Genomic DNA, 53,287 nt, shown 5'->3' on the forward strand with positions numbered 1-53,287 from the left:
GGGTATATTCATGTGATCTTGGGGGAATATTTATCCATGTGTTGATCATTTTGTATGAGTGTTGTGAGATAATACAAAAACAAAACTTATGGTATCATGTTTGCCAGCCTCCCGTGAAAGGTCCATCATCACCCGTGGACTGGAATCTTTCTCCTCCTTCTCCTGCATCCGCTTCAGGCCCACCAGAAGTTCTGACCGTGACTGGCTGAACATTGAATCTCAGAATGGGTAAGAAAACTGAAGAAATTAAGAGAGCTCGTGTTAAAAGATGTTGTCAAACTTCAATCTTCAACTTATATTTCATTCTGTCCAGCTGCTGGTCTTACGTTGGCCGTCGTGGTGGTAAGCAGGTGGTGTCTCTGGCCCGTAGTGGATGTCTTTACCATGGCACCGTTCAGCATGAGCTGCTCCATGCTCTGGGATTCAACCATGAACAAACCCGCTCTGACAGGGACAACCACATCAGAGTCGTGCTGGGCAATGTCCAGTCTGGTAATATAAATATTTGTTTTCCCCACAGGAATATTAGAATGGAAACCACTACAATAATGTCAGTTTCTCTAACATGAGGACAGTTACACCAACTGTCCACATTACACCAACCTTCTCTGGTTTCTATTTTCCTCCTGCCTGGCAGCTCCATCTTCAACATCTTTTTTCCAATATAATCACTATCCTTCCTCTGCACGTGACTAAACCATCTCAACCTTGACTCCCTTACTTTATTTCCAAACTGTTCAACCAGAGCTGTCCCTTGAATATGCTCATTTCTAATCCTGTCCATTCTGGTCACTCCCAACAAAAATCTCAGCATCTTCAGTTCTGTCACCTCCAGCTCCACTGTCTCCAAGCCATACACCATAACAGGTCTCACTACCATCTTGTAGACCTTTGCTGCTATCCTTCTGTCACGCATCACCCCTGATACTTGTCTCCACCCACTCCATCCTGCCTGCACTGTCTTCTTCACCTCTCTTGTACACTGTCCTTTGCTTTGGGGGGTTGACCATTATTGTTAATAATTGTTTTAACCTTTAATTGGTTTTGCAATTGAGACCTAGCCAATGACTTTGGTCAAACAGAAGTGTGATGGCTCACAGCCTCACAACAAGGCCCTGGGTTAGAATCCCAGTTAGAGAAAGAAATGGAAATTGATATCTACACTGTACCATAGGTTTAGGTGTTTTGTCTGAGGGCTTTTCTGAATTGAGTTTGCATGTTTTACCCATGTGTGCTTAGGTTCTTCAGGTACTCCATCTTCCTCCCACAGTCCAAAGACATGCAGATTGTGCTTTGGTTGATTAGACACAAATGCCCATAGGTGTGAATGTGAGAGAAGAGTTGTCTGTGTATATTGGCCCTGTGATGGAGTGTCCATGTTGTACCCTTCCTTTCACCCTATGTCAGGTTGGATTGGCTCTAGCTCCCCCTGTGACCCTCAAGAGGATTTATTTGTTAAAAAATGAATAGAAAATATAATAATTTTTTACCACTTTTTGCTCTTCTTAGGAATGGAGCACAACTTCAATAAGATAGCCACCCTCAACCAGGGCACTTCCTATGATTACAACTCTGTCATGCAGTACCACAAGTAAGAACTGACTACACATCAGCCCTCCTGTGTGTCTTCATATGTGTGCATCTGTTGCCATTTACATGCTCTATGTCCTGTTGTAGATATGCCTTCTCTAAGAACAACCAGCCCACCATGATTCCAATCCCTAACGCCAATGTGTCCTTCGGCAATGCTAAAGAGATGAGCCGCCTCGATATTGCAAGGCTCAACACACTCTACAAATGCTGTGAGTTCATCATGAATAAACATACACATAATATCACCAACACACTTATAATCCACTGTGTACTTTTCTCTTTTACACAGGAATCCAGTCAGAAGACCTGATCGCCTCTGTATATCACTTATTGATCAATCAATAAAGTAATTGAAACTATGATACAGCAGCCTTCTTTCATTCTCTCATTACATCCTTTTTGTCTCATTTGTGGGCAACATTTTAACAAAAATCCATCCTAACTATTTTACTCTTATAGTGACTGCTAATAAGATGAATGATTGCTCTATTGTTTCCACATTGTCAGCATTTTTCCTACTTTGGCTGTTTCTTTAGCGATCACAGATCCAAGTGCACATGTGTAACGCTTTACGGCACAGCTACTGCTTCCAGTGATATTCACTGCTCCGTCTGAAAGTGCAAGATAGTTTTTTGGTCTTGTGAGTACTGTAAAATACAATCCTGCTGTTGCTGCTTTTGGTAAAGAATTAGCGACTTTAGGTTTAGGTGGTGAGATATTCTGATGGTCACATTTGCTGATATAATGATGACAACATCACTTTAGGTTAGCTGCTGGTTTTAAGGTGATCTCTGTTAACGCTATCATCAGATAAACATTTAGGTAGGCTATAATAGAATTTAATGCACAAAACAAACAAGTTTAAGGAGAAGAAAACATCCTGCTACATCCAGAACTACAGAGTGGAAAAATACTTCAGGAGTGCTGTTCAAAGACCTGACGACCAAAGACACTTGTGTCCACTATCTACTGTCACACTGACACCACACACAGCTAAACGTGGTCAGCTGTGGGTGGTCTCTAAAGTTTATGATACATTTTAGGTATGTGATTCAAAGATAATCATAACAGAACTTAACTCAGCTAAAACTCATTACAAAAACTCATCAGCCCCAGTTGAAACAAGAGCCTTTCTGCATGGAGCTTGCATGTTCTCCCTGTGTGTGTGTGGGTTTTCTCCGGGTTCTCCTCCCACAGTCTCGAAAAATGCCATGTGGGGCTTAGGTAAATTGGACACTCTACATTGACTGTAGATGTGAGAGTGAGAGTGAATGGTTGAATGGTAGATAGATAGATAGATGGATAAGGGCATTGCACGGGTATTGCTGCAAGATGAGGACACAGAGAGAGACAGTGAGAGAGAGGGGAAAGGAAAGACACAAACGGGAGAGAAAGAACAAGGTTAATGACATACAATAAAGTCATATTCATACCCTGAGTGGTCAACAAGTTAGGGTTAGGGTTAGGGTTATCAACTGATGGGTGCCGGTCACCGTGCTGGTACAACCAGGCAGGTTGTGGGCCTTCGCAGCTCCTCAGCGATGTCTTCACCTGTTGTGACTGGATGCACTGGCTACTGGTTGGGTGGCAGCTGCAGGAACGGAGGTAAAATGGATCCAACGATTCTTTCCTGAGAGATCCTGCAGTTATTTTCCCCGGGTGAGGTCGTCCACTGGGTTCTCTGACGTCTCCACATAGCGCGAAGCCTGGCTATCAGTCAGCTCTTGAATTTTCTGTGATACGGGTTCCTGCAAACACCTTAAAGCGGCAAGAGTCTGATTGAATCCAGGCAAGAACAGTTGTGGAGTCCACAACTATAACTGCTCTCGATACCTCCACTGTGAGCTCTCGGGTTAGCATGTCTGCAAGCTGAGCGCCCGTGAGTGCAGCACACAGCTTCATCCATGGCATGGAGAGTTGCTGCTTGGGGGCCACTCTGGACCGGGCAGAAGATGTGAACCTCCCACTTACTGGTTGTCCATGGCTGGACTCGTGTAGCAGCGAGGCAGTCTGATGTTGTCCAAATATAGCAGCTCATTTTCCCAGTCCTCCCACGCCGTGAACCGGGCAGCAGAGGGTCGTCCCACTCCCCCTTCTTTTCTTATAACTGTTGAACAAGCACTTTGGCCCTCGTAGTATCGGGTATGAGGAACCCTATGGGGTCATATTGGCTGGCCAATACCTTATAGATGTTCCTCATGGTGGGTGGGAGGCGCTCCATCAGCCGTGACTTATACAGCAGCGTATCTGAGTGGCATAACCAATGCAGTCCCAGGGCAGGTTCTTGTGGGTCCATGTTTGTGTGATTTAGCAACTGTTCACTACTCTCTGACCTGATCTCCTTGGGCAGGTGGCCGATAACGTTTGGCATGCTGCTGGCCCACTGTCGCAGTTCAAAGCCTCCCTCCATTAACAGCTCCCTCACCTTGTCTGTGACATCTTTGGCCATATCTGGAGTGAGGAAGCTCTGTAGTCAGTTGTCCACATAGAAGTAGTTCTCAATGGACTCACAAACTGCAACCCCTGGGTGGGTGTGATCGTGTACATGCCTCTGTAGTGCGTATATGACACAGCATGGGGAACAAGTAGTTCCGAAGGGCCACTCATATACACTAGATTGGGAGTCTCTCTGTAGATCACGCCTTCGGGCAGCAACCTCACCTTGTGTAACATTCCCTTTATGTCACTACTGACAGCAATGTTATGTTCCCTGGACCACAGTAGGACACCCAGGAGAGATGCACCCAGGTTTGGGCCAGACAGCAGAGGCTCGTTGAGGTTTTTATCCTTATAGGTGTAAGAACAGTTGAACACGATACCAGTGTCACAGCTACGCCGACGACACCCAACTCATTCTCTCTTTTCCCAGCTCCGACACACATGTAGCAAAACGGATCTCCGCTTGTCTGACCAACATCTCTCAGTGGATGTCTGACCATCACCTGAAACTCAATCTCAACAAGACTGAGTTTCTTTTTCTCCCAGGAAAGGGCTCTCCCACCACAGACCTAACCATCACCCTCGACAACTCTGTGGTAACTCCGTCTCATACCGTAAGGAACCTGGGTGTGACACTTGATGACCATCTCTCCCTCACTGCCAACATTGCTGCAACAGCTCTTGCAGATACATGTTGTACAACATCAGAAGGATACGGCCTCTTCTAACCCAGAAGGCGGCACAGGTTCTGGTCCAGGCTCTTGTCATCTCACGCTTGGATTACTGCAACTCCCTCCTGGCTGGTCTCCCTGCGTGTGCCATACGACCCCTGCAACTCATCCAGAATGCAGCAGCTCGACTGGTCTTCAACCTACCAAAATTCTCCCACACTACACCTCTCCTCCGCTCCCTTCACTGGCTTCCTGTAGCTGCTCGCATCCGCTTCAAGACTCTAGTGCTTGCGTTCCATGCTACAAACGGATCCGGTCCAGCCTACATCCAGGATATGATCAAAACCTACACCCCAGCCCGCCCACTTCGCTCTGCATCGGCAAACCGGCTTGCTGCCCCCTCACTGAGAGGATCGCAGAGGCATTTACAGAACTCGAGACTGTTCACTGTCCTCGCTCCCAAATGGTGGAACGAGCTCCCCATCGACATCCGGACAGCGGAAAGCCTCCACATCTTCCGCCGCCGACTAAAAACACATTTCTTCCGACTCTACCTCGACTAAGACAATGACGACAAAAAAAAATATATATATATATACATCGCACTTACGACTAGCCCTTCATAGTTTGGTTTACTTGAAGCGCTTACTTACTTCGAGCTCTTATTTGTACCCAAATGTTTAAATGCACTTATTGTAAGTCGCTTTGGATAAAAGCGTCTGCTAAATGACATGTAATGTAATGTGTCACCAGGTGATGGGGAATAAACCATGACTCCTTGGTAGTCTTCACTGCTCCTGACTAATTCTGGAGGCATAGCATGCTTGGTTCAGCTGTGTGATCTCTGCCTGATATGCCTGTGCCTTCACTAGGTCTCTGACGAGACACTTCTCCGTGCTGCGAAGGCTGGGGAGTACCGCTTCAGGCAGTGCTGTGAGTGTAGGTATGTTACTCACCCGTAACAATGGGGTGGCGTATCTGAGGACTCCATCTACCTTTTCCCTCCTCATCTTCATCTCTAGAAGGTTCATGGCCTCTTGGTCTCTCCGGGACCTAATCACCAGCTTTTCATTTCTGTATGGCAGGGTATCCAGCCAAGCCTGGTCTTCACCGCCACTGGACCCCAGGTTCAATCGGCGTCAGAACCTATCAAAAGGAGTGGGTGAACGTCTGTAAACGGCTGCAGGGGGAGTGTCTTGAGGTACTTATATCTGTGCTGAAGTCCCTTCACTGGGTAAGAGTGTTCAGCTGGACCTAGCGTGCCTGCAGTGAAGGCTCTCTCAATCGTAAACGTCTTTGTTGGCTGTACAGTCGGAGAGATTTTGAAGGTCACTGATGAGCCATGTAATGTTCTTGCATCTTGCTGAACTGTTTTCAGGGTGAGGCTCTCTGGAGTTCCCTGAAGCTGCAGCCTCTGGACAGCCTCTTGGAGGAGGATCGTCCTCTCTGAACCATCATCTAAGATTGTGTATGTCTCCAGGGTATGGTCGCCATTATGCAGTAGCACCTTACTGACCTTCAAAAGGACCTGATTGCAGCCAGCACGCCAACCCAGGTACAAACATCTGTCGCTGACCTTAACTCTGCACCAGTGGCTGGATCTGCTTAAATCACATGCTCTGTCATACAATCTTCAGAACACTGATTCATAAGAAAAATGTTGACTTCCCAGCACTACCTTATGTAGATATATTCTACATATCATGTTTTACCTAAAAGTATATAATTTAGATGTGACCTCATTTATTTACCAACATTTTAATGAGTAATTTCATTTTTTTTTTTTTTTTAATTCTCAGGTACTGTAACCAATTATGTTTACATTTATTTGGTAATTTAATTATGTAACTTAGTTATATGTAACTTGTTACTCCCCAACACTGCTTATAGCATGATAATTTATTAATTATTGGTCCTTATGTCAATCTTTAACATTTGCCTTATTGACCAGCTAGGGATAAATTACTGTATGTTAGTTAAATGTATAAAACAATACATACTACACTTGATCTGAGACAGTAACATTGTAGACCCTTTGTTGAATTGCCCTTCGTCCTAGGGTTGGTAGGGAAGGTTCCAGGGATCATTTTGAATTGAAAATTCCAAGCTTCTTTCTTCAGACTACCCTCCGAAGCTACGCCTCCAGAGCACAGGAATATGCACTGCAGGCCATAGTACGCAGGCCCAAGGACTTAGCTGAAAATATGGCTGTCGACGCCTATGAAATATAGCCTATGGATAAACTGTATACAAACATTAGACAGTCCTACAGGGCTAAACCACTAGCTCACCTTGGACAGTCTGAGCATACATCCCTGCTACTTATCCCTGCATACACCCCCCTACGGAAACAAGCTCCGATCAAGTCCCGGATTATCACCACTTGGCCCAAGGATGCTTCCCACCAGCTGCAGGACTGCTTCCAGAGAACCGACTGGGAGGTTTTTGATCACCAGGACCTGGAGAATCACACTTCAGTGGTTCTGGATTACATCAGGTTCTGCACAGACAATGTCACCAGGGACCGATGTATAAGGATTTATCCCAACCGAAAGCCATGGATGACAGAGGAGGTGCAGAGCCTGTTGACAGCCAGGAACACTGCTTTCAGGTCTGGGGACAAGGTACTCTACAGTGCCGCCAAAGCCAACCTAGGCCAAGGTAGCATACAGAAGGAAGATGGAGGACCACATCAGGAGTAACGACACCAGACAGGAGTGGCAGGGTGTCCAGCACATCACCAGCTATAAACCCAGCAACTCCTCGGCTGCCGAGGGGGACTCTTCTCTGGCAGAGGAGCTTAACATCTTCTTTGCCCGTTTTGAGGTGACACCTACATCAGCCCCACCTCAGCCGCATGCTCACAGCAGCCTCACATTCACGGCTGGAAGGCTGCAGGAAGGCTGCAGGCTCGAATTTTCACCAGAATCTTCAACCAGTCCCTGTCACAGGCCACTGTCGGGCCACACCGCCCTGCCTAAAGTCCTCCACCATAGTCCCACTGCCAAAGAAACCCTGCATTACCACCCTAAATGACTACCGCCCAGTGGCACTTACACCAGTCATCATGAAGTGCTTTGAGAAACTGGTGCGGAGTCAAATCATCTCCTGCCTGCCAGCTGACCTGGACCCCTTTCAATTTGCTTACAAAGCAAAGAGATCCACGGAGGATGCTGTTTCCACAGCACTTCACACCGCACTGACCCACCTGGAACAACAAGGGAGCTATGTAAGAATGCTCTTTGTGGACTTCAGCTTGATGTTCAACACCATCCTTCCAGAGAGGAAGGCGCTATTCACACCCTGGTCATTGTCACTTCCAGCTTCAGTCAAGAGATACAGAACAATGAAAACCAGGACAAACCGTCTAAAAAAAACAGTTTTTACCCAAAGGCAATCATGGCCCTTAACTTATATATATCTCATATATATTTTATATGTATATTTTTTTTACTATTTATTGTTCTTAAAATCCATCGGATTTGCTGGCCGCGGTACTCCAGCTTCCCTCTACGGCGGGCCTCGCGGATCAGAAGGTCCTTGACCTGATAGCGGTGCAGGGCCCTGTCAATCTCTGAGATGGGAGAGTCTCCTTTCCAAAAACCTTGCACAGCAAATCAGAGAGAAAGCCTGTAGGTTTACCACCTTCAATAGACTCTGCTAGACCCAAGATGCGAATTTTTGGCTTCTGCTGCGACCCTCTAAGTCGATAACTTTAGCCGTTAGCTTGGAGTTGCTTTCCTGTAGGTTAGCGCAGACACTTTCCAGCTCACCGACACGCTGACTCAGGTCATCCGCAGCGAGCTCTAACGACGAAAGGTGCTGCACATGCTCGTCAACTGTGGAGCGAACCTCGTCAAATTTATTTTCCAGCTGGTTGAAAGACGTTTTAAAGTTGTCGGCTAGCGACTGCCTGTGCTGCTCGAGTAGCTCAGAAATAGCCTCCATGGTCAAGGCTTGGTCGTCTCTTTTCCCCGACTTGCCGCGATGTGAAGTCATTTCGAAGCAAGCGTATGTTAAACCGAAGTTAATAGCTCAATATAAATTGTACATTTGCAAAATAAAGGAGCGAATAAGTGAGGAAAAACGCCGAGCAAGCAGGAGTGCTCGCGCGTCTACTCCATGCGGCAGCCAACCGGAAGTCCTTGTTAAGTCAAACGCTGTCACTTCAGCGTTTGGCGCTGTTCGGCTTGATTTGTGTGGGATGTGGGATTTTTACAAAAATCCCAGTGTTCCCCTTCAAATTAATTGACAAGTTGTGTGTTACCTGAAGGAAATGGATGGGAAGGAAATTGTCCTCAGCCTGGGACAATGTGTCCATTTCAGCCTTGCTCTCCTTCAGCTCCAAGATCTCCCTCTGGATCTTGCCCAGCAGCTGCTCAGCCTGGCTGACAGCCATCTTCTCCTGGGCTTCGATCGTGTCACTCAATTCAAAGTGATTCAGCTCCACTGACCGAATCAGTTCCCTCAGGACCAGCCCCGGCTCCAGAACCATATTGTGAGGGGGGCATGTGATGATCACGGGGGGGCAGTGTTGATTTTACCACAGATCTGCACATATAAACATACATACTGTACTTAATTTATATGGTCTATTATTACCGGGACAAGCACAAATTTCCCTTCATATGCACATGAAAACCAGTTGTACAACCAACAGCAATCACAATATCACACCCCCTTTAAATAAATATCTTCTCTACTCACCACTTAGTAGAGCTGCAGTCGGCGTCTCCCAGAGTTGAACCTCTTCATTACTGCTTCCTTCCATTCAGTAGCAAATCTTTTAGTTAAGTCTCTTTCAAAGGCCAGTTGCACTAAATGTGCTTTTCGTTGGTGCAGCATGCTGAGTCTATTGTCTGTGAGAACACTTTTTAAAGTAGAAAAAGAATTGTCACACATGGCTGTTGATGCTCCAAACGTCAGAGCATGTTTAAAGGCCGTCATCACACTTGGCATAGCCTCCAGTGCGCTGTGGAATGTCTTGATAATCCGTGACATTGTCCAGGTTTCATCGTCGGCGGTCATGTTTGTTTTGAGGAAGTGGCGAGCAACCACAAACTCTGCTTCAAAGATTTCAGTGCTTGATAAAGTCAGAATGGGCTTTTGTGAAAGAAATTCTTGAGTCATCAGTGTTGAGTAAATCATATCTTTACTGCATGCATGGATTTCTGCATGGAGGAGAGACACTGTCACCAAGGACGGTCTAAAATGGTCTCTCTCCTTCCTCCAAAAAGCTTCACCACTTATACAGAAACATCAAAGTAAAACAACAACAGACACAAGAAACAACGTTTATGACCCCCTGAGATGTCACCTAATGTTTACGATGAATAACAGATGCCATTTGTTGAAACCCTAAGTTGACCCTTCCTTATCATACACTTTCCCGAGCCTCCATTCACAGCTTGACTGTTAGTTGTTGTCTTTAGAACATTACAGGACGCAAGAAGAAAACCAGTTATTTCCCACATTCCTCCCTTTTGACACAAAGTGTCAACATATATTTGGGAAATCACATGGTCTCATCAACTAACTCCTTCTATGACTACACATGGCAAACATATTAGTATAGGTTAACTATTAATTCTCAGTACGTAACAAGAAAAAATAAAACAACACCAAAAAAAACCAAAACAAAACAAAACATCAAAACAAAACAATTCTATTCATACTATCTCTTAATCTGAATGATCTCACTATATGGGTTCCCTGCGGCCTATTCTGAAATGTGACACACATTCAATTCACAATCCTTACTTTGTTCACAAGGTACTTTCACATACAATGGTGTTCTGTCACCTCCAAGTACTCCCCCTATACACCTATACACAGAAGCTTGCATACAAGTGAGTGCACACAAAAAAGTACAACAACAACAAAAAGTTATACCAAACACAATTAGCACAGGGATACACACATGAACAATCATTTCATCCCAGGGACCAAATTGTTTATTTAACGATCTGTTGAAAGTAAAACCTTATTTCGTTCAGCGTGCAGAACGTGTGTCCAAATATTCGCTATTGTCCAGTTTCCCATCCACCACATGTAACCATGACACGATCCTTGAGGCTAAGATGATCGTATGCCTCATTTTCTGCGTCGATGCCAGAGTGAGCTGCAAAAACAGTTTCCATACGAGTGCGGTAGTCAGCTGCTAACTCACCCTCCTTTTGTTTTGTGTTGTGGATCTCTGACCAACACATTCTTAAGGGGAAAGCAGCACGCACAGTTTCAGCCAGGTTGACCATCATGTCGTTGAACCGCACTGATTCAATGGCTGGGGATGTCGACCAGTTGGCCGGTCGGATGTTGGCCCATCTGAGTTTAAAACACCTCCGACACACAGCTTCTACCTCCTCTTCACCCGTTGGCCGTGGCTGTGGATTTGGGAATGTCAACATAGGCATCTGGTGCACGTTTCCTTTGTCCCCTTGACTCCTGAGCCAGTAGTCAAAAGAAGCTGCTAATGGAGAGGAGACATGTCTGGGAAAAGCAATGTTAGCTGGTTGAGTCGTAATATCAGTCCCTTTGTTTTTTCTCATAGATGTTGGAAGGGTTTACAGATCAGGGTACAGCTTTGGCTTCTTCTCCTTCTCCCCTTCAGAGTCCTTTTGGGATTCAGCTGTAGGTGATTGTCCTGCTGTTTTTGTCTTTGAGGGAGGAGGGGGTGCAGACACGGGGGGGGGAACATATGGAGGAGGCAGATTCACTTCTCTGGCCCTACGTCTCTGTCTTTCCTTCTTTTTTCCACCTTCTTCTTTACTTTCTTTTCCTTTCTCTCTTCTAACAATACCCTACACCTTTTCAAACAATCAGTACTTAATGTGCCTATTATAAGAAACACTTCCTCGGTCAAATGGTGCCAGAGTGGAACATCTCCAACAACATTTTTACCCCATTTCTCTTTTTTATTTACTTAATATGTTAATAGCCTAAACTCTCATGCTATAATAACTTCAACTAAAAAATAAAAAACTCAAACAAATTTCACAGCCTGCAATGACCCCATATCAAAAATAGCTTTTCCTCTTCAACACAAGCTCTAAAAACTGATCTTATGTCCACACATACATAAAACAACACAAAACAATACAAGACAACACATAAACCAAATTTCTAAATTTTACTCAGTCCCAATTTTAAATTAATATGTCAAATTTAAAATAAATCCTAATCTTAACACCTTTTTTCTTAAAAAAACATTTCCTCTTCTTCTCACAGAACAACACAAAACAATACAAGACAACACATAGTCCAAATTTAAATTTTACTAAGTCCCAATTGTAAAAATATATGTCGACTTTAAAAGAAATCTTAAATTTAACACTTTTCCCTTCTTTTTTTTTCTTTTTTAACGTTTGCTTAATTTTTTTATAATTTCTATGCTCAATTTTCACTTAGTAGAAGAATACCATGTCTTACAGTTTCTTTCGAAATCTGGCACCGTATATTCAACTTACTGTTGTTACTTATTGGCTGAATTTTTTAATTTATTTTTTTTATTTTAATTCAGAGCTTCAATACCACACAGGAATTAAATGAAGCTAGTCTCCAAATCACACAGGAATTATATGTAGACGGTCTCGGTTAACACAAAGGAATTACACCGGACCTCGATATTCAACCACACAGGAATTATAGAATATCTCGACAGTCTACCACAAAGGAATTACAACTGTCTACCTAGGTTTCTAGTCTTCAAAACCACACAGGAATTATATGAAGACGGTCTCGGTTACCACAAAGGAATTACACCGGACCTCGATATTCAACCACACAGGAATTATAGAATATCTCGACAGTCTACCACAAAGGAATTATAACTGTCTACCTGAAAATGATTTAAAAAACACCGTACTCACTTTTTAAATAGATGGAGCGTCCGCTGGTCAGCACCCGTTTCTGACATCAAGCAAATTCCTGTCCTCCTTTGTGGAGCGGAATTTTTCCTTACCAGTAATAACCTTCAGTCAGAACCCAGGCCCTGAGCATTGGAGCGTCCATCCCATCCTCGTCGCCAAAATGTGAAAGAAATTCTTGAGTCATCAGTGTTGAGTAAATCATATCTTTACTGCATGCATGGATTTCTGCATGGAGGAGAGACACTGTCACCAAGGACGGTCTAAAATGGTCTCTCTCCTTCCTCCAAAAAGCTTCACCACTTATACAGAAACATCAAAGTAAAACAACAACAGACACAAGAAACAACGTTTATGACCCCCTGAGATGTCACCTAATGTTTACGATGAATAACAGATGCCATTTGTTGAAACCCTAAGTTGACCCTTCCTTATCATACACTTTCCCGAGCCTCCATTCACAGCTTGACTGTTAGTTGTTGTCTTTAGAACATTACAGGACGCAAGAAGAAAACCAGTTTACATGTTTGACATCAAGGAAAGTTTCACTGTTTGGGTCCAGAGTGCGGTCATTAGCTCACTGTTGCGTTCACTGAAACGCTTGCTTATTTCTTCCCCCACCGCATCCAGGGTGCAGTAGAATAATCTCCGCAGTTCAGTGTCATCCTCGTCAGTATCACCCTGCTGCTGGCCAACAGTCTCTTCAACGACATATCCTTGGAGACTTTTGTTAACCGTCCTCTTCCTCTTTTGCGGCCTTTCTGTCTCTTTACACTGTCCCATGATGTTGGTAAACTCACTTTCTGAGCGCAGTTGTGCAACACATTCAGATGCACTTTTCACTAACCGCACCCCAGAGAGCAAATCCATTTGTTCTGACTGAAGCCTTTTGTTGGGGGCATCAAGCAGCTGCAAGATCTTCTGCACAAAGCGTCCAATGAATTCAAAGCTTGGCTCTGAAACAGCCCGAATCAGACCTGCTGCCTCAATTCGTAAGTCAGTTCCAAAGGCACGATTGCTGTCAATCTCTGACAACAGAGAGAAAATGTCATCAAATGACTTGAGCACAACTGTGACAGTAGCTAGATGGCCAGTCCAGCGCTGTTCGAGCAGACGTTTTAGTGTGTCTCCTTTATAGTGGACTGCAACAGTGGGTTTCTTAATGAATTTGTAGAGAGACCCACAAACTCCAAAAAAGTCCTTTACTGCTCCCTCGCTCGACATTGCATTTATCACCACTAGGTGGAGTTGATGATTGAAACAATGGACGTAGGGTATCTCTCTGGCGAGCCTGTCCTGCAGTATCTTCTGAACCCCACCATGCTTCCCGGACATGACAGATGCTCCGTCATACACCTGACTCAGAATTTTAGATGTACTTAAACCAACTCTGTGCAGCTCTGTGATTATAGTGTTTGCAAGAGTTTTGGCATCTCCCACATCTGCACTAGCAATAGTTAGTAAACGCTCCCTAACTTCCAAATCTTCTGCTACAAAGCGGATCACGATGGAAATGTTTTCACAGCCTGTGGGGTCTCGGGTGCCATCAACTTTAATGGTAAACCATGAATCACTGACTTCATGTACAATTTCTTCAGTAAAAATATCACTCATTATCTTAATTAGTTCATTTTGTATGTCATGCGATGTATATCTGGCATTTTGTGGGATTATTTGCAGTATCTTCACAAGCTCTGGGTCTTTTCTCACAGAGTACTCAAACAATGACAAAAAAAGTCCACAGCTTGCATCACCTTGGGAATTAAATGCTTCCACACTCCCTCTGAGAGGCAATCGGCTTATGGCCAGGAACTGTAACATGTCGATAATAGCACCGATGTAGTACCGATTTCTGGCTAGCTGGCCTTCATTCACAAGGGTAGAAATCTCCTGTCCTGAATCAGCCCTCTTCACTCTCTCTCGCCACTTTGCCACACTTTCCATGTGTTCTTTACACTCTCCATGCTTGCGCAATCCTCTCTCTGCTGCGTGTTTCCAGTCACAATAGCCAGTTTTCGTGAACACAGAATCTACAGTCCCAAACTTTCTACATGCAAAACAAAATGCAGCGTCAGCTTTAACACTGTATTCTAACCAGTCTCTATGGTTGTACCACAGGGCAACAAAGGAGCGTTTCTGACCCTTGAAAAGGCGAGAGGGAAACTTCTTCAAAATGACGTGAGCGGGCTTGTCCTCACCTAAATCGCCCGGAGGACCACTGTGACCATGGCCTCGTGTTTGGGAGAGCCCGCTGCAGCTGGGATCGGCGCTATAATCGTCGCGCTCCGGCTCCGCGGTGTTGCTACCGCTAGCTAGCTGCGGCTGCTCACTAGCTGTTGGCTCCTCTAGCTCCTTCTCCGCCGCGGGGATACGGTCCTCCTGCTCAGCTGTCGCTTGTGCAGTTTTAATTTTAGTTTGTGATGGCAGCGGTCAGAAGAATTTCCTTATGTCCATTGTTTGTTTGTGATATTCCTTTTTTTGTGATATCCGTTTCCTAACGTAAACAGACGTCGGCGTGTCACTTGCGGCAGCGCGCACGCATCACATGACACAAGCCGATTAAAATATAAATAAATAAATAAATAAAATATATATTAATAAATATTAAAATATTTATTTTGTATTTTAAACTTTACTGATTTCAGTTAACTGAATATGAATTAATACAATGTGACACACAAAACAAATTATGACTCCTCCCAACAAAACAAAAAAATCAGCAGGAAAAAAAAAAAAATCATTACCCCTCTGACAGCCAATGGGGGGGCAAGGAGGCACGGGCGGGGGGGCATTGCCCCCCTAATTGACCCCCTGACGCCGGGGCTGCTCAGGACGGTGTCGATTTCATCGGCTGCCGCCGAGTGGAGCGCTAGTGGGCAGATGTTTTTAGTCACAAAAGACATGCTCCAAGAAAATGGAACACTCAAACCCACAAAATATCAAACGATTCACTTAGTTCAGTAATTCAGTTATATAGAAGAAAAGGGCATGTTGCTGCTGTGTCTAAAACCGACAGTGTTACCACTTACAGTGAGAGAGAACATGGCTTGTCTCAGCTCCTGAGCCTCCTTTTCTCTGAGCTGAATCAGCAGCAGGGAGTTTTTCTTCATGTCACTAAAAAAAGGAGAAAACACTTGTTCCAAAGCATCTTTAAATAAAAATGCTAATACATAATGAACAAACACAATGAATTAAGTCTGATACAGCAATCAATTTTAACACTTCATAAATAAGGAATAATAATAAATACATGAATGAATGACAACGTATATATCTTAAGAATTAGATATGACTTTTGTGCATTTTTAAAACGTTATAGTTTCCCTTTCATACAGAACAAATACATTACAGTGGTCACAAAGTAAAGCTTTGATGCAATAAAGGAAAGGGGTCGACATTTCTACAGTGTCACAGCTAAAAACAGAGCGTCATCCAAACCTTCAGTGTGCGTTGCCAGCAGCTTCAGATTCTGAATAAAATTGTTTGTCACATCTGCCAGTCCAATTTTTAGCACTTTCACCTATGATCACACACAAATCCAATGACGATGCCCACCCTTTAAATGGATGTATAGTGAATTTGGTGAAAAACAATATTCACCATAGGAAAAACAAACATTTATTCTCAGAAGTTCAGTTTGCATACTCACTAGGGTTACCTTGAGCAAAATAATAATGTGAAGACAAAAACTTAACTGTTATTACATGTTAATGTATGTCCAAGCACATTTCTTGACACCTACTGTTTGTTACTTTCATAAAATTAATATTCCTATAAATATTATAACTGTAAACTATGACTAATCAAGAGAACCAGGCACAAAAAATGACGCGGTCTGTTTGAAATCATGCATTAATATCAGTGGAAGATTAACTCTTGCTCTACATGCTTATTTGAAATGAGAGGAATTTCACAGTCCACTACTTCATACGCTGCAACTGTAAAGCTATGTCATTGTTTCCTTTGAACCCAGTAAATGAGTGCAATTTAAAACATATAATACCCCATAATTCAAATTGTCAGATTTAGCTGATGTAAGTCCATTACTTCCATTCACTTGATTAAAATATATACAGCAGGTAGGCATGACCCCTATCAGATGGACTCTTCTAAGTCAAGTAAAACTGAATGTTTGCAAATGTTTGCATGTACTGTATGTGGATGTGCGAATATTGTACATGTGCATGCAATGCAAATGATGTGTCGGAAAATGTTGATCAGTGTTTCCTACTGATGTTCTCAAATGTCTTGTTTAAAGGGGACATATTATGCAAAATCTACTTTTTAATCATTTTAATAATTATATTTGGAGGCCCTATTAGTCGCCAAAGTGTGGAAAAAGAATACTCAGTCCTTTTATTGAGTAACCCTTAGTGTAAGTATAGGCGATAAAACACGCGATATTGAATTCCCTGTGCATTATGACGGCAGCATGTGCATTTCACTGCAAATGTTGCCACCCCACCAGTAAGTTAACTTCGAGAGCTCCACCTTGTCCCTATAAAATGCGAGAGGTGAGGGAGGAAGAGCGGTATTATGTCAACGCGGAGGGACAAGTGTGCTGTTCCTTGCTGCACAGTGGAGCACAGTGTTTTACACAAACTTCCAGCCTCAGAGGGTTTGTGTGTCCAGTGGATACATTTTATATATGAAGCTAATGTGCCGGATAAAGTAAGCAAACGTGTGTTTCGCCACCGCTGATCGCCAGTGGCGAGCTGCATAAACTGCCGCTGTATGTGACTGTATCAGACTGAGTCTGTGCTCCGGAGTCCTCCGACACAAGGATCAAGCTGAACACAGCTCGCCGCGCGCCGCTAGGATCAGCAGTGGCGATCAGCGGTGGCGATCAGCGGTGCTGTCCCTAAGTGTTTTTGGGTGGGATTTGAACCGGCGACAAGCCAAGTTCCCTTTCCACTTGACCACGGGCTGCCCGTATACACTGTTTGTCTCACTCTCAGCCTCCAAGTCACCGTCTACCACAGTTGTTTCAAGCTTTGGAACGTTCTCCTTGCTGTCCATTAATGTAAAACATGTCATGTCCAACTCTTCATTGACATGAAGAGTTGATTTCATTATTTCAGCATGACGAACTACCCTATTTGAAGATGAGTATTTTGGAGGCAACGTTGGTAGATCATGCTTGGTTGTTGGTCTTCTTCCTTTTTCTTTTTTTGGGGCTTCTGAGTGTGAGATGATGTGGTGTGTGTTCCATCATTTCCTCCAACATGCTTGATAGCTCGTCCTTCACAGACTTGAGGTAGATTTCGTCCTGGAGGCTGTACGTTACGTTTGTCATTTCGTGCAGAAGGCTGGCACATTCTCTGCGCAGTTTTCTCATTCTTGTCTGCTTCTTTTCTGGGAGATCACTATATACCGGTGGTGATGGAGATGGTGATGGTGGATCTGCTGTGGATGTTGTGGAGGGGCTGCTGCTGTCTTCCCTCGACCTCTCACTTGAACTACTTGAAGTTGAAGACAGAAATGTGTTATCTAGGGATAAGAGGGGATTATCCATATATGCTGGTGACAGCTTCTTCCAGCCCCATTCTTGTTCCAGGTTGAAAACTGTACAGAAATACTTACAAGGCAACTTGTGCTTTGGCCAGTTTCTGTCGTGAACTATGGCTGAGCAGATCAAGGGACTCAAATGCAGGACTCAGAACACGAATCAGTCAGTAACAGAGTTTAATTCCAGGCAGAGGTTCGGTACACGGGAGGTCAACAAGAGATCAGGCAGAGGTACAAAAACGTCAGGCAAAAAGGCAAGGTCAAAAAAGGCAGGCAAGGTTCAAAAACACGAGAAGACAAGACTATGGCTGTGAAAGAGAGTGCTGGGACGTGAGCTATGAACTACAGCGAACTGGCGACGAGACAAGACACAGAGGGGAATATGAGCAGTGCTTGATTAGGGAGTGATAGGATGCAGGTGTGGTAGACACAATCAGGGATCAGGTGCACGCCATCAAGGAAGGGGGCGGGGTAGACAGGAACCTGAAACAGAGACAAGGGTGAGTGATTTCCAAAAAAAAACAGGAAGACAAGACATGGAACATGAAGGGAGAAACAAAGCAAGATACTTAACAGAGGTGACCGATCATGACAGTACCCCCCCCTCAAGGGCCAGCTCCTGAAGGCCCAGGCGTGTCAGGGTGGGCGGCATGAAAGTCCCGGATGAGGGAAGGGTCCAAGATGAACCTGGAAGGAACCCAGGAGTGCTCCTCGGCCCATAGCCCTCCCAGTCCACTAGGTACTGGAGCCCCCGGCCCCGACAGCGAGAAGACAGGAGCTTCTTGACGGTAAACACTGGGTCGTTGTCGATGAATCGGGTGGGAGGAGGGGGCTTGGCCGGAGGGACGAGAGGACTGGTCTTGACGGGTTTGATGTGGCTGACGTGGAAGGTGGGGTGCACCCGCATTGACCTTGGTAGTTTGAGCTGGACAGAGACAGGGTTGATCACCTTGGCGATGGGAAATGGACCGACGAACCTGGGAGCGAGCTTCTTGGATTCCACCCGAAGAGGCAGGTTCTTGGTGGATAACCACACTCTTTGGCCGCTGCGATAGTGTGGGGCAGGGGTCCTTTTGCGATCCGCGGCTGCCTTGTAGGACTTGGACTGCCGAAGGAGGTTCTGGCGGGCCCGCTCCCAGGTTCTCCTGCAGCGTCTCACCAAGGCCAATGCGGAGGGCACAGAGGACTCACGGTCTGTGGAGGGGAAGAGAGATGGTTGGTAACCGTGGACAACGTGGAAGGGGGACAGACCAGTGGATGAACAGGGGAGCGAGTTGTGGGCAAACTCGACCCAAACCAGTCTTTGGGACCAGGTTTCAGGGTCCTGGGAGGCGGTGATGCGGAGGCCAGTCTCCAACTGCTGGTTTAGGCACTCCGATTGGCCATTAGTCTGAGGATGGAAGCCTGAGGAGAGGCTGACTGTGGCCCCAAGAAGACTGCAGAACTCCTTCCAAAAGTGTGAGATGAACTGGGGACCTCGGTCTGAAACAATGTCTACAGGGAAACCATGTATCCTAAAAATGTTATTCAACATGACCTCCGCCGTTTCCTTGGCGGAGGGAAGCTTTTGCAGGGGAACAAAGTGAACCATTTTAGAGAATCTGTCCACCACCGTCAAAACCACAGTGTTACCGTACGAAGGTGGGAGTCCTGTGACAAAGTCCATGGAGATGTGGGACCAGGGGCGTTGAGGGATTGGCAAGGGCCTGAGTTCTCCCGACGGTTTCTGATGAGAGGTTTTGTTAGTAGCACAAACAGCGCAGGCATTGACATAATTGGTAACATCGGAGACCATTTTAGGCCACCAAAAACGTTGTTGTAAAACAAGGTCTTTTTTATACCCGGATGACAGACAGTCTTGTTGGTGTGAGCCCAGTGAATCACTTCCCCCCTGAGAGCCTGGACAACAAAAAGCTTGTCCGCAGGAAATCTGGGGGGGCAGCGACGCCTTCGGCTGCCGCTTTAACCTTACCCTCTATCTCCCATGAGAGAACTGATATAAAGCATGTTGGGGGTAGGATCGTTTTGGATTCTGGGTTTACTTGGTCATGGGCGAAAATTCGGGACAGGGAGTCAGGCTTAAGATTCTTGGAACCAGGTCTGTAGGAGAGGGTAAAGTTAAAGCGGCTAAAGAAAATAGCCCATCTAGCCTGCCTTGCGTTAAGCCTCTTAGTGGATTTGAGGTATTCAAAATTCTTGTGATCAGTCCAAACCTGAAATGGTTGGGAGGCTCCCTCCAGCCAGTGTCTCCACTCCTCCAGGGCCACCTTGACTGCCAGCAGTTCGCGGTCTCCAATGTCGTAATTGCGTTCGGCCGAGGAGAGTTTCTTAGAAAGATAGGCACAAGGGTGAAGTTTGCCGTCTTTGGGGCTGAATTGGGAGAGGATTGCTCCAATGCCAACGTCCGAAGCGTCTACCTCTACCACGAACTGCTGACTGGGGTCCGGGAGGATGAAGACAGGGGCGGAGGTGAAGCTTCTTTTAAGGCTCTTAAAGGCAGTTTCGCACTCTTGGCTCCAGACAAATGGTCTGTGTGGAGAAGTGAGATTGTGCAGGGGTGAGGCAATGGTGCTGTAATTGCGAATGAATTTTCTGTAAAAGTTAGCAAAACCCAGAAACCTCTGAACCTCTTTACGTGAAGTGGGAGTGGCCCAATCCGCCACAGCCGAAACCTTTTCAGGGTCCATCCTGACCTCCCCCTCAGCAAGCACAAACCCAAGGAACGAGACCGAGGGCTTGTGGAACTCACACTTTTCTGCTTTCACAAACAGCTGGTTCTGGAGTAACCGCTGAAGCACAGCGTGGACGTGGTGGGTGTGAGTCTCCACATCGGGGGAAAAGATCAGGATGTCGTCTAAATACACGAAGACAAAAACATTAAGCATATCTCGAAGTACATCGTTAACCAGATTTTGAAAAACTGCTGGTGCATTAGTTAAACCAAAAGGCATGACCAGATACTCATAATGTCCTGTTGGGGTGTTGAAAGCGGTCTTCCACTCGTCGCCCTCTCTGATCCTGACAAGGTGGTAAGCATTGCGTAGGTCTAACTTGGTGAAGATCTTAGCCCCCTCCAACAGTTCAAAGGCCGTGGAGATGAGGGGAAGGGGGTACCTGTTCTTGACAGTTATGGCATTGAGACCACGGTAGTCTATGCAGGGCCGGAGGGTCTTGTCCTTCTCCACAAAGAAGAATCCAGCTCCAGCAGGGGGGAGGAGGGACGGATGAGACCGGCGGCGAGGGACTCCCTAACATATTCCTCCATGGCCCTACGCTCAGGGGCCGAAAGGGAATAAAGTTTACCCCTAGGAGGGGTGCTGCCTGGTAACAGGTCTATGGCACAGTCATAAGGGCGATGAGGTGGCAAGGAGGTGGCTTTTGCCTTACTGAAGACCTCGGCTAGGTCGTGGTAGCATGGCGGTACGTTGGTGAGGTCAGGGTTAGTGGGAAGGGAGCTGTGGGCTTTTGGCAGACAGATGTTGGCACATTTCGGGCCCCAGCCAGTTATTTTTCCACCAACCCTGGATTTCCACTGGACGCGGAACGGCCGCGGAACGGTAGCCGTTGCAAATCGCTTCCATTCTAATCAATGTGAGCATTCCCACCGGCCGCGCTGCGGCGCGGATCAGCAGCGGCCCAGAAGCGGCTCGCCGCGCCGCAGCGCTATCGATAGGAATCAGTTCTATTTTTTCCGTTGCCGCTGCTGAACCTCGTAAATTTCAACGAAGCAGATCGCACAAGACAGGAAGTCCGACACAGTATCAAAGTAAAACACTTCCGCCCCCCTTTCAAAATAAAACACAATACGCAGGTCACAACTTCACCTCAACATTGCGGTGCTCCCAGGTCAACAGTCATTTGATCCGAGGGTCTCGGAGACAATGGACGACGAGAGACTGATTATGGAAGTGGAGAAATGAAAGAAGCTGTGTTGTTGTTGTTTCCTTTATACACACAGTCTATCGCGGGATCTCGCGTCCGTTCGAGATTATCGCGCGATCTTCCGTGAATACCGCTGGCTCCCAAGGCTCCGCGCCGCTGCCGTAACGCACCCGGTGGGGATTGACGTTTGGGAGAGGACGAAGCAGAACCGCGCCGCGGCCGTTCCGCGGCCGTTCCGCGTCCAGTGGAAATCCAGGGTAACCCAGTCAAAATTAGGATTGTGGGTGACCAGCCACGGGTGCCCTAAAATAATCTGGTGAGCCATTGAGTCAAGGACGTGGAAGCTTAGCCTTTCCGTGTGAGAGTCCGGGAAGACTAAGGTCACTGACTGGGTGTGGTGGGTAATCTTACCCAGAGGGCTGCCATCAACGGCTCTCACCTCAAGGGGGCATGGGAGTGCGAAAACTCTTAGTCCGAGTCTTCTGACCAGGGAAGAATTCATTATGCTAGCATCTGCACCAGAGTCAATGAATACAGGCAAGAACATAGAACCAGAGTCAGAAATAATCTTTACCTGAGGCTGGTGCAGGGCTGGGTTACTGATTACCAGGCTTCGACTCACTGTGAGCAGTTCTTTTGGCTTTGCTCAGCCCCCCTTGATGTGGCAGGCGCTCACTAAGTGTCCCAGTTGACCACAGTAAAAGCATCTTCCCTCTCTATGTCGACGATGGCGCTCTTCAGCAGAAAGATGAGCGCGTCCCAGATGCATTGGTTCCTGTGGGGGAGGGGGAGAGGGAGGCAGACTGACTGCTGGTTGGCGGACGTGGCTTGGCCGATCCTCAGAGCTGCTCCTCCATCCTCGGTGAGGCGACGAACGAGCCCGAAGTCGTCCCCGCTCCTGGTCCCGCTCGGTGAGGCGCTTGTCGATCTTAACTGCCAGCATGATGAGGGAATCTAGATCCTCCGGAAGATCGACGTTGATCAGCTGACCCTTCACAGACTCCGAGAGTCCTTGAAAAAATGTGTCCGATAGGGCGACAGGGTTCCACCCACTCTCAATGGCGAGGGTGCGAAAGTCTATAGCATAGTCTGTTACCTTGCGCCTTCCTTGCCTTAGCATGAGCAGAGATCTAGCAGCTTCCCTGCCTGGCGCAGTGTACTGAAAAGTCTGCTCGAGTGCCTGTGTGAACCTAAAGAGGGAAGAGCAGGCTGTTGAACGACGGCTCCATTCGGCAGTAGCCCACGCCTCTGCACGTCCTGTGAGGTGGGAGATTATGAATGCCACCTTGGACCGGTCAGTCGGGAAGGCTGATGGTTGTAGCTCAAAGTGCAGCTCGCACTGTGTCAAGAAGGGCCTCACGTCCCCTGACTCCCCGGAGAAGCGCTCAGGACGGGAGAGCTGTAGACAAGGCTGAGCAGTACTGGCAGGGAGCAGCGCGTCTGCGTGTGGACCCGGAACTAGGGCTGGGTCAGACGTAGCTTCAGCAGGTGTCTCTCGTGGCAGATGAGAGAGTAGTTCTTGAAACTGTGAGCCCAACGATGACATCATCGAGTCCTGGCGTGTCGCCAGTTCAGTGTGACGCACAGGGACGTGAGCTGCTCCTGCTGTAGAGCCAGCGTTTGCCCCTGTGCACGAAGGGCTTGGTGAAACGAGTTAGAATCCGCTGAGTCCATGTCTGGCCAGTTCGTTCTGTCGTGAACTATGGCTGAGCAGATCAAGGGACTCAAATGCAGGACTCAGAACACGAATCAGTCAGTAGCAGAGTTTAATTCCAGGCAGAGGTTCGGTACACGGGAGGTCAACAAGAGATCAGGCAGAGGTACAAAAACGTCAGGCAAAAAGGCAAGGTCAAAAAAGGCAGGCAAGGTTCAAAAACACGAGAAGACAAGACTATGGCTGTGAAAGAGAGTGCTGGGACGTGAGCTATGAACTACAACGAACTGGCGACGAGACAAGACACAGAGGGGAATATGAGCAGTGCTTGATTAGGGAGTGATAGGATGCAGGTGTGGTAGACACAATCAGGGATCAGGTGCACGCCAACAAGGAAGGGGGCGGGGTAGACAGGAACCTGAAACAGAGACAAGGGTGAGTGATTTCCAAAATAAAACAGGAAGACAAGACATGGAACGTGAAGGGAGAAACAAAACAAGATACTTAACAGAGGTGACAGATCATGACAGTTTCTGCATGTGCAGGATGGCATATTGTTTGATGTTGTTTGCAAAGTTCACCGTGTGATGTTGAATGTTATCACTTGTGGTCTTGACATGAGGTTATTTATTTTATACATTCAGGTTCAAAGTCTGAACCTTCCAAGTCCAGGTAGAGGTCCTGTAGCCGTTCACATCTGTTTTCTCTGAGAGAAATACATAGTTAATATGTATCATTTTTAATTGTTTACAGAACAGTGGTGATTTTTATTTTCATATTTTATCCAATGGGATTATTGTCATTTTTCTTATACTTTTTGGTTACTTCGTTTGTTGCTACATTATTTTGTTATATTGGCATCCAATGATATAAATAAATGAAACGTTAAGACCAGGGTCCCTGTAAGCAGTGTCCATGTGATTTTACACATTCATGGTGTTGTGAAATCTATTAACGCATAATAATCGTGATAATCGTAATATCGTGATTAATTCTCTGACAATAATCGTACCAAGCAAATCTATAATTGTGACATCCCTATTCAGCTCCCAGTTGGTTGTGCTCTCAGTTGAGGGTTGCACATCTGTATTGAAACGCCATGACAATTTTTTATCATATATTTATATGATGTCAATTATTTGATATAAAAAAGTCAATCAAGTCCTTTTTTTTCTTTAGTTTACCTCCGGGACAGAAATTACAGTTTTGGAGCCAGTAGCATTGGTGCCAGATGGCACAAGTTCTTAAGTACATTAGGTTACAGATGGCCTTATGGCAAACATAACCTTGTGTGTAAAAACTAGACAAAGACAAAATTACAACTTGCTGCCATCTCACAAGTTATATCATATTTAAACTTGGCATTTATTTTTTAACTTATTTGCAGTTATAAAGGAGACACATGTGCATGGACACATGGTTTGATAGGAACTTAACAGTTTATTTTCTTTAATTATCACTCATTGGAACAGAAAACATTTTGATTTTGATGTCATATCATAACTAATGTGAACTATTTTCCTTTTGCAGATGCCAACATCACTAACATCACTATGGATGCTCTCTGTAAACATACAAGAAAGATCTGCTTCAATTTGGATACCATGTGTTGTACATCGGTAATTTGAATTAGTGAGTTAATCCGCCACTGTCAGATATATTAAGATACGTAGATACGATACAATACATGACAGCTGCCAAGATTTTTGTGATAATACATCAATTCATATTACACAAAAACAATACAAAGAACTCATTTCCTTGAATTCACTGAATTCTAATTAACTAAAGATGTGCAGACAGCACAATCGATATATAGTTTGAAGACAGGACTCCTGAAGCATTAAAACAATATTGGCTGATCATGTGGGAATAAAAATCAAAAGTGTACAGCAATTGACTGGGAAAAGACAATAACTTGGGCCATAGTTATTACAACCTTAGGGTGACTTAGAGTCCATAAGGACATAACAAGGAGGGGAATGTGACTTCTGAAGATTGAAGTAATGCTAGCTCTAGTTTCCCCTATATGTACTTTTTTTGTATTTTGAAAATTATTCTTTATGTTTTATGTATTATGAAATGTAGGACGACTAGTAGTGTGTTCATGCATCTGGGTAAAGGGTAAAGCGTGAAAGTACCTGGTCTGTGATCAGATTGTTATGTACTTTTCAGCACAGATTAGACAGCTGAAAATTTGAACAAAAAAATGTTTCTTTTGCATTCATTTCTTGTGAGCTTTTTAACAGAACAAAGTATGACACATTTATTTATCAATAAGTCAATATCACCTAGAGTGTGTAGCATTCTTTAAAATTAAATAGTGTAACTATCATTTTTTTATAACGATAATTGTTTCAAAACAATAAGAGAAGCGAGCAGCCAGCTTCAGGTCAGTAGGGTGAAAAGAGAAAACATTTATAACTTTCTGCGACTTTCTGCGGCTGTTATTTGCAGAATCTCCTATGTAGTGGAAGTGAAGTATTGTTTTTGGTGGCTCTGTCTGTGTTTCTGCACTTGCTTGCAATATGAGCAACAGAGGCTGAGAGAGGTTTGTTTAAATATGTGAGACAAATTGCCCAAGAACTTTGACCCTGACAAGGATTCGAACACACAACCCAGGTAATCACGTTGAACATTAAGTTACGTACTAATTTAAAGCCATTCACAATTCCGGTACTGGCACCACAGCCTACTTCCGGCACCACAGCCCTCTGAAAGACACTCTGGTCTTAGAACACTCTGCATCAGCCTTTTTCTTGGCTGTAGCTTTCCTAATAAACGTCTTTCATTTGCAACCAACACCTGTTGTTGGCACCTTTTCTGCCTTAACGTTGATGCAACAGCTGTCTCACTGGATTTTGCAAGCTAGCATAAGCTCTGGCGTTGTCTTCTGAGCATGCACGATTAGTGCACAAAGAGGGGTACGCGCACAGGGGGAAGGGGGGGCAGAAGGCAGTTTGATTGATGCATCTAGATCCAATTCAGTTGTTCTGGCTGTTCAATATGATTGGATGGTGTTTTTACAGGACTGTCAGTTCCACAACTGACTGAAATTTTTCATTTTTGTGACATGACATTAATTGGTTATAATCGGGTTGGTGTGGTGGTTAGCGCTCTTGCCTTTGCAGCAAGAAGATCCGGGTTCGAGCTCCGGATGGAAAAAGGGCCTTTCTTGCATGGAGTTTGCATGTTCTCCTCGTGTGTGTGTGGGTTTTTCTCCGGGTTCTCCAGCTTCCTCCCACAGTCCAAAAACATGCAATATGGGGATTAAGTAAATTTGTCACTCTAAATTGACTGTAGGTGTGAATGTGAGAGTGAATGGCTGTCTCTATGTTTGGCCCTGCAATGGACTGGCAAACTGTCCAATGTGGGAAATTGGTGGAGGATGAAGCAGGTTATGAAGAGGATTTTAAGCAATACAGTAAAAATTGCTCCAGAAAATTATCTCCCACCTTCACCTTTAATGCTCTTTCTAATGGATCTACACTGAATCAGTGAATTAACACTGAACAGCTGAATCAACACTGAACAGCTGTAGCGGTTTCTGCTATTTTTTGAAAAAAACATTTGCATGACGAAAAACAATATACACATGACGGGGATTCAGAGCTGGACTCTTCATTCTGGGAATGCTTGTTAGTGTAATTACTGGCTTCTCTTAAGTGTGTTTTTCCATTGCTCTTTAATTTTAAATTAACATTATATAGCAATTTCTCCTTCCTCTGAAAAAATTGCAAATGCTTTTGGACATTTATCTGTTGCTTTCATACAATTCTCTGCTGTTTTATAACATTATCATTTGCTTATGTCATGTCAGTCAAAATGAACTATACTTATGGATGCTGAATAGTCATTCCCAATAAAACTAATAGTCTTCATTTCATTGCTTGAGTCATTACATACAAAATAAACTAGTTATCAAATTCTGTCAAGCTAATTTTATACCTTTCTTTATCATTTTTTTCCTGGAAATGTCTCCTAAATGAAACAATTGCTCTCAGGTGAACTTCAGCTTTCACTCATGAGGAGGTGTAACCAATGACAAGCCACTTGTTCACAGTCACTCATGAACCGAGCAGGACATAGTGTGTACCATTTCTACAATTCTGTGACACAGAAATGGAAGGTCAGCATCGTGGAAGAGGGGTGAGGATGCGGGGAGGAAGGGGACGGAGACAAAACAGGGGAAGAGGGAGAAGAGGCCAAATACATAGGCAAATTCCTAATGAAATTAAAGCTACAGTTGTGGACCATGTTGTCAATCACGGCCTCACAATGGCTGAGGCTGGTCCGAGGGTGCAACCAAATGTTGGAAGAACCACTGTGAATTCAATCATTCAAACATTTTGTAGGGAGAACAGGTATGTATAGTATTCGACAGTAATCCAACATCTCATAATATCTCATGTTACTGTACATTACTGTAATTTTACTCTGCACCACATAGGATTGAAAGACAACCTCGCAGAGGGGGAAGAGGGCTCCTTTTTACCCCGCAGCAAGAGGAAGCCATTTGTTCAATAGTGATTTCAAACAATGCAATAAGGTTGAAAGAAATTCAAAGCGCTGTCATAGAGGATAACAACGTATTTGGCAATACTGAATCAGTGTCAACTGCAACAATGGACAGAGTGCTCAAGAGAAATGAAATGTGCATGAAACAATTGTACAAAATGCCATTTGAACGGAACAGTGAACGTGTAGAGGAGATCCGTCCCCAGTATGTACAGGTAAAACATGGCTTCTATGTATACTCTAATGTTCAGCACTGTAAACTGTTTTACTTTGTGTACTAGCAATGCTGTATATGTATTCACAGAACATACTGTCCAAAATGCATTATGTTCCACAGGAAAAGTTATTACATTTATCTCTCTCTCGATAAAGCATGTACTGGAGCTGGAAGCCAGGGAACCACTGTACACATTCATATATGTTGATGAGGCGGGTTTCAATCTGGCCAAAGGTAGAAGGCGTGGAAGAAATCACATTGGACAGAGAGCAACCACTGATGTCCCAGGCCAACGTGGAGGGAATGTTACAATGTGTGCAGCCATCTCAGACAATGGCGTCCTCACCCATATCCCCCTTCTTGGTCCATATAATACACAACATCTGCTGACTTTTTTAGACACTCTTTACAGGGACATAGTCCCTGAGGAATGAGAGGAGTGTATGCCAACTCAACAAGTATGTTGTTGTGTGGGATAATGTCCGTTTTCATCACTCACATCTGGTCAGAAAGTGGTTTGGAACACATGACAGGATGCTGGTCGAATATCTCCCTCCCTACTCCCAATTCCTTAATCAGATAGAGTTTTTCTCTGCCTGGAGGTGGAAGGTTTATGACTGGCGTCCACATGCGCAAATGGCCCTGCTAGCAGCCATGGATGCAGCATGTGACGACATCACAGCAGAGTCATGCAGAGGGTGGATTCTCCACTCTAAGAGATACTTTCCTCGCTGCACTGCAAGGGATGATATCCGTTGTGATGTAGATGAAAATATGTGGCCAGACAGGAATGTCTGGATGTGCCAGAATGATTTACCTGTGTTCCGGTACAATATGTACTGTTATATTGTGCACAGCTCTACCAAAAGAGTGTTTCTTGTTCTAAATAAGTGACTGTAGTGTATTTTTCTTTTGCACAATGCTGGAGAATTGCAAAGAGCATATACAGTAAAAATGTGAAACGTACATATTCAGTGTCTTGGATTCACTCACTCCCCTAACTACAGCAATGTGTAACTTTACTGTAGTTTTCAAATGGCTGTACAAGTAGTGTATAGTGCTGTCTTGAGCATTTTCAGGTAGTGTCACCGAGTTCTGACCTTTTTTTTGCATTGGAAAACAGTGAGGGAATTAACTGTCATAAAGAAAACTTGACAAAAAAAGTTTTCGACCTTGTTCATAAACGATGGTGTCAAGACGTCTCATTTTGATGACACTGGCAGTTCCATTGACATGAATACTTGCTTTTGAGGAATGAACTATCCATTTTGAGCAAGCGATGTGCTTTTGCAGGTTATAACTAGGTTTTGCAGTTTGCACTAATTGTTCTGAGAAATGCACTGTTAATGGTGATGTGAGAAAAGCACCAAAGCGACTGAGAAAAACTGTGGCCGTTTCTCAATATCCATACTTGTGCGTACTTGAGCGTACTTGCGTACTCCCGTACTTGTGAAAACGTCATCAGCCTCAGTCCAAGTGCTGTTCCAATTCTCAAGTAAGCGAACAGCGAGGACGGTTCTCAAACCCGGAAATGTTCTCGCTCCGCCCATTTTTACAAGTAGGTCCAGCTGCAGACCCGCAGACCACTCAACGAAACGCCCCTTTACTCAACGAAACGCCCCTTCACTCAACGAAACGCCCCTTTACTCAACGAAACGCCCCTTCACACTACACGACACTCTGATTGGCTCTCAAGAGACTGCGTCTGAAACGTGATGACGTTTACTAACGTGATGACGTTTACTAACGTGATAACGTCTTCTTTTATTGAAACTTTATTTACACACGCGTATCTCATAGACACTTGTTGACAAGAGACTTTTATCCCGGTGTGCGACAGGAAAAGAGAAGAATAAATACTCGTGTTGACTTTTATGAACACAGAAATGTACTTTCTGTGAAATTTGTGAATAATTAATGTCACTTTGTAAAGTATGAAATGTTATAGCCAAACTGCTAAAATATATAAATGCCGATTGGAAAAGTTCTTTGAACATCACGTTTACACAATATAGTATCACGTTTTTGTGATATAATTATCACGTTTATACAATAAAGTATCACGTTTATGTGATATAATTATCACGTTTATACAATATAATATCACGTTTACGTGATATAATTATCACATTTATACAATATAATATCACGTTTATGTGATATAATTATCACGTTTATACAATATAATTATCACGTTTATACAATATAATATCACGTTTATACAACAAAATTATCACGTTTATACAATATAATATCACGTTTACACAATGTTTATACAATATAATATCACGTTTATACAATATAATATCACGTTTATACAATATAATATCACAAATTCCACTTTGAACACACACTTTGAATAATTTCATTTGTTTTTGCAAACTTCCAACATCATGGCAACCTGTATGTTACAAAAAGGTGTGTTTAATATATGCCTACATTTATTGAATGTCTTATTAGTCTGTAGTTTGACATGTTGTTCAACTGGACAGAACAACGATTAGAACTAATAAAAGTCTACTTGATCAGGTTTTTAACCTGAAAGAATCCCTCCTAAAATTCTGCGCTGGTGTGGTCCAGGTGGTGGTAGACAGAAGTTAAGTAGACAAGATCTGCTGAGTATGTCATTAAGGAGATGTTACCTATTTCCAGGAAGATATGTGAAACATTGGTATCTGAATCAAACCCAGCCAGTTGGACATCAGTAGGTCTTTTGATGAAAGTAAAACAAATGCACTGAAACCCTTGATTCTGCACAGAAAGTTGTATAACTTTCAAATCCATGTAATGAATACAAGTGATGAATGATATATTTTCTTTATTTTATACACAACAGAATTATTTTTTTTTTTTTTTTCAACAGATTACAGGCGCCTGAGGAATTCCTCACACTCCAAGGCTTTCCTGTAATTGCTCAGGAAGCTATCCAGTTTCTGCCTCGCTTTTGAGGAAATGTGGCTCTGAAGCTGTTCCCCAAGCTGGGTTATCTCGCTGACAAGACAAAATGATATAGCAAAATAATGAAGTCGTTAAAGACACTCAAATACATAATAAGATATAAACTGAAAATTGGATTAACAGTTTCCTAAACTATGTCCAATGATTTCACCTTGTGTTGCCTTTCAATGTGTGTTTTGAGGTTTTTTCGAAGCACTGTTTTGCTACAAAAACAGCATGTTGTTTTAGAGTGCTTTGCCAACAATATTTTTTTTTGATGGGCTGCTGCTGGGGCTGCTGGGGTCACTGTGGCTGCTGGAGTAGCTGTGGCTGCTGGGGTCACTGTGGCTGCTGGGGTAGCTGTGGATGGTGGAGTGACCGTGGATGGTGGAGTGACCGTGGCTGCTGGGGTCGCTGTGGCTGCTGGGGTCACTGTGGCTGCTGGGGTCACTGTGGATTGTGGTGTTGCTGTGGATGCTGTCTTGCAGCAGGTTATGAAATGCTTAATAAAATATTGTTTGGTCGCAATGATTGTTTTGCAAAACCAACAGTGGTAGTGGTTGCTTTTCACACAGTCAAGGTGGCATCTGTATACTCTGTATCCTATAAGACAGATAGGAAAAGTGATTCAGACGTTTCAAGAAACAAACAAAACAATATTTCTTTAAACCCTGTCTGAGAGGCAAATTGTTACATTACTTCTGAGAACAATCATTATTATCAGGGGCATCTATAAAAATGCAGGAATCTTGAAACTTTTTCTCAATATCTAAATTCTCAACAAGAGTGAAAATAAAATACACATTGACTTAAGATTCTACACACATGAAGTACAGTACACATAGATGAAATGGCTCCAGCATTAGTTTACTTTACTTATTTTGAGTTTCTGATACTCAAATGGATGAGTTGAATAGTTTGATGGTCACAGTTATCCATGGTCAGGACAAACAGAAATAACATCACATTTAATAATACATAAGGCTCATGGGGAAATTAAAGCCTTTCAGCGTTGAAATGAAAAAAATTTGATAATTTAGGACTTACCACCGTACTCCACCATTGTCTTTTGGTGTCCCTGCAGATGGGACACAAGCTTTGCGTAGGTCCCCTTTTTTGTGCATATCGGACACTGATAAGTGTCCAAGTCGCATCTCCTCAGCTCAGGGTCTGCTCCTTCACTGAACGTAGTGTTGCTCTATAAGAGAAAATGTAAAATAAAATTGTATTTTGTATTTTTTATCATGGAAACTGTATTAATCCAGAATCAAGTAGTAATGAACTGGACTGCATTTGCCTTTAAGACTTTCCCTGTCCTAAAATATATGCAGGCTAACTGAAATAAAACAAAAATCAAATGACACTGTTGACCGTGATTCAACAGAACTTCTCATTTCTAAACATGAAAAATATTATTCATCATTAAATATTTTATCTTAACAATTGTAGAACTGAGGTCACACGTTTTCAAATTAGCAAAGCTGTGTGCAACTTCTCAGAGTCATTTAAAGATTAAAAAACAGATAAATACTAATATATAGAGATCATATAGTTTATCGTATACGTTTCTTGGTTGAAAATGAGACAATGTTATATTGTCAATGTTATAACCTGTACATATAAATAAAAGAAAAAAAGGAAAACAAGAAAAAAAGGGAGAAAATCGCTGCGTCTTGCTTGCTGTTACAATCGCTATCGTTACAGCATGCAGACATTACTGGTTAATAAACCGCACTTAATTGATTTAATGGATACAAATAATGACTATTCATCCAGTGTTCAATATCTAAATGTGTTTTTTATCCATTCTTACCTTTTCCTCCGTCATTTTCCCGTGTTTTTCCCGTGTTACTTTTTCGGGTTCTCTCTTCATACTCGGTCAACGTAAACTTCATCACGTTTCAGACGCAGTCTCTTGAGAGCCAATCAGAGTGTCGTGTAGTGTGAAGGGGCGTTTCGTTGAGTAAAGGGGCGTTTCGTTGAGTGGTCTGCGGGTCTGCAGCTAGACCCTTCTCCATTTTTACCAAGTATGCATCGGAGGTGACTTAAGCGTACTTGCGATGGCCATGTATCCCAGAATACATTTCGGCGGAGCGTAGCAGCAGATAATAGAAATATAAATCTGAACTAAATATTTTTCTGTGTCCCGGAACAAAGTTTTAACATCATTTGAGGCGAGAAATGAGTCATATAGAATTCAAACATGTGGTTTGTGTATGAAGATATGACGTATTTATAGTTTGGCGCGACGTTTGTCGGAGGTGATCAGCTTCGCCTCTGCGGACGTTCGGCGCTCAATGTGCCCGGCACAGAGCAGCGTTACCTCGGCCTGTCCTGATGAAATGATCCGCTGGCTCAGACGTCGCTGTCATTAGATGCTCGGTGTGATCCATAGATTTGTTGTTGACGTGTTATTTTGTTTTTAATGGAAACGTTTTGACCTGAAAGTTTGAAGGTTTGTATATTGTTAATGTTTTATTTATTTTAACTTTGAATTTTAGATTTATATTAAAGTCGAGATTTATATTTAAATATAATATGTAACTATTAGATATGTATAGTATAGTATGTAGAGTAGTATATATTTATACACGTACATATATGTCATACATATATATATATACTACTCTACAATGCTGTAATATATCTATTTTCCACATTGTATTATTTGTATTGTATATTTTAATAGAAATAAATTAATAAATGAAGTTAAATATTTAAAATGTAAAAATAATAACAACATATATATGCATTTATTAAAAGTATTTCATATGTTCATTTATCAACACTGTAGGTGGCGGTAATGAGGCTGCAGCACTTGGCGCCAGCCACCATTCAAACAGCAGAACAATACATACATACTTGCATACTTGAGTATTGAGAAACAACCACATACTTGTGTACTCCCGTACTTGGCAAGTATATACTCCCAGCGTACTTCTCAAGTATATACTTCCCAAGTACGCAAGTACATACTTGCTTACTTGAGTATTGAGAAACGGCCTGTAATTACCCACCTTTTATTTTGAAAACCGGAAGTTGGTCCACAGTGTAGTGTCCTCGCGCTAACTTTCACAGGCGATAAAGAACAACGTAAGTTTAACTCGTTATTTAGTTTTTGTTTCCTTGCATATTTGATTGTCCCTTTCAAACTGAAGGAGGAAAAACAAACGGAATGAACGGATGATACACTATCTAGACCAGACCCGGTCTCAAATCCATTTCATGCAATTATATTCACCCTGAACTACTTAGCCCGGTACAGTAGGTGGCGGTATGCAACTTCAGAAGTCATAGTTGCAACCCGCCAAGAAATCCCAATAGTAAGAAGAAGAAGAAGAAGAAGGAGCAGAACGAGCAGAACGAGAAGATCTTCCGGTCTCGCTCAGGCTAACTAAAGATGGCGGACACGTGTGGTCAAATATTGCTGGGCTCAGGACTCACTGTCCTCTCCCACCCTCTCATGTACATCAAAGTCCTCATCCAGGTAAAAAGACACTTTCAACTTTATGCTGCATTCAGTGTTAGTTTGCATTTTGTAGCCTACGACTCCAATAGCTAGCGCGCTCAAGCAGAGAATGTTAACTTCATGGAAAACAACGCAGTTCAATGTTGACTCGCTTACGCGTTTAAATAAACGCGTACATACATAGAGAACGTGACTCAGACCCTTAAATGAAACATTATTTCCTCTTTTATTCACCAAAATGTGTAAAACACATAGCAACAACAGATACAATAAAAATGTCAGTGTGACTTCCTTGTCACTATGACCTTCTGTTTCCGAAATTCACTCGAGTGGGCGGAAGCGACCGCTGTTTTTAAACGCTTAACGTTTACATTTCGACGAAATACAGTGCGTGTGTGAGTATGTAGAATAACGATTTATTGATTTAATTGAGAGTTTGAGAGTTTCTTGATTTAAAAGAAGCGATCGTCGCTAGAGATAAGAGGTACACAGTCGATCTGATAAAAACAACTGATATGACAGCATTTGTGTGTGGCCCACTCACTCACTGTTCACAGTAAAATGTCTGGTGCGAGTTAATGTCTCTTGTTAGCTTTGCTATCTTATAATATAACAGTTTATTTGTCAGCACAGCGCTCACGGACCTGTGTGCCTCACTTACTGGTGCCCTTTGACCTACTACACAAGCTAACTGTAGTATCTTAGGTCCATGAAGTGAGAGACACTCTCCAGTATCTGTCACCGTTTATTCAAGCAAATTACTCCAGCAGTTACATGATCACTCTAGTCTATTCTAGCATAAGGCTCCGTTTATTCAAGCAAATTACTCCAGCAGTTACATGATCACTCTAGTCTATTCTAGCATAAGGCTATCTAACAATACATAGCTGTCATAGCTATGTAATCATCAAAGGTAGTAAAGTCAACGCTGGCCATTATATCAAAGTTCATTGTGTCCTTTAAAGATAATATCAAAGGTCATCACACGATACCGCACTAACAGAAGCTAAAATCTGTGCCAATCACTTAGCCAACTAATTTACAGTAAACTTTAAATACTAAGTGCGTAGGCAATTGAATGCTTCATCAGAAAACAGGAATGATGAAGGTTGAGTGTTCGAGTCATGTACATGTCCTCTTTGCTCACTACTGTGGATTGTGTCTCAGGTAGGACATGAGCCGCTCTCTCCCTCCCTGGGCAGGAACGTGTTTGGCAGGCAGGTCCATCAGCTGCCTGGACTGTTTGCTTATGGTGAGTTGAGCTGTTGAAGGTAGTAACTTGCAAAATGGGCCTATTGTTATTGGTGTTATTATTATAATTATTATTGTAGTGGCTTAAGTGACATATGGTGTGTTTCCACTAGCTCAAGTCGTGACGTCATAACTAGGGAAAATGCGTGACGTTGTCAGACTGCTGTGCACTGATTGGTCTGAGTGCCGTCCAAAAAAAGAGGCACAAGTATCAAACCGAACAATGTCGAACTGTGGATCAGTTAAAAAGACTTAACAATCCTGAAAACGTGGGTCAATCTCCAACATTTAGCAAGAGAACGTCATCTGGTGTGTTTAGTGACAGCACTGCTGAAAGCCTGTGACTGCAAACCACTTTTTTTGGTGGTTGTGTGATTCTCGTCAGTACCACCTGGGTTTTCATCACCATCCATTCTGTATTTATTTCCCCTTATGTTCTGTGCCGCACTCACTCGGCACTGCTGCTTGTAAACGCTCAACTGCAGACGGGCTTTCGCCTCCGCTGAATCACGTGAAGTAAAGGCGCTTCATATGTTGAGAGAGAAGGCAGCAACAAGGCTGCGTTTTGGGGTGAGAAACTCCGAGAGGAGCAGGAATAGGATTGTTTATTTGCGATGCAGCTCATGAAATAAAATGCAGAAGATTTGTTGTCATTTAGTAATGAGATCATGTGTAGTTGTGAATCAAGATTGCGTTTTGTTCACGATTTCTTTTGTGCAGCCCTAGTGGTAACAGGTTTCTTTGAAAGCTGCCATAGACAGGATCACCAGAAAAATGTGTTGCTGGGGTTCATGTAGCAATCGATTAGCATTGAAGGAGATTACTTCTGATATGGATGCAAATTGTTTTTAACTTAAAACACTTTTTTAAAAATGCTTCTTAAATGCCCACGTCCCATTAGTAAATGGTTCTTGGATGAATTTTGTAAGTAGGTAGGATAGTCTACATGAGGATATCTCCTTGGGCAAGACACTTAGCCCCAGGTTATGATAGATGTGTGATAGAAAATGTGCTATGAAAGTGTGTATGAATGGGATGAATGGCAAAACTGTAGTGTAAAGCAGCTTTGAGTGGTCATCAAGACTAGAACAGCGGTATGAAAATACAGATCATTTACCATTTAATGTGTGAACCGTTTTATGTGGTTATGAAAGAGTCCTATATATAAAAAATAAACCATCCATCCATTTTCTACCACTTTATCCTCCACAGGAGGGTCGCGGGGGGTGCTGCACCAATCTCAACTGACATAGGGCGATAGGTGGGCTACACCCTGGACAGGTCGCAAGTCCATCGCAGGGCTACTATAGAGACAAACAGTCAATCACTGTCAGACTCGAACCTACGGTCAATTTAGAGTGACCGATTTACCTAATCCCCATATTGCATGCTTTGGGACTGTGGGAGGTGTCCCACAGACCAAAGACTGTGGGACTCAGGAGGAGACACGGGGAGAACATGCTAACCACTACACCAACTGTGTGGCCCCTTCAAAAATAAACAGTGTGACTGCTGTGTGGACAATGGGTGTCTGTACAACTCACAGTGATACGTTTTTCATGTTTAGTTCATGGGTAAATTAAATGTCCAATCATTTCTAACATCTTAGTACAGCATCTTAAATGCATCTTTTTTGCTGTCTTTGCCCTCTCTTGCTTTAGCAAAGCACATCATGAAAATTGATGGGAAAGCGGGTCTCTTCAAAGGACTTGCTCCAAGGCTCTGTGCAGGCACCATTGGCACTCTTGTGCACAGCAAAGTTGTGCAGGTAGGTCTGACTAAAATATGATGTCCTGAATAAGTAATTTAATGCACCCATAGCTTGCTCCTCATATTAAGGCTACAAGGACTATTTTCACCATCGATCTATTGGTTATTTTCCTGATCAGTAATCCATAAAATGTCAAAACAGTAAAAAACGGTTAGAGTTGTAGTTTTGTGAGTACAAGTATACAGTATGTGCCTCTTACCATACCAATACCTTGAATTGAAATGGGAAGTTTGACAGTGTTACCTCTTTTACAGAAATGCCAAGAACAAGGGACCCCTCAGGTATGTACTGTTTGATATGTTGCTAAATTCACAACAAATCACATCATTCACATTAATTAGTTTCTTCTTATGTGTGAGTGTGTATGACATGAATGATAGTAAACGGGCTGCATATAGATGCACTGTGTGAATGACTGATGTAAAGCACTTTGAGTGGTGATCAGGGTTCAAACTGTGATATAAAGGCAGATTTACTTCTTCTGTTGTAAATCTCTGTTATTGACACTACCCAAAATATTTGTTTCAGTCCGTGTTGACTCTGAGACATTCATGTGGTTCTGCAAGTTCATGTGCAGTCACATGAACTTGCAGCTGTCCACTCATACAGCACATATTTGTAAAACCATTGACACTGCTGTGATAACTACTGTGCAGTAAATATAAGTTTAAATTGATATAGACTGCATTTCATTTCCTTGACATGCTATTATGTTCCCCAATTACAGGGATGTGCAATGTAAATGACCATAAATATGAATCAAGTCATTTTATGAATTGCCTAAAATATAAAATGAGAGTTCTTAATAACATTAACAAATGAGCATATGCAAGGTCATAGATAAATAAATGGATTGAAACAAAAGTAAGACATCAAAAAACAACTTAATTGTTTATCGTATGAAAAGAGGAGTGATCTTATAGAGCCTTATCCTGTCTTTATATTGTATCTTTAAACTTCTTGTTAAACAAACATTTTAATATTTGGTTGTGACACCAACCCACTGACTACGTCCCCATCTGGAGGGAACCATGGCTTAAGTATGTCATTCAACAAGAGCAAGTGGTGAAATATATATAAAAAAAGAAATGTGTAACATGTGTTGTTACCATGCTGGATTCTTCAGATCACACAGAGACAGTAATTCCAAACTTTGTCACTGTATGACTCGATGGTGCACAGCTTTCCTTTTGTGAAGTATTGTTATGGCAAGACAGAGAAATTGCTTCTTCAACATAGTATTCGTATACCATTACTCGACACAGAGGAGCAGGTGTGTTAAGATGGACCTGCTCCTGACAATCTGACAGCAGGTCCATCCACTGCAGTGAAGTACGCCAGTACCAGCAGAGAGCTGGGCTCACAATATACAGTGAAAATATCAGTCCCACTGTCTGCAACATGGGACAATTTTCTTTATTTTTACCCTACTAATCTGAAGCATTGTAATATAAGCAGGGCTGAGTTTCCCTGTGCCCTAGTCCTGACGCCTGTCCCCTGATTAAAGGCACATGGAAGTGTCCATCACAAATACCTGCACATGGATCTTTCTCCAATAATATTTGGAGAAAGCCAGATTGTCCCTACCAATATTAGAGACGGGACGATGTGTATGTGTGCATGATTACTGTGAAAGGAGAGTGACGGCGATCGAGCGGATTTTACGATCAGTGAACGCATCCCAGTCGAGCAGAAACGTCATAGGCCTGCTCTAAATCAACCGTAGATGTGAACGTGAGAGTGAATTGTTGCCCGTCTCTGTATTTTGGCCCTGCAATTTATCAGCGACCTGTCCAGGGTGCACCCCACCTTTTGCCCTGTGTCAGCTGGGACTGGCTTCAGAATTACTTCCCCTCCACACGTGCCACATTTACCACCTGAGGTAATGTTCCATGCCCAAGTCTGATTGGGTTGGTGGGTGCCAGCTCCACAAGGTTGAGAATTACTGATCTAGGAATCTAACCATAACCCAAATAACCCACATTTAATGTTGTCACTTTCCTTTGTCTACCCACAAGAAAAAAAACAAAATGTACACGAAAGACTAAAAAGGTCCTGATGTTTGTCTCTGTCCAGGTACTGGGCAGTCAGCAGAAGGCTGTGGAGGGCTCCCTACAGCATGTTGTTAATGAGGTAAGACACTTACACAGTCATTTATTAGTCCCTCTGCAGGGGATATATATATATATATATATATATATATATATATTTCCTTTATGTAACTATGCATTGTCTCTTTCCTTTAAAAAAAACCCTCAAAAACTGACATATCTTAAGTTCCTCACTGTATAAACATGGGCTGTGTTTTTGATGCATTGTCATTCATTTTATTAAGCAAATGTGTTTTGTTTCTCCACAGACAACTAAAGAAATGATAGCTCGTTCCTGTGCCACGGTCGTCACACATCCCTTTCATGGTATGTCAAAACTACGCACATGCAATAGTGTGGTTGCACACAATCACGATGCAATCAAATATGTATCACAAGCTTACAAACAGTATATTGTAAAGTTGATCCAAAGACAAATGTTGTCGGTCGTGCTGAACATTTTAAATTGCACCAATCCCACAATGTGAAATTTCTGTTAGTTTACTTCAGTCTCGGGTCTCACAAATAAATTTGTGATGACACAAATGTAACTGTAGCCGATCAGCAATCAGACTTTTTTAACAACGTCCTGATGTTGGACCACAATTGCATGACAATTGAAACCAGAGAGGAGCAAATGAGTTGCTAGAAATGATTAATTATAATTAATTATTAATAATTAATAATTAATAATTAATTATAATTATAAATTAGTAGTTAGCGTGCCATTTTGTTTCAAGCTGTTAAGTGCATGATGTCATGAATGCAGGCCGCTCTATCATTAGCTGCAGGTGGGATTTACTCCTAGTACACAAATGATTCAGTGGTGATAGTCGTAGTGTTAGTAGAAAAATATCTTTGGGTTTAACGCACTATAAGAGCTTTAAAGTCTTTTCATGTGTGACACATACAGTATGTATTTTTGTTTGTTGTGAGTGTTGAGATCCAACTTGTATCAATTATGTTTTCCTTGGCTTGTTTTCCAGTGATTACTTTGCGATGCATGGTCCAGTTTATTGGGAGAGAAACAAAATACAGGTGAAGTTTTAACAATGGTGACGTTAACCATGAAATGTGTTGAAAACATGACAAACCTTTTCTTTTCTTCTGTTCTCAGTGGTGTGTTGGACTCCATCGTTACGGTGTACAGAGAAGAAGGCATACTGGGCTTCTTTGCGTACGTTTGTATTGTTTTGTGCTTCACAAAAGTAGAAAGACATTCATCTGGCAGTATTATTGTTGTATATTTGTTAATAATGAGGAAGTACAAACTATATTTTTTAACATTGACTTGTTAATTAATTCCATTTAATAACTATGTAAGTGATGTCACTTTTATTGATCAGATGTGTTTTTCCCCCTCAGTGGTTTGATTCCTCGCCTGCTTGGTGATGTGCTGGCTCTGTGGATTTGTAACCTGCTCGCACACGTCATCAATACTTACGCCATTGATGACTCGGTAATGCTGCTGCTTATGTTCATTTGAGTAAAGGGTCTTGTATTTGGTTAAAGGACTTGGAATACAGGTCTGTAGAGGAGATCTCTGAAATCCAGCATTTAGACTTTTACCTTGACTCTTTGTCTGGTTAAGCAGTATTACACACACACACACAGCAAAAACATAACACACACAAACATAAATAAATAAATACATTTATGCTCAACAATCAAACAGAATAATAGTGAATCTGTTTGTCTGCACAGATGAGTCACACAGGAGAGCTGAAGAACTGCTCGCAGGCTGTGACGGGGGTGAGTCAAACACACACACACACACACACACACACACACACGCCTCCCTCCCCCTGTTTAGCTGCTTGTTTAATGTTACTACTCTGTTCTTTCTTTCAGTTCTTTGCCAGTATGCTCACTTACCCCTTTGTTTTGGTGTCAAACCTCATGGCTGTCAATAACTGCGGGTAAGGTCTCTCCCTGATGTTATTTGCCGTTATGCATATACGTGTTGACGAGAATGGAATTGAACACACTCATATTTCCTCTGTCCTTCAGGCTTGCTGGAGGTCTGCCTCCCTATGCATCAGTTTATCCAACCTGGGTAGAATGCTGGAGACATCTAAGCAGAGAGGTAAGCTGACCCTTGTGCATTTCCCCGAGTTCACACAGACAGTACTCTGTAAAATTACGGAGGAAAAACGACATGATTTAACGAGAACGTTTTGTGGTGAGACTTTGATGTGCCTGTTTAGACTCTCCTGGGGCCTGTTGCACAAAACTAGGATAAGGGATTAAGTCGGGCTATGTTGCTTGGTTGCACGAAAGCAGTGGCACATAAGTTACCATGGCGATTTATTCTTTGCGGCTAGCCTGGTCTGACCTACAAGATATGTTATTCCTGCTGCTCAATCTGTCCGGTCAGCTGTTAATCTGATCAGAAATAAACGTTTTACACGTTATTCATGATTTTTTTGGCGTTTCATTAACCTGCAGTAAAATATTACAGTGATTACACATGGGTCAATGTTATTTTAATTCTGATTAACCTTATACAATTTCATTTGTTGAGATGATTAGAAACAGCTGAGGTTGTAAAGGTGCTTTAATTCAAGTCAGTGACGAGAGTAATTATATAATTATACACCGCCTGGCGCAAAGAACTTGGAGGATGCTTTGACTGTTGTGTCTCAACACTTGTCTCCTCTCTTTATTCTAGGGCAACATGAGCAGAGGCAACAGTTTATTTTTCCGGAAGGTTCCAGCTGGAAAGATGTACGCGATTGACCAGAAGAGATTTTTTTGAAGGATCAAGAGAAGTGAGCTGAACATAGTTAAGATAATAACACATAAAAAAGACGCCTGATCTCAGAGTTGGACCGTCTTCACGTAACTTTTTTTGTATGCACTTGTTAACTCTGAGGTTTTTTCATTTCCTTACCAACCTGCCATCGTGTGAGGGAAGAAAAAATTCGCTAGTTTCCACTTAACTGTCTGCAGGTTGCTTTTTAACAGAAATGTATTGAGATTGAAATTTCAGTGAAGTACAGGGAATCCCCATGAGTTCAGACAGTGATGGGAGATTTACAAACTGAATATTTATCATGACAGACCAATTTAAGTGCGCATCCCTTGTAATTAATATATAAATTATCATGACTCTCCTTCTATAAGATGGGATTTGTTTGTTTGGAAAAAAAAACACTTAAGCCTGCATGTGATAATGTTTAATATATCACACTGATGACCAAGTGGGACCTCTTGTCTTGTGGTATTGTCTTCATGTGATGATCGATGTAATGCTAATGAAGATAAGCATGATGTATGTGTGGTTGTACAGAGTTGTGAACAGAGGGGATCCAGAGCTGACCAATCTCTCTGAACGCTCTTGATCATTCACAGCTCATTCAGACCGATAAAAAAACACTTTTTCGACCTTGTGTCTCTTGTGAAGATGTTTGGTATGTGATTTGAGGTTAAAGTGTGGATTTAGAAACACCATTTAATGTAATATTTACATTTTATGTAAACCTAAAAGAAAATGCTTCAACACAGATGCTGGCATGGTTACAAACACCATGGGCAGGTACGTTAATTCCCCTTAAAACCCATAAGCAAATGTTACTACCCTGGAATATGATTTACAAGCAAAAAACTAAAACACACTTTATACAACAATGGGTTAACGGCGAAATAATTTATGTAAGTCAACAATTCCACCAAAATAGTCAGCTCTATAATTACACTGACTTATTCAGCACTTTGGAATTTGTTACTCCAAAAATACTTGTCATATGTCTGTCCTGCTTATTAATCTTGGCAAATACAATTGTATTTGATGAACTTACTCTTAATATCTAACTTTTATATATTCATAAATAATTATAGTTCAAAATGTGCCCTCAAAATTCTAATTTCCCTGAGCTTTTGGCTTTTACCAAACAATACGTTGTTTTTAATTTCAGAGTGCACAGACAAGAAAAATCTATCAAAACAAATATCCGTTGTCTGCTTACGAGTTTTGGTTCATGCTATTAATTGTATACACTTTAATTTATAGTTATTCTAATAACATGTCAAAAAAGACAGGTCAAATCAATGTTACGGTTTTTTTCAAGTCCCTGTCAATATTAAATTATTAAAAAAGCTTCAAAATATTTTTTTCTGGTAAGTACGAGGAGTCCCATGTTTTGTTAGATTTTATTATTTATTAATTAAAACTACTACCACCTGAAAGGTGCATCACCGCCACCTGGAATGTTTTTGCTGCTGGTGCGCAAAGCATTCTGGGCAAATATTGGTGGCATTCGAAGGAGTCGATGCATTCATGGAGCAGGTCCAGAGGCATGAACTCCATCTAGTTCTTATAATACATCCATGAGTCATTGGGACAGCCTATGTTGCTGTTATGGCGGGTTTTCATATTTTCATGCAACACCTTCATCGATAAAATATCACTTTAATCATTCAAAAATACTGTATATTATTGATTGAAAATACACTTGTTCTTTGCGCTGTCGCCTTTTGTTTGTGGGCGGGCCTTAGGAAGCTGCATGCTGATTGGTTACTGAGTGTTGGCGCAACAGCTCAATGGACCGGATGTCGTCACGGGCTTGGAGTCGCTGTCCGTCTGGTACTCTTGTAACGTGAGATACAATTTTTAGTATCTCACGTTTATAAACTGACAAAATCACAGGCCAATCAGGTTCTCTGCCGGATAACTCGACTGACATGAAAGGTTATCATGGAAATATTGATCAATATTGACAAAAACGTTGCCAACCCCAGCTTTGAAGTGTTTTTATGCATAATGCAGAAACATTTTAAAAGACGCGGTTCATAGTCTCCTGTCAAAGCCTGATCTCATTCCTAAAAGGTCACATGATATAAACCTGGTTTCATTCACAATAATGCAGACTCAGTCTAACAGACCCAGCTCTGTGTGCAGTAACCTGTTGATAAAAGTTTTTCAATGGCTCTTTATTAATCATCAAATGCAACTAATTAACATTAACATTAACAATGTTTGCCCCATTACTGAAAAAGGGCCTTGTTGTCACACAGTGAATGTTGTTTACAGGAATACATTTTAACTTCACGACACGCAACACAAAGAACATTTTTTTTTTTTCATGACGTTGTTGCAAATAACCCAAAAGTGAACATTGGTATAACTATTAGAATTCACTCACTGCTGCAGAATAATAATCAGCAATTTTCACGAAGCAAATGCTTTAATAAGCAAATCAAATATCCATTCATTGAAAAATATTGTATTTTATTGTTTGAAAATGTACTTGCTCTTTGTAAAGTCCCCAAGATTTCTCCATCCGACAAAATAATTGTAAATATCTAACGTTTGTCAAATTATAAACGTTAGATACCTCTATTATTTTTTAAATGTATTTTCAGCAGGCAGCTTCCTGAGGCCCGCACACAGAACAAGTGGATTTTCAATAAAATAAAATACAATATTTTTTGAATGATTAAACATTTTATTTGCTTCTGCTTGTCGTTTGCAAATATTGACACAAATCTAATTCCATATAGATGCCAACACAACTTCTAAATCAGTTTCCCTTTTTCAATAAAGAAGTCTACCTCCATCTAGTGGTCGGGAAAGTAATTTTCTCAACACAGTTATAGAATGTACAACGTAGTTTGCCTGGGAAAAAGAGGCTCTCTACACACAGTGTCATGGTCAGTTGTGACTGTTGAGGCACGTGTCCCATGTCCTTAGCGACAGTAACTAAGCATTAGTGGCAGAGATCCCAGGATCATCTGCAGCGCTGCTTCCGCTGTGCTGTGTGTTGATGTGTTGAGTCATCTCCTTGCGGTTTGTTGCTGTCTGGCCACACTGCACACATGTGTAGCGCCCTCTGCTGTGCTCCCAAAGGATGCGTCTGTTGCACGCCATGCCTATAATGCATGAAAGGACAATTTACAATCTGAACAAAACAAGTGTGCACAATCACTTTTTCAACTTTTTTACTCACACAGTGCTATAAAAACCCCAACAAGTCAAAACACAACTATTTAAATCATGTTTTAAATTAAAAGTTTAAAAGTGGACTGTGAATTGAGCCTCTATGTCTTGAGAGCTGCAGCCTGCGAGCATGTACGTGAAGAGAGGGAGGGCTGATCGGACCATAGTCGAGTGAAAACTGCAGTGATTGGTCACAGTTGCAGAAAAAGTAATGAGGATAGAGCATCTCAAATTGGACTGCAACTATTAATTCACATTATATTCTTTCTGCATGACCCCACAGACATCAGCTTCCTACAATACTGTAGCTCAACACTAATTCATCAGCCTCACAGTACGGTTAAGTTGTGTTTCCACTAGCATAGAACCACTAGTACCACTGATCGGCCAGAGTGCCGTCACAGGAAGAGACGTCCGACACAAGAATCAAGCCGAACAGTGCCGAACTGTAGATCTATTAAAAATACTTAACAATTCTAAAAACGTGGGTTAATCTCCGACAATTACCAGTGAAATGTGTAAAATCTCAATATTTAACAGTGGAGTCTGGTGTATTTAGCGACAAACCCTGCTGCTGTGTTTCAGTCCAGTGACTGTGTCAGACGGAGTCTGTGCTCCGGTCATGGAGGAAGAACTGAACAAATATTTTTAATGAACTGATTCTAATGATTCAGTTACACTGAAAACAACTGCTTTACAAGTCACTAGTCACTCGTTTGTGTGTCGCTGTAAAACTAAGTGATGACTCCGCCCACATTTTGTAGTGGAAAACCAACCTAAACCGTGGTGAGGCGAGGCGAGCGGGGACCATAGGTGGAAAAGGGGCTTTTGAACTCCATATTAACAGCAGCAATTCTCTGATATGAACATTAGTGTTGGAAGATCATGGAGTCATGAGCCAGTTCACAAATCTTTGCTACCATGTCTTTAAAGTTAAAACGTTTCACCACAGGTAATGCTGATAATTCACCATCGTCTCTGAAAAGCCCCTTTATTTTAATAAGTATTAACTCAAAAGCTTGCTCACTTTTCCTGTCAATAGTATTTCTTCATAATGTCAAATATTTTCATACCTTAGACCTCAGGCTTTTTGTCTTACTGAACGTTGACAGGAATTGTATGGCATGGAACTGAATCAAAATAATTTTATATTATTCAGTATCTTCAATAAATCACAACAAAACTCATGATTTTCGATATGAACCGAGTCATCCTCTATGTAAAAATGTGAACCCAATAGTTCCAATCACTTGAATACAGCATTATTAGCATACAGCTGTTAAATGTCACATAAGTTGGTATTTTTTTTTAAATGCACTGGTGTCTGATCAGTACTTGTTTTGGGTGATATGCAAAGTCCAAGTATTACTTAAGAAGAACAACATATTTTTTATCTCCATTTAAGGGCTGTAGTAAGGGAAGGCCCTGAGGAGGTCAACACATCTGGACCACACTAGGTGCACGAGAGCGGCTTTGCTGATCTACTTCTTCTGATACACCGCTGATGCTCACTCAGTGTCTGCTGCAGATTACAGATTGCAGCCATCCATCTGCTGGTCCCGCAAGTATTAAACCATAAAAGAAATGAATAGATACAGGAAACTGAAGCACTAAAAAGCCATTGCTTTGAAACAGTCATAGGACACCGTCTGTGTGACATATGTGACTATGAACAGCACAGCTGTTTAAATGTGTCTATAATAATCACATGAAAGACCTGCCCTACTCTGCATCTGATTTTCCTGAATCTGACAGGCTCATCCGAGGCAGAGTGATGCCAGCGATGCATTTACTGACCGTGAAACATTTGTAATTGCAACACACACACACAGGACATGATCTGTCCCAGAAAATGGAAGTATTGGGCAAGAAAAACTAAATGACTAAATCATTCATGGTGAGATATGGCTGTGCAATAACTGAAAAAAGGGAAACTAAAAAATAAATGTTTTAGGAAATGTTTCTCTGACTAGATGCTCATCAGCTCCCAGGTCATTTGAGGTCAAGACCCCTGCCTTAGAGGGAGAAGAGGCTCACCTTGGTTCTTCTTCCAGATTGCTGAAGACAGAGGAGAGTGACAAACTAATACTGGAGCAGGGTGGGTGGACTCAGGAGACCTGCTCTGCATCTGGTTCTGACCCAGGGCATCAGAGGGTTCAGGGGCTCCTGACAGGCTGTCCATATTCAGAAGGGGAGGCTGGGGAAGGGGCTCTGTGAGCTCTGGATAAGGGAAGCTCTCTGGGTGAGTCAGGTAGGGTGGACCCAGGTGAGGAACAGCAGAAGACTCTGGCTGAGGAACAGCAGCGGGAAAGGACTGTGTTGGGATTTGAGGGTGCAGTTGTGGTATAGACTCAGAGTCCTGACACAGGGGGTTCTGGTCCATAGACACGGCAGCCATGTTTGTGTTGGTCACAGGCTGAGGTGGTGCCGTTTCCATTGGCTTTGATTTACCCCGTGGCACTTTGGAACAGGTGTGCAGATGCGTCAGGAGACCACGGTACGACCTCAACTTTGTGCGACAACTCTCACACCTTTATAAAGAGAGGCAAGATTACAGGACAATTTCACCTTCCCTGTACATATTAGTTTTTACTACCATGTACTGGGATTGTACAATTCCCAAAAACTACTGCAAAAGAAATGTTTTATTCTATATTCTAGACAATGAAAAATGCATGTCCTATACAATTCATACTTCTTTAAAGTGTAATCTTTGTTTAAGAGTATAATAGTTAATATTTTATATATTAATATAAGACACACCGTCTCATATAATGGACTATTTGCACAGCAGGTTCTCACTGAAGGCATCAAAACTATGAATGAACACATGAAATTATGTAATAAACAGAAAAGTGTGAATTAATTGTATTTTAGATTCTTCAAAATAGCCACCCTTTGCTTTGATTACTGCTTTGCACACTCTTCTTCATGAGGTAGTCACCTGGAATTGGTTTTCAAACCATCTTGAAGGAGTTCCCAGAGATGCTGCGCACTTGTTTTTTGGAAAATGGGACTTGAACGTTGAGTAGAACATTTTCTTTTTAATCCATAAAGGTAACGAAATAACTGCATAGAATTTGTTTGCGTAAGTACTTTTCAAATTTGTGATACACTATCTTTCAGTATGAAAGCTGCGCACTCTTTTATACATGAGGCGCAGCACTCCATCACTCTCCTTCTTAGTCAAATAGCCTGTACACAGCCTGGAGGTGTGTTTGGGGAAAAATAAATGATGGTCCAACTAAACGCAAACTGGATGGGCTGGCATGATGCTGCAGGATGCTGTGGTAGCCACGCTGGTTCAGTGTGCCTTCAATTTTGAATAAATCCCCAACAGTGTCACCATCACACCTCCTCCTCCATGTTTCACGGTGGGAACCATACATGTAGAGACCATCCGTTCACCTTATCTGTGTTGCATAGACACGGCAGGTGGAACCAAAGATCTCCATTCCTTGTGTTTCTTGGCCCAAACAAATCTCTTCTGCATGTTGCCTTTCCTTAGTAGTGTGACTTACAATAAGTCTCCTGTGAACAGTCGATGTTGAGATGTGTCTGCTACTAGAACTCTGTGTGGCATTCATCTGGGCTCTAATCTGAGGTGCTGTTAACTTGAGATTTCTGAGGCTCGTGACTCAGATTAACATCTCCTCAGCAGCAGAGGTGACTCTAGGTCTTCCTTTCCTGGGGCGGTCGTCATGTGAGCCAGTTTCAACGTAGTGCTTGGCGGTTTTTGCTACTGCACTTGGGGACAATTTTCCAGACTGACCTTCATTGGTCAAAGTAATGATGGACTGTTGTTTCTCTTTACTTAGTTGATTGGTTCTTGCCTAAATATGAATTGTACGAGTTGTCAAATAGGGCTGTCAGCTGTGTACCAATCTGACTTCTGCACAACACAACTGATGGTCCCAACCCCATTAAGAAGGCAAGAAATTCCACTAATGAACCCTGACAAGGCTGTGAAGTGAAAACCATTTGAGGTGACTACATCATGAAGCTCATTGAGAGAAGGCCAAGGGTTTGCAGAGCTGTCAGCAAAGCAAAGGGTGGCTACTTTGAGGAATCTAAAATATAAAACATGTTTTGAGTTATTTCACACTTTCTTGTTTACTACATCATTCCATATGTTTTGATGCCTTCAGTGAGAATCTACAATGTAAATAGTTGTCGAAATAAAGAAAAACTATGAAAAGAGAAGGTGTGCCCAAACTCATTCAGCTTTTATGAATATAGCGTTTCTCTGTTATGAGTCAAAACTGAGCAACTTACATGAAGAATATATTGGGTTTGTGATGATGCCTCATGTGCTCCATTAGTTTCTGCATGTTGGTGAAGGATCCACTGCAGCCAACAGTAGAGCAAAGTAAAACCTTTCCTAAAGAGAGGACACACGATGATCAGCTAATGACACTGCATATGATCTCTTGTAGCCCCCACAGGGTGCCGTGTGTCCTGGCACTTTGACTCTTTCCTCTTTTAGGCTTATTTGTAGTGTAGGCAGTTACTGCCTGTGCTAAATAACCAATCATTCACCCAAATGACTCGTATGCACAGCAGTTCTTGTGAAACATCCAATATGAGCACCTGTTCCCACTGAACTGCCCTGTGATTGGTCCAAGCCTGGTGCAATGGGACAGATGTAGCTGTAAGAACCTTGGAGGTGATTTTCACTCTCTCAGACTCAGTTTATATTGTGCTGAAAGGTTAAGGAATTATTGATCAATTGGAATCAATCACAAATCCTGAGGACCACAGTGGCGTAGATAAAGGAGGGCAAATCAAAAGCAAAACTCACCATCTGAGATGGAAGTCAAAGCCATGTGTACTGCAAATAGGCAGTGGAGGACAGTCACATTTACACTATAAATGCAACGGTTAGGAATGGTTGCTTATCAGCCCATGGCCAAGAGGAAAGGAATTGGGCTTAACTGGAGGGTTGTCTTTTCAAATCCTGGGATGGGTCAAGGGCTGTGTGCCCCTGAGCAGGGGACCCAAGCCCCCACCTGGGGATAATTGCTGTTCACTGCTCCTATGCCAAGCTTGTGCGTTCACTACTGGTGTGTAAATAAGGATGTGTTAGATGCAGAGGTCAAATTCACTATCACTACTTGGTGTGTGTGTGTGTGTGCGCAAATTAAACAAATTCTAGTATTAATTCCATCTCCTGTGATCACTTTAAAATGAAGGTCAAGCTGTGTTCGCCTTTTAAATACTGACACTTTGGGTCTGTGCTTGCAGTATCTTCAAACAATGCACTACAGATCCTGAGCAACGTTTCATCTTTAGCTCAGTGTCATCAGTATCTGGTCAAGCTGGTACCAATACCAATGGCAGCACATGCATTTAAGGTACCTTAGATCCAGAGTACCGACTTGAATTGATTTTAGGTTCATTTTGTTTTCTTTTGAGATAGTTGCAGGACCACTTAAGATGGTCCAGAAACCAGACCCTGTCCTAGGGTCATACATGAGAGCTTCTGGTTTGAGTCCGTGCCACAAAAACAACATTCTATTTTACAGCAAATCCCACATTGTGTTAATTTAACCCATCAATTTCAGTAGGTCAATAACTATCGATAATGACTATCTAATATAATAGTATAATGGCACCTGAGAAGAAGTGACCACCTGAATGCTTTAAACACGGAGCTTTAACAGAACACCGTGTCTTAATCACCGGTCACACATTATGTGATGAGAGAGAGGAGCTTACCAGGTAGAGACTGAGCAGGCATCTCATGCTCCTTAACGTGGAGCTCCAGGGCGTTTACGTCTGTGTAGACCCGCTTACAGCCGTGTAGTGGACACGGTGTCCTCTTGTTTCCTAGGACAGAACAACGTACAGAGTTAAAATGACTACGAAACTGGCGAGTTAGTGTGCTAGCTGACTTTAACACGTTCCTGCAATATATGAGCAAAAGAGCAAACCTCTGTCTTTATTTTCAGTGGTCTGCGACATCACAGCGGATGAAGCCATTTTGTTATCCGGTTCTTCTTCTTCTTTTTCTTCTTCTTTTATGAGGTTTTATGGCGGCTGGGAAACAACGATTTGATGCATTACCGCCACCATCTGGTATGGAGTGGGGATTCTTTTTTGAATCATTTTTTTTTTCAGCTTTTCTGACTATTTTTTTCCCCGTTTTTCTGTCTAATCATGTGTTTTCTTGTTTTTCTGATAAATTATTTTCCTGTTTTTCGGCGTACTTTCTTTTTGTTTTTCGTGGTAATTTTTGACATTGCGTTAGAACATGTGTGAAGACACCTGTCTGTATTGTGTTTATTGATTTTTAATAGTCTACTTCTCAATCCTATATGACCAAATCTAATCCTTGATATGACACTTTCCCATTTCCTGCTTCTTTCTGTGTACATAACCTCTCCCACTTTCCTTTGGCTTCTTTTTTCTCTCCTCCTCCGCCACCTTTCCTTTAGTTTTTGTTTTACGATGCTCTTTATTTTCGTTTTGTTAAATTGTATTGCTAAATCTATGTTATTGTGTCCTGTTGCTGCCTTTGCCACTTTGTCACTTTGCTTTCTGAGTGACTGAACTGTAGGCTTAAAAATCCTCTGTACATAATTATTTAACTTTAAAGCCTGATATTATAGTCTCAAGTTTTTTGATATGTGTGCTTGCTGCAGATCCATATAACCATAATCTAAAACTGCTCTCAGTAACCCATTATACAGTGGAGGAAATCATTTTTTGATCCCTCACTGATTTTGTAAGTTTGCCCACTAACAAACAAATTAACAGTCTATACCTTTAATGGTAGGTTTATTTTAACAGTGAGAGACAGAACATCAAAAAAAAGAATCCAGAAAATCATATTTAAAAAAATATACACATATTTTTTATTTGATCCCCTACCAACAATAAAGAATTCTGGCTCCCACAGACTAGTCCTCTCACTTTAATAAAGTACTCCTAATCTCAACTTGTTACCTGTATAAAAGACACCTGTTACAGAATGAATCAATCAGACACCAACCTCTCCATCATGGGCAAGACCAAATCGATTTCTAAGGACATCAGGGACAAGACTGCAGACCTGCACAAGGCCAGAACGGGCTACAAGACCATTGGCAAGAAGCTGGATGAGAAGGAGACAACTGTTGGTGTGATAATTAGAAAATGGAAGAAACATAAAATGACTGCGGTCTCCCTCACCTTTCTCATGATCATTGAGAAAGGTGAGGGAGACCGCAGTCATTTTATGTTTCTTCCAGTCTTCCATTCCATCAGCCCAGAACTACACGAGAGGGGCTTGTTAATGACCTCAGCCTCCGTAAGGTGCCCCTGCTCATGAAGGCACATGTACAGGCCCGTCTGAAGCTTGCCAATGAACACCTGAATGATTAAGAGAATGATTGGGAGAAGGTGATGTGGTCAAGTGAGATCAAAATCGAGCTCTTTGGAATCAATTCAGCATTCAGCCACGGCATAACGAAGGGGTGGCTTAAGATGAAGTACAGTAAGGT

General features: G+C 42.5%; 3 protein-coding genes and 1 long non-coding RNA gene across 4 annotated transcripts in view; 2 read left to right on the plus strand and 2 right to left on the minus strand.

The window, feature by feature from the left end:
• LOC131459505 (hatching enzyme 1.2-like) overlaps positions 1 to 1,955 on the plus strand; it is a 3,028-nt gene extending 1,073 nt beyond the window's left edge. Inside the window, exons 5-9 of the mRNA XM_058629408.1 lie at positions 108 to 228; positions 314 to 492; positions 1,510 to 1,591; positions 1,678 to 1,802; positions 1,883 to 1,955. Coding sequence (XP_058485391.1) covers positions 108 to 228; positions 314 to 492; positions 1,510 to 1,591; positions 1,678 to 1,802; positions 1,883 to 1,884 — 509 coding nt within the window. The 3' untranslated portion in view covers positions 1,885 to 1,955. The remainder of the gene's footprint in view (positions 1 to 107; positions 229 to 313; positions 493 to 1,509; positions 1,592 to 1,677; positions 1,803 to 1,882) is intronic.
• Positions 1,956 to 31,154: 29,199 nt separating this feature from the next.
• LOC131459506 (uncharacterized) lies at positions 31,155 to 33,215 on the minus strand. Its single transcript, XR_009240250.1, has 3 exons — positions 33,098 to 33,215; positions 32,332 to 32,482; positions 31,155 to 31,887 (listed from the first exon to the last, which is right to left on the minus strand). It is a non-coding gene; the product is annotated as an uncharacterized LOC131459506 (long non-coding RNA).
• Positions 33,216 to 34,611: 1,396 nt separating this feature from the next.
• mtch2 (mitochondrial carrier homolog 2) lies at positions 34,612 to 43,228 on the plus strand. The gene is made up of 13 exons (XM_058629403.1): positions 34,612 to 34,771; positions 35,921 to 36,005; positions 37,666 to 37,772; positions 38,030 to 38,056; positions 39,852 to 39,908; positions 40,135 to 40,192; positions 40,852 to 40,903; positions 40,983 to 41,042; positions 41,231 to 41,324; positions 41,570 to 41,617; positions 41,717 to 41,784; positions 41,876 to 41,951; positions 42,537 to 43,228. The coding sequence occupies exons 1-13, from the start codon at positions 34,685 to 34,687 to the stop codon at positions 42,621 to 42,623; spliced, it is 906 nt and encodes a 301-aa protein (XP_058485386.1). The 5' UTR covers positions 34,612 to 34,684; the 3' UTR covers positions 42,624 to 43,228.
• Positions 43,229 to 44,770: 1,542 nt separating this feature from the next.
• znf414 (zinc finger protein 414) lies at positions 44,771 to 51,857 on the minus strand. Its single transcript, XM_058629402.1, has 5 exons — positions 51,737 to 51,857; positions 51,522 to 51,632; positions 50,079 to 50,184; positions 47,841 to 48,334; positions 44,771 to 45,736 (listed from the first exon to the last, which is right to left on the minus strand). Exons 1-5 carry the CDS (start codon positions 51,783 to 51,785, stop codon positions 45,567 to 45,569), a joined length of 930 nt encoding a protein of 309 aa, XP_058485385.1. The 5' UTR covers positions 51,786 to 51,857; the 3' UTR covers positions 44,771 to 45,566.
• Positions 51,858 to 53,287: the final 1,430 nt, after the last annotated feature.

Source organism: Solea solea, chromosome 5 (assembly GCF_958295425.1).
Source record: "Solea solea chromosome 5, fSolSol10.1, whole genome shotgun sequence".
In the NCBI taxonomy this organism is placed as follows: domain Eukaryota; kingdom Metazoa; phylum Chordata; class Actinopteri; order Pleuronectiformes; family Soleidae; genus Solea; species Solea solea.

Excerpts from the sequence above, each read along its gene's own strand:
- znf414 (XM_058629402.1), bottom strand. The coding sequence starts at position 51,785 with ATGGCTTCATCCGCTGTGATGTCGCAGACCACTGAAAATAAAGACAGA. Across the intron at positions 51,633-51,736 it reads CACTGAAAATAAAGACAGAG|GAAACAAGAGGACACCGTGT; the intron begins GTTTGCTCTTTT and ends GTTCTGTCCTAG. Across the intron at positions 48,335-50,078 it reads AAACCCAATATATTCTTCAT|GTGTGAGAGTTGTCGCACAA; the intron begins GTAAGTTGCTCA and ends CTCTTTATAAAG.
- mtch2 (XM_058629403.1), top strand. The coding sequence starts at position 34,685 with ATGGCGGACACGTGTGGTCAAATATTGCTGGGCTCAGGACTCACTGTC. Across the intron at positions 39,909-40,134 it reads TACAGCATGTTGTTAATGAG|ACAACTAAAGAAATGATAGC; the intron begins GTAAGACACTTA and ends GTTTCTCCACAG. Across the intron at positions 41,618-41,716 it reads GCTCGCAGGCTGTGACGGGG|TTCTTTGCCAGTATGCTCAC; the intron begins GTGAGTCAAACA and ends TCTTTCTTTCAG.